General features: G+C 42.5%; 3 protein-coding genes and 1 long non-coding RNA gene across 9 annotated transcripts; 2 read left to right on the top strand and 2 right to left on the bottom strand.

The window, feature by feature from the left end:
* The first annotated feature begins 22,045 nt into the window (after positions 1 to 22,045).
* On the top strand, positions 22,046 to 36,337 carry LOC111259418 (uncharacterized). Of its 3 annotated transcripts, none has more exons than XM_022831419.2 (9): positions 22,046 to 22,481; positions 27,079 to 27,447; positions 27,614 to 27,855; positions 28,174 to 28,663; positions 28,907 to 29,303; positions 29,876 to 30,991; positions 31,167 to 33,177; positions 33,594 to 33,815; positions 34,066 to 36,337. In XM_022831419.2, exons 2-9 carry the CDS (start codon positions 27,226 to 27,228, stop codon positions 34,391 to 34,393), a joined length of 5,028 nt encoding a protein of 1,675 aa, XP_022687154.1. In that variant the 5' UTR covers positions 22,046 to 22,481; positions 27,079 to 27,225; the 3' UTR covers positions 34,394 to 36,337. The 3 variants fall into 3 exon arrangements, with proteins under 3 accessions (XP_022687154.1, XP_022687153.1, XP_086824011.1); XM_022831418.2 differs by having other exon boundaries at positions 22,047 to 22,481; positions 31,167 to 33,225; XM_086967885.1 differs by lacking the exon at positions 27,079 to 27,447 and having other exon boundaries at positions 22,047 to 22,481; positions 31,167 to 33,225.
* On the bottom strand, positions 33,526 to 37,675 carry LOC111259422 (uncharacterized). Its single transcript, XR_002679634.2, has 2 exons — positions 36,988 to 37,675; positions 33,526 to 33,796 (listed from the first exon to the last, which is right to left on the bottom strand). It is a non-coding gene; the product is annotated as an uncharacterized LOC111259422 (long non-coding RNA).
* A 253-nt stretch (positions 37,676 to 37,928) lies between these two features.
* LOC111259421 (secernin-2) lies at positions 37,929 to 44,721 on the top strand. 3 transcript variants are annotated; one of them, XM_022831422.2, is made up of 8 exons: positions 37,929 to 38,036; positions 39,323 to 39,481; positions 39,679 to 39,910; positions 40,010 to 40,155; positions 40,420 to 40,678; positions 41,727 to 41,818; positions 42,410 to 42,634; positions 43,142 to 44,721. In XM_022831422.2, the coding sequence occupies exons 2-8, from the start codon at positions 39,365 to 39,367 to the stop codon at positions 43,235 to 43,237; spliced, it is 1,167 nt and encodes a 388-aa protein (XP_022687157.1). In that variant the 5' UTR covers positions 37,929 to 38,036; positions 39,323 to 39,364; the 3' UTR covers positions 43,238 to 44,721. The 3 variants fall into 3 exon arrangements, with proteins under 3 accessions (XP_022687157.1, XP_022687159.1, XP_086824012.1); XM_022831424.2 differs by lacking the exon at positions 41,727 to 41,818 and adding an exon at positions 41,250 to 41,338; XM_086967886.1 differs by having other exon boundaries at positions 37,939 to 38,036; positions 39,375 to 39,481.
* A 453-nt stretch (positions 44,722 to 45,174) lies between these two features.
* On the bottom strand, positions 45,175 to 50,258 carry LOC111259420 (uncharacterized). 2 transcript variants are annotated; one of them, XM_022831420.2, is made up of 6 exons: positions 49,909 to 50,200; positions 49,290 to 49,618; positions 48,280 to 48,852; positions 47,479 to 47,904; positions 46,569 to 46,776; positions 45,175 to 45,599 (listed from the first exon to the last, which is right to left on the bottom strand). In XM_022831420.2, exons 1-6 carry the CDS (start codon positions 50,112 to 50,114, stop codon positions 45,320 to 45,322), a joined length of 2,022 nt encoding a protein of 673 aa, XP_022687155.1. In that variant the 5' UTR covers positions 50,115 to 50,200; the 3' UTR covers positions 45,175 to 45,319. The 2 variants fall into 2 exon arrangements, with proteins under 2 accessions (XP_022687155.1, XP_022687156.1); XM_022831421.2 differs by lacking the exon at positions 46,569 to 46,776 and having other exon boundaries at positions 45,364 to 45,599; positions 49,909 to 50,258.
* Between the last annotated feature and the right edge of the window lie 6,052 nt (positions 50,259 to 56,310).

The following is a 56,310-nucleotide window of genomic DNA, read 5'->3' as shown; positions in this document are numbered from 1 at the left end:
CCGTTACGCTTCGTTATAAAAGGCAGATTTTCACATCTGAAAATGCATACATAAATCAATAAAAACATTGATTATTTTTTTGCAAACATTTTGATTTATGCTTTACTGTGTTCATTCGAGGCGGAATTACTGTAGGCATTTGATAGTAAACTATTGTACGTTTTACGGCTACATCAGTAATTTACGTTTCGACAATAGAAAGCTGAAGTACGACTAAATATTGCGGACAAATGGACACGCCTCTGAATCGGGACTGTTTATTACGTACTATTCTCTTTTATTATTACGAATGCCTATTGAACAAAAACTACTACGGGGTGCATGCGTTTTAAACTTTCGCCCACATGAGACGATCTGGGTTCGAGACCACGTGTAAACATTTCCTTTTTTGCCGGGAACCAACCGTCAGACTAGCTAAGGAATTGAAACATTTGAATGTAAAAGACTTCGTCGAATTGTTAAATATTTTCTATGGTTTTTTTTTTAAAAATTGGACACCGTTCTCTTCATAGTGCTTGAATAAAAGGTCCTGCAGAATCATTTCAGAATAGAACTTTCTAAGTGACTTGCGTTTTTATACAAGTTTGACAAGCTCTTTGATTGCTTTCAGATTTCGACAGTGAGTCTTTTTCTCACGATTTTCACGGTTATCAGTGATGCAATGAACACAGTCTTTACTACGAAAAACAGGAATTAATTCAGCTTTTAGAGGATATTACACATTTTAGAGGGTATTGTATATTTTAAGCGTTACACGCAAAAAACTAGAAACCTCGAGTGCGGTTTGGACATCGAATGATGCTATAGTTCGAACGTGTCATCAATAATATGAAACCGCTAAAATCCAATTTTCCTATCACTACCGTCAGCTACTTTAAAGTACTAACGCTAAAAAAGTGCGGCCAAAGATGCCTGATCACTAGTCGTTATACTCTACGAACCTGGGTCGAAAAAAATCTGCCTTTGTTCTAGTGAACCCATTGGAAAGTCATGACACCGACTATACTGATATATTAACATTTGTGACTTTACATTGCACCGTTTATCGCGCCATTCGAATGGTACTATGATTGGCAACTCAATTGCTATTACCAAAAGTGCGACCCATTTTACTTCGATGGCGCTCCTATACATCAGTATCGGTTAAAACAGGGATTATATTCAAATCGTATCGTATCCTTTCCGCCTTTCGCGTTAGCGTCTGTCACATTCAAAGCCAGCCTTTGCCAATTATGTTAAGCTAGCCGTTGGAAAAGATGTTTGGATTTCCAATGACGCGATTGCTTTAGTCTACGGAACTTCTAACGCTCGTCGTCCTCCTCGAACCGTATTTTCGTTTTTCTTTACGGAGCCTACGACTGCTGCCCAACATCATTCAGCTATTCCGTGCAGACGAAAAAGGCATCAACGTGCAAAAAGAGAATAAAAAAGCGCTAACTTTCAAAGCCTTTGTCGTCCTTTAACATTCATATATGTGTACATGTATATATATATATATGGTAGGGTGTTCCGATGGACACCTCCCAGTGAGGAAATATCTTCATGACAAGTACTCGAATGTAGAGAGGTTCAGAGGAGTGTTGGGTCCGATCGAGCCGTCCGGGTTGGGGGAAGCGGAGATGGAGCGTGGGTGGCTATATGGGTGGATGTTTAGCGGGGCTGGCAAAACAATAACCGGAAATCGTTCAAGCGGAAAATGATCTCGAACTTTAAAGCAGACGAATCGTCTCGCTTCGTCCATTCTCTCTAAACCGCCGTCTGGTTCATCGGTTCAAGACGATACCTTGTGCTCCCAAGCCCGTACCGTTTGCCCCACACCGTCCTTAGGCAGGGGGCCACGCGTTGTCGGCTCATTCACTTTTTGGTTGAGTCGCTGGGCGCCAATCGAAGGGTTTTAGCTACCCGTGTCGGACCAAGCGTCTGATGTAGCGAAAGCTTTTAAATCGTTTGTGGCATACTTGCCCAAACTACTGCAAAACGCTTTTTGTATAGTATACCGTACTTGAGGTTAAAGCAAGATGGGTCAAACAGGTTGGTGGCTGTTAGAACGATACGAAGGCAGTAATTTATACAGGAGAGTAACAATAATGGCAAACATAGGATGGACCTTAATCTCCTATCATCTTCAGGGATTACCTCCTCGAATAGGAGATCGCTAGTAGTTTCATTGGCGATAGATACAGTCTTCTGTACAAACATATTCTCGAAGGTAGTTAACATTACACAAAGCGGCTGTAGCCTTCGCGTAAAGAAAACATTCCAATATAAAAAATCCGCCCATTTGACGAATCAAATGGCAAAACTACTTTAGTAAACAATGATAATTTATAATAGAACACTCGTTAATAATAATAATATAATTGTAATATTGCTCTTCATGCAGAATTTCCAAACGCTTATTACGACAGTTAAGAGCCAGAGTAATCGAGCAAACCTTGAATTAAAAAAATTGGACCAATATGAAATACAATAAAAACAAACTCTAGTAAAAAAAAAGTTCATTGCATCTATAAGATCTACATGAACTTTATTTCATGCCATATTTAAAGCCATTCTTGGCATTCGTTGGGTCCAGACAATCTTGTTTCAAAATACCTCCTGACTGTCTATAGAGCAATAGCATTAAGGACATTCTGGGGCATATGGAAGCAAATGATCGTATTTTCCTAAAGATGCCAGGAGACATGCATCTTGTTTCTTGTACGTAGCCGAACCATATAACCGTAGAAGAAAAACCTTCTCCAGAAAACTGCTTTCTCTAACGTCTGTTTTTGTTGTTTAAATAAATTTTGTAGCTTTCAAGATACTACTGGCGATTGCGCCCATCAATCACACCTCTGTTTTATATATCCGCATGAGATGGAACACCATGAAACGAGTAAATAGTAGTCCGAAAAGCTAATGATTTCCCGGAACCGATGATTCCAATGTACGTTCAGATATCATTCTTATCAAGTCTGATTAATATTTGTAGATGAGCCGGAAATTCACTTTTACCCTATACGCGTCGTCGCAGCAAATAAATAAGGCTTCCAAGCGTGTTTATTTTTTTATTTAGATGAGAGCACATCAAGCTGGAGTAACCCACCTTTCCACAGATATCGTCTTCGTTGATGGAAACAATTCATATGGCTCCAAATATTGACAACTTGTGCATTTTTGCAGTTTAAAGGTATACACTTTCAGCAGCTTGTCCTGTGTGTAATTTTTTCCATATTTACTCTAATGTTTTCAAGTACTTATTATAGGATGTTTGATTTTGGAAGTTAGGTTTTTACCTATTTGCTGCATTAACGTTTTCCGGTGAGTTTAATTTAACTATAGTGTTTAGAATGACACGAAAGTCTTAAACTGACAATACTATATATGTATATGTATATATATATATTTATATATAATGAAAGAGAGATTGCAGCCCAAGTGGAGTCCGTAATTGGAATGAACTGAAGGAATCATGTCATATCGGTCAGAACAAACAGATTTTTTTTAAAAAACGGCCGGTTCCGGCAGTAAAAGATACTCCTAGTCGATTGCAGCGACAGCTTTCTCATAACCTTAGCGTGTTAGCGAACTTCATCTACTTTTTATCACACTCGCCATCGAAGAGTCGAAATTAGAGTCCTGTTAGGCCAACTGATGGTACAATATAGGCTGAAATCTGTGTGAGTAAAGAACGGGTAACGAAATTCATTCAGACAGAATACAACAACTCAAAGACAACTGACATTCAGGAAATTGTAGCCGGCATAGAATTCTGACTGCCGAACTTCGTCAGGGTGGGTGCTGAGTCCGTCACTCTCAAATAGCATCTTTAACAGCCGCTGAGGTAAGGGACTACTTGAAATAATACGATGAAGCTTTTGTTTCTATCTGTGACAACACTCACTGCCTTTATGTGCTGATCGTGTAACGAACTGGAAAAGCTGAAACGGTTCGCGCTCCTTTATACAAACAGAGAAAATAACAGCTAGCGAAACAGCTAACAATGAAAGTGAACCACTAACAAGAATATGAGATACGGCCTAACCCTTTCTATCCAAAAAAATCCTACCTTAACAAACCTGTTTTAGAATCCTGGGAAAAATAAGCATATTAGCTGAAAGCATATGCATGTCCGGCATTTCTCGAGGTCTAAGTCGAAGGAGTTCGGTGGACAACACTAACGTCTCGGAAAACAAAGCAATCGGTCTTACAATTACAGCGACATGCGTCACGGCTCAAACACACATCGAAGACTCAGTCCCTCGCGTACGCCTACTTCAGTATGAAGCCATGATGCCCACCGATTTTGCAGGAACAACAAGACTGATAGTGTCTATCGCCCTCACTGGTTAACCGTACCCAGCCCTGTCCTGTTTGGGTCACCTTCTATAAGAAAACTTCATTTGGTCAAATGAAGTGGCTGACTGATAGTGAAGTTGTATTCCATCCACTTCAGACCACCTTCTTTGTCTTCTTCCCCACTAATATTAGCCCATTGATTGCATGTGTCCATACTCGTTCCGCGTCTGTTGAGGAGGCAAGGCGCCCTAACGTAGACCTCTTCAGATCCCGGCGATCATCCGTCTCAGTCCCTCAGACACAGTACGACCTCTTCTATCTCCTGTAGCCTTCACTGGCAATGAAAACACAGGGCAGAGTGCTACACCTCCCTTCCTAAGACAGGATTCTACAAGCATCAGCAGGACTCCATTGGCATCACGTATTCCTTGTCGGTTCTTCTCTTTCGTGCAACATATATAGACTTATCACGAAAATCTCTTTCGAAGGCACTAATAACAGTAGCACATGATCAAAGCGTGTAGCCGAAACCGGTGGCCGTGGCATAGATCAGCCGCCCTTGTATCCGTGATAAGATGGATTCGTTAAGATGCAAATGCTGGACGTCGTAACAACCCGTTCGAAATACGTCATACGTTACTCGCTTTAGCATCAATATTGGTGCTAACATCACAGCACTCCAGTGTAACGCTACCTGTTGGCTCGCGGCAAAACACCCAATACCGAAAATTGCCGTCCAACGCAGCGTCAATAACTGCGGACAACAATTAAAAAGCAAAAACCCGGACTGATACAAATTTTTGATTGCATCTATTACTTGTACGCGTGCGCCCATACGAGTCGAATCACGTAATACTTTCACTAAAGCATTAGATGAGCGAAACACAGAATGGTCACTATACTGTATATATCTGAATGTAAAAATATGGAAAATTAAATCGATGACTTAATACGCGCAATTATCTAACGTACGCTTAGCGACCCCTATAACAAAGCTAAAAAATTATCGAAATCGCCCATGATGATTTGTACTTACTGGGACCACTTTTATACACCTTGCTTAGAATAAGGGCTGGTGATTATTTTTTTCCACCTACCTTCTACTTTTTTTTCCTAATAGTATGTCTAGTTCACTTAGCGACAAACGTACGTACATTACGTATGGTTGTTTAGGTTAAAAAAAAAAACAATATGATCAACAGTAATTGGTACAACAGTATCATTTTGAGCCATTTCGGCTCAGTGTATGGCGACACCGCTACACTCTGTAGCTTCTTAACACTCATTTTGTACCTCCCCCTCGCTCGCGGCTCACACCAGGGCCCTTCAGCCCCTGAAAGGAAGCACGAGTGGCCATTGCCGATAACACTTCGCTCAACCGAATACAAATTAGAAGTCACAACGGCAACGACGATCGACAGCTGAGCAGATAAATAGATGGCACGCTCGCATCATACTGCCAAGTGGCCAGCGTCGATCTGCCATCCGTTGCTAAACGTAACTATCGCATTAGCTATAGCTCATTAGCGACATTAATCTCATTGTTCAAATAATGCGCCTGTCGAATGATGAGCTGATTTTTACCTGATTGTCAAATTTCATTAAGCTCAACTGCAATGCATGTTGGCATAATGCGCTTGAATCTACCAGTTCGGTGAAAAAAAAACATGACAGAGCTAAAATTCGCCTTTTTTTTTTCCACTGTCGTTTACCTCATATCTTTTCGCAATAGCACGGGCTGTTCGTCATCGAGAAGCCGTCGCAGCGGTAACCTGGTCGTTCCTGCACTTACTTCGTCCCGTCGTCCGGAAGGACATACTTCAGTGGGTGTCGCGATCTTTCTCTTCTTGGCCTCATACATCGACGTCGGATGGTAAATCATTGCAGTCAGCTTTATCGCTGCGGCCGTCGTGAAGCCAAAAAGTTGCAGTCAGCCAAATAGAAACGAAGAACGAAGACGAAGATTGAATTCACTTGACGCAACGTAAAAAATGCCAACGTCAATTACCAACCCCAACCGTCAGCACCGCCACCGCCGCCGACGGCATCAGCAGCAGCAGCATCTCACGAACGAACGAGCGGCGGCCGGCAGGCCGGACGGACGGATGGTCGAGCAGAAGAACGATGAACGGACGGTGGGCCATCCAACCCAACTGAACAGGACAACACAGCCCAACACAACAACACGGGTCGCAATGGCGACGACAGTGACAACGACAACAACAACAATATCAAGAGCAGCTTGTCGTTTTGGAGAGACGGCAAGGCACTAGCAGCCGCAATTTTCGATGTTGGATGTTGCAGAAATTCGTCTATCGGCAGCGGAAGAACAATTTAGAAGTCGCGAACGACTACAACACGAGCAACAACAAGTAGCCCACAATAGCGACAACAACAACATCAACACCATTATCAATACGATCAGCATGACCATGACCATAGGTAACAATAGCAAAATAAATCAAGAGTCCGCCATATATATTGTAATATATACTATATATTTATATATGTATATATATATATAGTAACATCTTATTACTATGACCGCCAAACTATCGTAATAAGTACATCAAAGTGGGCATATGACAGGAACGCTAGCTGCTCTACGGGATGCTATTCAATATATTCCATGCTGAGATATAACATCAATAGCGAAATGATCAGGCTTGTGAGGGTATTTATTGGATGAAATCCATTCCTGTTATATAAAATATCCTATTTTATAGTGTACTTACGCGTGTCGTTATACAGAGAGCTTTAAAACGGTATTTCTAACCCTTCGTATAAGCCTCCTGCGTGAAACTGTTCTCCATAGAATGATTTACCCAGATTTACATGCAAGCATTTGGAATTGTCGAAGGTATTAGTTGGTACATGTTGATTTCGCCTAGCGATCAACCGAAAATATATATATATCCATATCTTTGAATACTTTTTTCAAACTTCTGATTGCCAACTTAACACCAGACACACAGCTTAAGCCAGATAGGTATTCTTCGCATCGTTAACTTCGAAACGCTTTGTTCTGAGAAATCTAAACGATGCATGTATACATTCAAAGGGAAATACCTAGCGAAAGAAACGGGCATATAGCACCTTTTGGATGCCTGGTCGATAGGACTACGACCTGTCAACAATTGTGAAACCTTACTATTACGCTTCTATATGGAAGCCACCTTGAGCGTGTCTAACATTGACCTAATTACAATATCGGCTGGCATGACAATAGCATCGTAGCCACGACCACATCATCATACGTGAAACGGTTTATTGTATATTTATTTAAAAATGACCTTCGATGACTCACCAGGATCTAATTAAGCTCCAGTATTTTTGATAGGATATTTAGATTTTGAGATGACTGCTGAGAGTGAGCTGTAACTAACTGTAAAGGTGTCTTAATGGCTTTATTTTTCGTAGATACATCCGCATGTGTCAAGACGCACGCAAAACCGTTTGTCGCTTCGTTATGAGAACGCTGACCAGATACCACTTTATCGAACATGGCATGCCTCAGCAAAAGAAGAAAAATGGCCTTAACAGGCTAGTAGCTCAGGTGAGTTGTCTATCCCTTTCGACATTGGTAAATGCTAAAGCATATGACTTTTACGCGGAATAAAAGAAGGAACGCAGATTTGTTATTGGCAAATTTCTATTAAAACGGAATGATAAAAGATTTCTAAGAAATAATCTCTAAATTTCAATTGGCAAGCGAGAGGGGCAGGCAAAAAATGGAACAGTGTATAGACGCTATTTTCCGAGAATATAGAGAGGCGTCGAAAATGTAGAGTTGCCATTTTTGCTTAGAACGTTTCCAAGTAGAAGGAATATCCTAACCTTACTCGAATTCTCGAAAGGCTACGTTGAAACGATTATAGCAACGTATCCATGTCCTATTTTTTTCATTAGGCTAATTTATTTTGAGCCTTCAAAAATAGTTTCCTAGCAATGAATATGAATACAATTTTGACGCTTGTTGTTACAGGATCTATTCCTGAAAAATAATTATACAGTATACTCTTAGTTTATAATTAATGTTTTCTTAAATCGGACACGTTTTAGTTTATGTAAGATCTGCGATTCATAATAAGCTAAACTTTGGCTTGATCGCTGCCACACCCCACAGCAAATCAATAAAATTCTATATTTATATATAAACCGTAGAAACTTGAAGTATCAGTAGTGACACTTGACATATGTTCAATTTGATATCAATGTCTCCTTCGATTTGAATAGACTTCATTTTAGCTAAAAAAAAAAACGCCCGCTTTCAATCAATTAAAGCTATCGTTTTGATTTGATTCTAAGACTTGTTTAGACTAGCGCCTCAGTAGAATCAGAACGTCATCTTTAACATCGACCACTTAATACTGCATCATTATTAATATTTATCATAAAATTGTTCCGTCTTTCAATGTGGTTCATAAATGTGTACGTAGATAGCACAGAAGGATCTGTCAGTGGAACGAATACTTTTTATTCGCACTGCCTGTATGGAATTAAATGTATACATTTTTTTAGGCTTTCCCATATTCGTGTTAAGGGCAACGCTCTCGAAAAAGCTTTTTGAGGAAGCAAATGTGTGCTCTACTCTACTCTACTGGCCGGAAAGATCAACAGAATTTATTAAAATAATGATATAGATAATACACTCTTTCATTCCGATCGATCGATCGATCGATCGGGTATGATTAACATTTGCTAACATATCACTATTGCCATGTAGAAGAACACTGGTCTGAAGTATCGTCTGAGTTAGCCAAAGCTCCATACTATTTGATTGCTAAGTTGAAAAAAAGGGAAGGGCCTAGCATATTATGGCATCAGTTATCATAGTAAATATTCCGATTCATTGACCACGATCGTGTTAAGATGTTCAGCGACTATCAAATTAGGTGATCTTGCCGTTCAATTAATCCCATTTAGTTTAAGTTCAGCGTCAGCTAGTTATATGCAAATCTAGAGTGAGCACGTTTTAGTTAATTAAATTACGATTTTTAAAATCCGCGCTCCTTCCGCGTCGTCTGCTTACGGAGTTCTGTGACTAAATAGACAAAAGCAGACGAAGTAGAGCGCGTCTGTTTTTGTTCATAGTGCGCCTGTTTAGCTCCCCTTTCGAGTCGTCTGCTGTCTGCTTCTGTAGCCCTAACACTCGGCAACACTGTGAGTCTGGTGTGCGCGTATGTGCGTTCGGCTATTTTCGGAGCGGCTATAGTAGAAGAAGCGAAGCATAGAGGGCAGCACTGCTGTAACACAAGAGCAGCCTGGGAAGCGGTATGTTGTTAACGGCAACGGGCGAGAGAGTGGCCATGGCTGCGCTGCCTGTGCGCGCTGGCCTGTACGGGCGCTGTCGAAGCCGGCGTCGGGGTAGAAAAACGCGACTAGGCGTAAAATGTCTTTGCTGCAAATTTGATTGAAGCGGCGATACGGGCTGCTGGCCCCCTTGGCATAGACGAATCGTGTGGTAGCATTTCTGATTTAGAGGCTGCCATAGCAGTACTTTAATCTCTATCCTTCCAATAGCTGCGAGAACATTGCCTCTCGAAGCGGTAATATAGTGATTCGAATAGAGCAGTACGGCATAGAACGAGCAAACTTGTCTCAATAGAGAAAGATGACGACGTATCAGAGCAGCTCTACCCAGCAACGCAAGCCAGCTAAATGAAGTTGCATTGCGAGATATGTACAGTTCCATCGTATGCAACAATGCGTGAATCAGATAATGTCGAAATTTGTAGACTAGAGAGAGATTGCTGAAGGAATAGATTACATTTATAGCATCTGTTGCAAGATCATGTTGGCCTATTAGAACGGGCAGTTAAGAAATAAAAACACACAATAATAATTCTACACACAAGCAATATATATTTACAATCAGTAATAGATTAAAATATAATGCCTTTAGCATCAGTAGATAGGCGGTAGACGTCGCCAATGAGAAACACTGGCTATAGTCAACAATAAGCTTTGTCGCTGCAGAGTAGGAGTGAAGGCGATTTGCAAGATATTTTGCAACAGCCAAATTTACCTACGTATCTGCGACACGAAACGGTGGATGGCTGACCACAACTTGTGGCTATAATCGTTAGAATCGTAGTTGTTAACCATCTTCGGCGACTTATGACGTTTGTTTAGTATCTGATAGTATATACCTGGTAATAATATCTGATAGCTGATATTTTCACGTGTGCTGTGGTACGCTTACGAGTACCACTGTACTGTCGGTAATGTCAAGGTCTACAACCAGAGATGGTTTCACGAAAAGTCTGTGACTCTATAACAGTGAGAAACGAGTGCCTCATTACAGGTTGCGCCTGCTCGACGATTGGAAAAGGACACTCGGCGATGATGACCAGAACCTTTGGAAAAGGCCATTTTCACTAGGCTTGAATCTTCATGCACTAAACGAAAACCGTCCGTCGAGCCTAAAGGGTTCTTTTGACCTAGTGGTGAAAACACAACAATTATTGAGAATCGATCGTTATGTAGCAATAATCTCCCAGTAGGAAGTCTCCTTGTGTCTATAGATGAGATAACGTTAAGCTGTTCGCTCAATTTGCCTAATCGGATCATCTATCGATCTTTCGAAGCAAAGAGCGAATCAACGCCATCCATTGAGTGACACACAGACACGTACAGAAAGACCCATTTCCGACATCCGTCGCTACCTTCTGTCCACCATCATTTTTCCTTTATCCCGTTGCCCGTTTATATGTAGGATTAATCGACGCCCAAGCGCAGAAGGTTCCTTCTGAACAAACAAGGATAATCAGACGCACCTAGTAACGATGCGCGAGGCTCTATGACAAACCATAGTAACTGTACCTCCGACCAAACCAACGGAGCTTCGCAAAATGTGCCTAGCAGTAACAGTGGTAGTAATAGCAATAGCACTTAGTATCAGTCGGCGCCAGAAACGGGGGCATATTTATTTACTAATTGACGTAACGCAGGCGAAAAAGGGCGAACGATAGAAGCTGTCTCCAAGCCGTCAAATACGTCAACTGTAGACACAGCATCTATTTTGTAATCTCGTTTCTTATCGAAGCTGAAACGTCGTTGGCTCGTGCGTGTGGTGATTTTACAGGTGATCTCTAGAACAGACTATAGTCTGTTAGCTATCGGCTGTTGGTACTAGATTTAGGTTTAAGATGATAACTCCTATCGTCTGCAAATAGCCCACAGGCTGGCTTCGAGTCACATCTAAATTCAGTCGTTTCCAATCTTAGCAATAAAGGTAAATCTTGACAAAAATTATTTTACAAGTATTGTATTTTACAAGATATTGTAATGTCATGGTTACGGATACATTATTGGGCTCAGTAGAGCTTAATCTGTATCATAGAAAAACGATACATTCTCCTTGAGCTCTAGCGACTGCTTGAAAAAATGGCTACATTGGCTCTGTTTAAGGTGAAAAGCAATTGCTCGATGTATTAAAATTAATTGAGTAATTATTGCAGACGAATAGCTGATAAGAAAAACGTTTATTGGCAGTTGGCGGCAAATTCTAATTTAGACTTGGAGTGTTTTTCCCCTCTCCTTTCGCTCACCTCCCTCTTCAGTCCCGTTCTTTCCTTCTCTTTGACCAGCAAGCGTATGCCGTTTGTTTTCCTTGCGCGAGCAATGGCGTATGAGCTCCTTTGAGACTGTCCAAACACTTATTGTGACCCAGCAAGAAACAGTTTCATCTACATGAATGAATAACAACAGGCCAGCAGCGCTGCTTATTGTTGCTGTTCAGTTAATGATGCGATCTGGTGAATGATCATCGTGACGATCGTCGTATGCTATTACGCACTCATAGGCTTCTACCTAGCAAAGCTATCCACAATGGCCTGGGTACGACGCAACCCGAAGCCCTGTTGGCTGTACTTGTATTGCTGTAGCTATATCGCAGATCTTCTGTGCTTTTAGCAACGAAGGAGTCTGCTAACAGCACGAGCACGGTCGGCTCTACTCTCAACATCCGCTCCATTCCCTCGCTGTTCTTCGTTCTTCTTTCTAGCGCTGACCGATCTCTTCCCGATACGATGTCCATCAGCAAAATCATCACCATCATCGTCGTCATCGGCGGCAGCAGCAGCAGGTTTAGCTGACTGTGATGGCTGCACAATTGTAGGCTAATGCCATATACAACGAGGCAGGAAGGTTTGAACAGCGTGGTAGTTCCCCAGCCGCACGCATGCTATACACATTCACATAGATATATACACAAATCCTAGATCAGCTAGAAGGTTGAACGAACATCTGTCGTTGGCCGGTAAGGCGACCTACAACATCGCTCCTCCTTGGTGTAGATATATTTACAGCTTCGTCCAATGGAGCTAACTTATAGGTAGGTAGATAGCTAACGTAGATCGCCACCGCAGGCAGCAGAAGACGAGGCCAGATCTTTTTTTTAGTCTTTAGCTGTTGGTCGTTCGTTCGTTCGTTCGTTCGTTCTTGTCTTCGACTAAAGCCTATAGCAGTTCACAGCGATCCAGCTACTCTCCAAGTTGAAGGCAGAAGATTTCGGTCACTATGGTAAAATTTGCGTTAACATTCCCAAGTGAGTTTCTCTTAACCTACTCCTAGATGGCGCTCGTATCAATGACTTGAAGCTGTGTCGAGAGTGTGCGACTGCCTTGTGGCCAAGCGGGTGCCTCACAGAAAAAAAAGCCGCTGTGAGCAACGAACGAATGACGACAGACAGAAGGAACTCAGATCAACTAACGCGCAATACCCATTGTCCACACACGAAGACTATACACGCATCTAACAGCGATCAAGGGGCCCACGGATAAGCGACTTTTCTATGAACAACAAGGACAACAGCCAGAGGCGCGGCCTGATGTAATAAGAGTAACCGCCACACTCTTTCTCTTCTAGCAGCGTATAAATAGGCAAAATCTGTTTAGCGCTAGCGTTTTTTTCGTATAACCGTCCGCTGCCTAGTTCCGCCTAAAGCTTTGTCTGATAAAACAAATCGTAATAGTAACATGATTTATTCTGATTTCTCAACTATTTAGCTTAGTTTGACATCAACTTAGCTCAGCTTTCTTGGCCAGAGTTGATTGGAATGGCGTTCAGACAGGATTTATGATGTATATGTAACGCAGTTTGTATTCTATATGTGTTTGTACAGGCAGCAGCTCTGCATCGAACATAATTGAGGGAAAAAACTTCAAAGTTCGATATTATGTAATTATTTCTTTGTGGTTTTTGCAGCTGCAGATTCGCGTACGCCAGGTTAATGCCTATCTAGTAATATACCGATTTTAGTCTGCCATCAATACAGTAGACGATTTCCGTCCGCTAGACGTTCCTGCGAAGCCTTTCATAAATATACGCATCCTTCCTCAGTAGTATATGTATTTTGGCTAAAGCTAGAAATTCTATGAAATCAATAAATTATTCGCACCTAGAGAAAAACTCCTAGATGAGATATGTTTTAAGGTCTACATTCGTAGCTGCGTTAGCATTGCATCGGATAATTGACAACCTCCAGGCTAGAGCAAACACTTGAAGACTCGAGCTAGCTAACCTATGCTTTTGGAACAGAACAAAAAAACAACCTGACCAGCTATATGCCCGAGTAAATCGTAACTGCCCGTTCCCGTTGGGTTTCTTCGTCTCTAGCCGGGGACGCAGACGTGGTTGCGTCAACAAAAAAAAATCAACAATCTGATCTAATTATACGATGCCTCCTTTGTGTTTCTGGCAGGAAATGAACATAACAAAAACTGGCAGTAAGATAAGAGGCGTCTATGAGTATCTGGGAGTTAGCGAACGCGTTGTCTGGGTGCAGGTCGCTGCTTCAGGTGACGTTCCATTATCTGTGAAGACTCAAACAACAAAATAACGACATTTGTGGTAAAAGCACCTCTACATTCGACGGTGAAGATGGGCGGGGATATCAAGAACATAGCTAATGCACCATTTAATGCTCTAACGATTGGTACTTCCTCAAGCAGGAAAGGTCGGGTGTCCATGGATCCTCATTTGGTGTTCCGTCAGTTGGTGTGCTATGACTTAAATCAAAAGCCAAATCAATCTTATTGTATAACGGAATTAAGTTAAATCACTTTGCTAGAATATAGCTAAAAATGTCGAAGGTAGACATGACCCTTTAACGCACTGACCGTGTTAGTTTTCGACTCATGGATGTTGTTAAGTTGGGAACTTGCGCGATCGAGGCGGGGATATTTGCCATGGGCTGCACGAATCTGTCGCTGCGGCCGGCACTGCGAAAAGATGAACTGATGGAAAACAACGTCTAATCAAAAGCGGCCCAGACTTACCCAGACGTTAGGAGAACCCTTCTTGATGATGAAGATAAGAGCTTGCAGCATATAACCTAAATCAAACTTCATCGGGATATGTCATTTGCGCGCCGTATCCTTTCCTTTACTCTTTGCGGAAGCTAGGTTAGTGAGGAAGCACTCTACATGTTAGAAGGCATGAAAGGACGTATAAGCATTAACATCCAACGTCTGGACGCCCCTTGTCGCGAAAGAGCTTCATAGACTCATCAGTATACGCTCCGAAGAACGCGTGTCTCAAATGCGCATGCGTAAAGCATCTTAAACGTTGTCCAAAAACGTTGTCAATAATAAAGATAGAGACGCGATCATTAACACAATGTCAGTTCTACATGAACTAGTACCGCTTAATAGTAAAAGCGAACGTTAGATACATTGTTAAGTACTGAATTACGCTCGTCCCTTATAGGTTCACCCAAACGGACATCTATACTCAGCCGTCTATGCCCCGAACGCATGCATAGCTCCCACAAACTATCTTGTATTCAGCTCGTCCATTTAATGGGTAAGGCTGCAATAAAAATGAGATAATTGTTCGCTAATAATGAGCACTGCGCGATGTTAAATGCGTATATTTCTGAGATTTGTCAGTCTTTTCATGCCACATGGATATTGTTTGTCAAGGCTTGTAGAAACAAATCATGACATCATTGGCTTTGTTGTTTAGAAAATAATATAAGGGCATCTGTTTTAGTTGGATTGGAACAGCTAGGATGACCGATAAGCTACGCTAACAAAGCTACCGGTCGTTTACAAAACCCGTCTTAAGCACGCTAAATTAGATGCTCGTTTATTGAAGTTGACTAAGAGGCTTTAATGTGCAGTACCTGGAGAGATGTCTCAGGGGTGTAATGCAAAAAGCTAACTTGCTGAAGGTATTATAGTGTTACGAAATGGTATAAGAGTAAACGGATTTTCGGGAAGGGCACCATCGTGACAAAAACCAATCACACGATTCATTAAACTGAATCGTAGTACATCAAATCCTGCGGAACAGGCGACGAACGTAAGAGTTGAACCCAAAAATAAGCTCTTTGTTAACAAGCGTTCAGTAGACCTCTGCGCGTCTCTCACTTGGTTCATATACTATATGGAGATTTAAAATTTGCATAAAGTAAGGGGGATCGTGGCGAACCCCCGCTAAGTCTTCCTCTACCGGAGCGCTACCATAACAATATCAAAAGGCTTCAGAGATTTGTTTGAGTGGGGCATGCGAGTGAACGACTTTTGTGGTAAGCCCCGTGTAGGTGAGAGTATTCGCGTAGCTCAGAATCAAAATATTGAATTATTAAAGCCATTTTCTCAAATAGAAAGCTTAGAGAGCACTATGATTGACCGTGGAACTTCCACAACGCCATCATGCGACTCCTATAGTAGCCAGAGTTCTTATTGGCAATGACCAACACGTCAGAGACTAAGATGCGGCTAGTATACATAACTTGGCAAGGTATTGTGACTCTGACGATACGAATACTGCTAACACAGCCAACTCTCAAAGGTAAGCCCTACGTGAGTTATACGATAAAGTATCCGAAAATAAGTGAGTTCGTCGAATAACTTGACGAAATAGTATCTGAAGAAAAGGGTTTAGCGGCCTTTAACGCTCACTAGTACAGGCGGAGCGCGTGTATCTGGAGCGACAATCAAGGGAGGTTATTCGAGGCGCTGAGAGGCAAGCAAATACCTACGTCCGGATAACTTTGTGGGCACTTTGAAATTGGTAAGCAGGAAAACTTGCTCAAAAGCGAAACACAGACGAACAGAGCACAGCATATGGAAATTAACAGTCACCTATACAATGCGTTTCTATAAAGTGGCCAATCATTCTGCCTTCGTTTGACTATGAAGACACCTAGAACATAGACGTTAAATACAGGTTTTCCGGCTTGGCAATGGGGCTCGTGAAGAAATGCTCACTTTGCCATCATTAGACAGAGTTTAAGCTGATACGATGGCTGGCTCAATAGATATGTCTAGAGCGAACCCGTGACCATATTTGTATCACCATGCTTGGGTTTTTTAACGGGTCCGGTGTAGATAAAAATTTATACCGCCTACGACTGCCTCGACGAGATCACCTATAAGACATAAAGCTTGAATTGCATAACAACGGAAACAGTCAATAATTTCACCAGTCGCACCGTTTCTATTACGTTAAACCTTCAAACCTCTTAATTTTATTCGACAGCAAAGCTGCTGAATGATAGCAAATAATACATCAATGTTTTCGGCTCTGTTTGGTAAACAGTTTTCACATTTACGTAGACAATGTTGTTAGTCGTTTCTGTTGCCCCAGACTCCTATTCATAGAGTACTACGTGAGGCCTTTGCTGTGCGCTAAGGACCCGTGTGACCTGCGGTACAATCTATATACAGGCTCAACATGGAAAATGATCTTACCACTTAGACTTGTTCGTTCAATTTCTCGTATTGCTTCTGTGTGGGAGTGATACAACCGCTGCGTTGCCAACGCCTTGCTTTGAGAGGGCCGAAGGGCCCGCAAAGCAAACACGATCGGATTAAAGGGGATCGGGCCGCCACCGCCGTTGCTACCGTTCGTGGCGGCCATAGCGCATGCGCACGCATTCGCCGATCTTGTCGAAAAGAGCAGCGACGTCAACGTCAACTGCTTTCGGCCGGCGGGGAGCGGTTGGAGCGGCCATTGAAGAAGCTGCGATAACAGGGCCAGGGAGCCCGCCAGTCAGTCGAAGAAGCCCCCCTCCCCCCCTTTCGTTCAATCGCCCCCATGAACGAACCCTGTGCACACACCTGCTCCTTATCAAAGTGTGCGCTATCATTAAACAATAATTACAGTGCGCGAAAATGCGATTAGAGCGTACCCGGTACAGAACGGGCGGCCCTCCCCAAAAATAGGCTGAAGATTGTGTGCTGCTCGCATGTTCGTTCATTCAAGCTACAATACAATGCGTCCGTCTATTCTACTGAAATGTAATTCAGAGTTAAAGGTTTCCTTTCCCGTGGGCATATTAGGTAAAAGGTTGAACGAGAAGACTGACTAATAACGTAATTGTAATTGTCACTACCTCAAATGAGTTAATTAAAAAAAAACCCGCACAACGACTTGGTGTGCTTCTCCAAGGATGGCAAAAGTAATTTTTCACTTGAGACTATTAAGTAGTCAAATGACAGCGTTCTGTGTTTAGTACTGCAAAAAAGAAGTACTGCGCGAAAAGCACACGCCTTCTACGTGTCATCATCTTGGTAGCAATGAATACAACGCCGGCTTGATTTCTAGAAGGCACTGCGTCGATTTGTCCTACTATTGAATAGGCTGTTTGAGAAACCCAGCTAAGTCCAGCGTAAGAGATGACAAAAAAAGGCAATGAATATTTATTTATGTTTGATCTTACACTCGACTGGTTTACATCGAACGTCCTCTTCTAGTCTATTATAAGCTGTCACAGACATATAACTGCTGGGAGTCGGCTAGAAAACGATTTTTTAGGCAGAGCGTTTTCATTTTGAGAAGCATGTCGTTGGAAGAACTCCTGTTTATAAAATTGTCGTCCCCACGTCGAAGCAAAGTGATATTTGTTTGGTTATTATCCGTATACACAATATGGTCGTGATCGCACAAGTCAAGCTTCGTCATCGTGAAGTTTGACGGTCCGGTAAAAAAACGTACTTGATTTTGTCTGCCACAACTGGTTGCGTCCTGAAAATGTCCTGAAAATCCGTTTGTAAGGGAGATCGTCGATCATACTGTTAACGTCGTTCTAAAGCTTCACCTGTTTAATGGATGCAACCCGCTGTTTGTGAAAAAGGCCACTCCATTTTGCGGCTAGCTCATTCAGACACTCTACACGGTGCAATTTAAATCTAAATGGACAATCTGGATGGTACAAAAAAAGTAAAATTTAGGAGAGGACATCTCGAAGCATAGGCGTCAACCTAAGTAGTCAAGCAATATACTCACTTGCCCTTGAGATATCGTGTTCGAATTGTATCAATTATGTAAAACTGAAAATTAATATTTACGTTCCGTTGCTTTTTTTTTTTTTTTATTATTTCGTGCTTTAGCATAGCTCTAAACTGTTCATTATGCACGTCATTGACAATGGCCGCTTGTCGGGCGTTACACGTTGCCAATTGTCTCGGTAGTTTCTCAAGCGATAACGAGCGAGCATCATAGAGCCAACTTGTCGTAAGGCATCTTTTCAGCTTCTCTTCGATTTCGGATATATGTGGAAAAGAGTTTCTTTTGAAGATCTTCCTTACAAGGAAGTATCTGCCTTCTGAAACGTCAGACCGCCAAAGGCTTGAGGTCTGGAAGAGAGAAATGTCTCTTACGTGAGAACAACGCTACCCTATAAATACGCGAATAGTTAGAGAGTTATACACATGCAGGAAGTTTCGTGGTTACAAAACCGGACTCGTCGTGCATTCCACAACTTCCCAAAATAGTATTGAGGTCTAAAAACCTATTCAGAAGTTCTTGGACATTTGCTCGTGCCCTATATGTATGTATAAGCTTCGAGTATATAGCGGCTCCTAAATCTAGGCCATTAGTAGGTGTTGAATAGATTGGAAAGCCAATAGCTACGTTTAAACATGTAGTAGAAACGGTATCGGTAACAACAAGCGTTGTTTTTCAAGCTAGGCTACAGTACGACCAGAAATGGTCAGTTCCGACGTGACCAAGATACCCTATGTTCAGTAAAGTGATAGCTCATAATACTGGCAATAGTGCGTGCTAACACTTCTGCCCTCTTAAGCCGAGTTGTTAGTCGATCATAACCAACCTCCATACATCTGAAATAATCCGTAGACTAATTAGCAATACATTGCCAGTCGCCATGATCGAAGTAACCAACAGGTTTGCAATGCGAGAGAAATGTGTGTGTCCTTTCTGCGGCTAAGGGGCTCGACATATTGTGGAACCATTTGTGTCCCGCACCTAATCTAGGACTAAAATTCAGGTCAAATTGAGTTCCATCAGGTCCGACTCAATTTTCTATTTTCACACGTAAAGAGGCACTCGAACATGAATTGATGATGATGATCTCTCCCAAAATTCTCGCGCAGAAATATGTTTTGTAGTGTTTTCCTTGCTTGGCTTATTTGAGATCGCCGAGCGCAGGCTTTTTAGAGTCAGCTTGCCGTCCACGCGTCCACTAGATATCTGTGCTCCTTTGTGCTACGTGCCAAAAAACTCTTTGAAGAGACATCATATACACCTGACAAAGGTGTGGGACGTGTAAATCGGCTTTATGTAACAAACGTTGTTTGTTGGTGGGCAACGCTTCCCCTCCAGAAGCCCAGTCAACTTGTTTTGGACCCAAAAACTCCGAAGACTTAAGTCGCTTTGATCTGCTTTCTCGGCAAAATGTATAACAGTGATTTCCTAAAATAGCAAATGTTAGCATAGCGTTCCAGGAGCTAACGAGGTCGTTTTGTTATTGAAAACCAAGTAGTTCTCCTTTATTCAAGGATTCCGTGAATGAACATAGAGCGCGCGACGAGTCAATATTTATTTGCAGCTGACCTAGATGTACGCTAAAGGTAAAGTTGAACTAGTCATAACTGCTCTATTTGCAGGTTCCGCTTCAACTGAGGGAACAAACTGTAACAAATAATTAACGTTCTATGTGCGTGCTCGTGAAACGGTAATTCATAAACTACACCAAACCTGCAGCAGTCCCTGAACGTTAACGCGATCAGCCTTATGCGAGTAAGTTCGCAGTGCCGTGAATGTCTTCAAACTTTCTTGGTGGACGCCTATAACTAGCCTAGGCTTTTATAGTACAAAAGGCCAAGCATTAACAACATGATGAACAAGGGCGCAACATCTCTTCTGCGTGAGAATGTACAAAAGCACTTGATGCAATAGCACATTGACTTTATGTACAAATGATTCAAAGAAATATTGCTTGTATTATTTTTTATTTTGGCCAGTCGCGACTATGTTAACGCCCCCTAGTGCTCAAAATGATCATTTTTGCTAATCGTCCCTTTTCAGTTTCTCCGCGTAATGCATTAGTCGCTCTCCTTTGCGACCCCCGTCACCCCTATAGCTACTTATGCAACCGCAAGACTCATTGAACGGGGCCTGGCTAAGTTGTTTCGATTTCTCCCAGCGAGAGTAGTTCGATGTAGTGGTGCGGCCATCGGGCTCACGCCGCGTATCGCTAGCGTCCTGCCATTCCCTGCCTTGTCTTCTGTGTGACAGAACCGCGCTACTATTACTCGACAAAAAAGCGAGCCTACCAGTCGCCCTTCATTGCATCAAAATCGCTTTTATCACAGCCGGAGACGAGGCGAACAACGTGGGCATTAGAGACAGCTCAGCACGACCCAACAACAACCCACCACGACCGCTACCGCGACCGACTTAGCAGCGGCGCAGATACCAGCAGCAGCGGGGAAGACCACCAGAAGCTGCCAGTTAGTCAGTGTCAGTCAGCGCACTTTCGCCTCCTGTGCGTCCGCTTCGTCCGTTGTTGCGTGCGTCCTTCTTTGTTTCCTTTTTGCCTGGCGGTTTGCTGCCTGCCTGCTTGCCTGCCTGCCTACAACATGGCTACGATTGGGTCATCTCTACCCATCTATGCGCGTGCGAGTGTGTGCGAGCCGTAGGTGTTTGTGTGGGTCTGTGTCGTTGACTGGTTGGCTGTATTGGGATGGGTCGGCTTTGTCGGGTTCCGCTTCACTCGTTCGCCCTTCCATGCGTCGATCCATCGTCGTGGCGGTAGCAGTCGCCTTCGTTGTCGGCTGCAGGGAGGCCAGTTGGACGGCCAGCCAGCCAGCCAGGATCGCTGTCTGGTCATGTATCGTGTAGCCGGCATCTAGATAGTATAGCGGCTCGCCTAGACTCTGCCTTCTTCCACATTTGACCGCGTTTGGTTGGTGATCATTGAGCGCAGCGAAGCGGGCGAGTGGCGGAACGGCCAACTTGATTATGAGGCTCCACCCTCCCTTGGGCGGGATGCCGATCGCTAGCGCCATCTGGGGAGTTAAAATCACGAGCGCCGCCAGCGGATGGTTTGAGCGGCGGCGGCGGCGGCAGCAGCGGCGACGATGACGACGACGACGATGACGACGACGATGGCGACGACGACGATAACGATGGCGGTACTGCTGCTGTTACCGCTGCTCATCGGTGCTCCTATGGCCGCTTTGACGGGGTGAGCGCTGCTGTTCCATAGGCTTCCGCTTGGCTGCTCTCGCTAGCTAGCGCCTTGTCGGCCGACAGGGGAGCGCTAGCAACTGCTACCAGCTTCTACTGCTGTTGTGAGCCGCAGCAGTGGCAGCAGCAGCAGCAGCAACAGCAGTAGCAGCAGCAGCAGGCGAGCTGCTGGTGGCCGAGCTGAAAGCTAGGGCAAAGTCAAATCGTCGTCTGTCTGGCACAAGAGACCCAGCATACACACAGCAGTAGCAGCAGCAGCAACAGCAGCAGCAGCAGCAGCAGCAGCAGCACGGGAAGGGTGGCAGCACAGACTGGCGGTGGCTGCTGTCGGCGATAGTAGCAGTGGTATAGTAGCCGCACAGCCCGAGCGAGCGAGCGAACGAACGAACGATCGATCGAGCAGCAGAGGGCTGTCGTCGTCGTCGCCGTGTTGTGGTGTTTGTCCACCACTGCGTCGACGTTGGTGGCTGTCGAGAGCGCTTTTTGCGCCACCGCACAGCCCCCGAGGACGCTGGCGTACAGATTCGGACAAGCTATAGCCGATCATGGATTTACTTAGTGCGACGGAAACAGAGGATTCAGTGAGTGCGAGTACCTAAACGGGATAATACGTCGATTAGGGTAGAGTGCAGCGCTGTCAGTTTTTGTGTGTCTGTGTTCGTCCGTATTTCGCCGAAACGTCACCATAATGGCTGTCCGCTAGAAACTTCACCTGGATACTCATCGCCGGATCGCTTGCTGGCTTCGTAAAGGTTTGTACGCGTTGAATTTGCTCTAGAACACAGCAAATATTCGACGCAGAATTGTAGTGACTCGCAGATGTAAACGGGGTGCTCCAAAGAGGGTGCGGAGGCAGGAATCCAATATGTCGGCCGGACGACGACGGCCTCGGACAGTGAAGTGATTCGCGCTTTTCCGTCGCAAAATATCGGATTTACGTTGCGTATACACGCCACACCAGTCGTGTCGTCTGTTGTGCACCAATCTGCTGACAAGTATGTCGTCGATATGTGTCCGTTTTTCATCGAATACACATCGTAGCCAGTTTGGTGGTTTATTGTTCTCGCCACCCCCTTTAACGCCGTCGTGTGGTGCCTCCATGGGTCGTTCGGTCTCTGTCGATGTCGGCTGACTAGTTGAGCGACTAAGGCTTCAGCTGCTACTGCTCCTGATTCGCTTTCTTACCGGCTACTGTAGCAGCACCAGCAGCAGCTGGGTCAGTCCGCCGGTTAACCAGCGGTCTACGCAGTACTACTCGACGGTGTTGAGGCTGCTTAGATGATACCACCACGCTGTACGATAGGTGGGGACCGTTGCTGTTTCTTCAATGTTGGGGCTGGTAGAGCTATCGCTTAACTGCGAATTCTCCGACGCGATACAATAAACTCAAGTTGTCTTCAAACCCTATCTAGATCGTCACACAATAGTGTGATGACGATGATGCTGGACCGCTTCTACATTATTATTATTTCTAGTATTGTCAAAGAGAGCTTTACACAACACACGGCACTTCGGTTACTATTTGTGTGCTATCGGCCATTGCGATCCATTTCTCTCCGTGTGCGTGTGAGTGTTGTTTGGGGCAAACGGCTGGTTCGACTGCATGAAGAACAGCTTCGTTGCCTGCAGTATTACATGTCGTCTCGTATCAAGAACGACTTCATCTGTACCAATATTTTTTTGCGCAAGAAACGTCAAGCCATTATGTCACACAGCCACGACGTTATTTAGACAGGAATAGCGTTACAGATTTTAATGTTGTGCAAAGTCTCGGCGGTGCTGGCGGCACCGACAGCAATTGCAGCAGCAGCAGTGGCGGTGGCGGCGGCGGCAGAGCTTTCGAGGGGCAATCAGCTGATCTCCTTCTCACTGTATTTTTATTTCTGTCTGCCCCTCTTCCTTTCCCGTAGTTTCGCTGCCTGCCGCTTGCACCAGTAACAGAAACAAATGGTTCAATCGGACAAACCGGTAGACAGCCAGAGACAAACTTCATTTCGCTTATGCACTACATAAGGCTACTGCTGCCGCCGTTGATTTCAGCTGTAGCCGTAATGCTGCGAGTTCTATTGCAACAGCAACGCCTAGGGATAAGTTCAAATCGAAACTAACAGTTCTATGGAGACAACATCAGTGTGTATGCCGCAGCATCTTTAGTTGTACACTAGCTATTATAGGAACACGTCTACCTGCAGGTAGACGGGTATGTTGTCATCGACTAGTAGTCCGATTCTCGGCATACTCGCCTGTGATCATAATCTGCCCCTGCGTACGCTTGTCTGCCCCTGTCATTGAGCTATATCGAAGTCCGTGTATCAACGGCATGGCAATTACTGTTTCGACGTCGCGCAACGGCGTTCTATCATCTCAAACAGAAATACAGAACCACAGACGACAGGCATATGAGCAAACATTTCATACGCACACGGATGGACAGACATGTGCTTACAATAGCACAGCCAACACTAGTCCAGCTAAAATAACTTGCGACAGCATCACCGCCGTCGCTGCCACGAGGGCTAACGGTAGTTCTACTTGTACTACATGCAATTGTTTCTGTGTGCATGCTAGCATGAACTGTGCAGAGATTGATTACCGCTCTAATCAGCATAAACGCTGTACAACCGCTATAAAAACGGCCGAGAGATTCATACAGCCGCGTCCGGTTAGTTAGTTGGTTCTAGCGATCGTTGTCGAGCGGCCGGTGTCGACATTGTTGCTGCTGGCGCCGCAGTTTGATTGTCCGATCGCTTCCAACCGCAATCGCAAGCATCAACTATAGCTATTTTACATGCAGAGTTGAAACTGATCGAATCGTGTAGTCGACAGACGACAAGCGAAACGAGCAAAATAGAGAAGGACGGCAAGTATACACGGAGATCCTCTGACTAAGATGTCGCACTCAGGCTGTTTTTAACGAACTGACTTTTCTACCGTTCGATCGCTCGCTCGCTCTCTCTCCTTCGCTCTCTGGTCGCTTCTGTGAACCCTTCTGGAGCTGTGACGACAGCAGTAGCTGCAACCTCTTGCCCAGATCTGTTTTCAGGTCTACCAAATGTCAACGAGATTCGTCATTTGGGCAAGGCAACGTGAAAAACTTCAGTAACAACAACACTGATTATGCAAGCGATAGTCGTAGAATAACAATCAAAAGAGCAATAACCAACGCCAACGACGATGACGCTAAAATGAACGTAAACCTGTAGCAATATGCATAGCAGACAACCGCTCGCTATAGACTCACATCCGTTATCAACATAGTCGCAAGCAGAAGTCAAAAATAGGTCGAGACATTGGCAAGTAGAGGCCATGACAGCAAGCTTCCATGGGCAACAGTTTCTAGTTTGTATTTTCAAATAAGGGACTCACTATTGACGGTGCAACTTCACGAGAAGACTTTGCTCTGCTTTTAACTACAGAGAACTCTTTAGATTTGTATAGCATGCTACAATAGCATAATAGTAATGCTTTCGAGAAATACATAGTTATTCAATAATTGTTACGGTAAACTGTAGACCGTTTGGAAAATGCAGTTCTTTCTGGACACCGCTATAAAGAATATTTCAGCAGCACGCCGACTTCTTTCTTTCCATAGTGGCCCCCTCTAGCGTTGCTCTTTTCCCCTTCTAACCAGCAACAGCGGCTACTGTGGTCAGCGCCACACCACGGTCACAATTCTTGACGGCGATCATCCGACTGTCATCAGACGACTATCGGACCGTCTTCCTTCAACTTGCTGCTATTCGCTAGCTTGCAGCTGCTACTACCCCTGCCTGATTGTCTTCTTTTTCTGTCACTGTTACTTGCGCCCCTAGTGGAAGCATCAGTCGAGCTTCAGTAAGCAGCAGCCAGCGCAGCACGCAGAGCAAGTAGAAGGAAGGGAAAAAGGATGGGCAAATCTAGGAGGGACCCCAGAGGCAGATAGTGTGCGGCACTAGGGATCTCCCCAGCCGGAGACATCATTCAAGGGATGAGGGCGTCTACTGATGGCGATGGTGCCTTCTTCCGCAGCATATAACTTCTGCTACTGGACTTGAGGCACCGTCATCTTCCCTCCCACCGCTCCCTAACCCCAGCGTGAGCCCCAGTTGATGCCACCACATCGCGCATCTCGTTCCCCCTCTATCCTCTCTTACTCGCTTGCTGACATAGACACCCCTCACGCTGCGCCAATAACAGCAACAGCAGCAGCTGTACAGCCGCTACTACCGCTACTGCTAACACTACTGCTTCCCCATCAGCAGCAGGACTGCGACTACTACCATAGGCGCCGCTATCGTCCCGTCAGGGAGTGGGCTGCCACGACTGGCGTGGGGGCCAATACTGCGTCACGAGCAGCATCAACTCAGCAGGCGGAAGGGGGGTGGTCGGGGCGTCGTTGTTGTTGTCTACCAGCTTATATATGGATGGGCAAGAGCTGCCTCTATTCCTCCAGCGGCAGGGAGTTGCGTGTAAGTTTGGCATGGACCGTCCGCTTACTCACTTTTTTCCCTGGCTGGGTGGCTTGTGGGCTGGCTCGCTGGTAGGATCTTTCGGTGCTCGGTGCACTTTGGGAGCTGTGAGGTGAGATGGGGTCAGATGTTGTATGTGTATTGAAGAGCTAGCTGACTGAGCGTTAGCACAGGATGGGGTAAAATGGGCAGCAGCAGCACTTGGCCATTGAGGAAGGAAGAAATTGGGAAGGAAAGGAAAGGAATGAGCGCCCGCACGAACAGAAATGGTGGTGGAAAAGAACGTCGAACCTAAAGGACACATACCGCAGAGACGGATAGGCATCAGGCACGAGTGGGGCCGTCCGCTTGGCTACTCGACAAAAGTAAGGTACTCAAGCGCGCAAAACGCAAGGTCATCCCAGACCAATCTAGCGCCTCCTCAACACCGAAAAATGAATGGCTCGGAAGACGAGACAATAGCCTCCGTAGAAGACCACAAGCGTCGTTGCTTCCTTTGTTTTTACATATGACTGGTATTATGGGGCCCACGTGTTGGAGACGTACATAATCTCTGTTAAAGGATCTCTCAATCGAGGTTTGATTTCGATAGGGTAGAATCTTAGGCTTAACAAAGTAGAACTGAGCCGTCGTTTTCGCCGCCATCGGACGCTAATCATGCCCAGTAGCTGATTATGCAGATCCTAGCATATATATCACCACGGCAGAGTGATCAGTACACTGCGGTACAGCTGTAACAATGTACATAAAACGTGCGTACACGTCAGGCGATTTGACTAGTCTCAGCTAGCGTCTATGTATGTCATTGAAGCTATAGTCATACTGCCTGCTACCATTTAAATAGCTGCTTGAAATTATCCAGCAGGCATCAATTAACATGAACGTTGTTCCTGTTTTACAGCCAGTGGCCGGCCTGATGGACTCCGGATAGAGAAGCTGCCGTTCAGGTAGCAAGACAAGGGCAAGAATTTGGCTGATCGGTTTGTCAGTTGGTTGTGGGGCGCTCAACCAAGGCGCGCATCCCTGCCAAAACCAGGCCGAAATCAGGATGTCGAAGGCATGCACTGACGGGGGTTACCGGCCTAGTTTGGCCTCGATTAACCCAAGCCTAACGTGCGCACTCTGCAAAGGCTACCTCGTGAACGCCATGACTCTCATCCGATGTATGCACTCTTTCTGTAAAAGCTGCATCCACAGACATCTGGACACGAGCAGCGCTTGTCCCACCTGTCAACAGCGAGTCTTCCGCAGTCGGATGGATTTGCACATGGTGTGTACTAGTAACAAACAGATTCAACAATATTCGATTTGAAATTAAAAATAGCTCTATAATTAAAATTTGCAACAACTTCAGTAGTACAAATAAAAGTATTTGTTTTCATTATGCCTCCTTTTAACTACTAATAATCAAGCGTTGCATTGCCCCTTTTGCGTAGGTGGCCGACAATACCCTACAGTCGATCGTATACAAAACAGTTCCTGGCCTGTTTGCGAACGAGATGCGTCGTCGATGGGATTTCTACGAGCAAAACGAAGATTCGCCAGACGCCATAAAGGATAAAGAAGTTCGGAAGGTCACAAGTGTTGCTCTCCGGCAAATCTTCACGGAACAGGATTGTATATCACTTGTACTCGAGCATCGACAAGAACAGGCTGGAGGACCGAAGTTTCTTAACATGTAAGTGAAGCTAGGTACCAGCATAAAACATTTATTGATGTTCTCTATGGGTAAGATATGCACTGCACTCGGTCTATTATTGATTGTCCATCAATAATTTCAACCAAAATCAATACTGGGACTAGACGTGACTATTTTAGACATAATTAGCTGTCTAGCTTTAACCTAAATTACCGCCATTGGTGTGGAGCTGTAGGACGCAATCTCACATGGTCGGCGCATTATCAGCATCCTATTGAAATAACTTCGATATAAGGAAAAGCGCATAAAAATTGCTTTAGGTGGTAATAGATTCATGTTTTTATGTCTACATTTCAGGTATTTGAATTGCCGAGCTAATGTACCGGTTTGGGTAATAATCAAATTTGTGCGGAATAAGTTCTCTCCCCCTGCTTCGTTGGCTATACACCTCCATCTAGAGAAGGTAAACGTCAACAAGCCAAAGTTAGCGTACCTAAATAAAGGCGTCACAAAGGATTCTAAAGATAGCAATGAGGACAAAGACAAGGATCGACTGCTGCTTGATCCAGACCTCACCCTCATTGACGTCTGCTATATAGCTGACTACAAATTTGAAGGACCGCTTAAGCTGAGTTTTAGATTTGTCGAATTTGATCCGTCTCTGGGTAGTAAGGCTAAGGCACTATACGAGCCACTGGCGCCACTCGAACCAGCTAAAAGTAAAAGCAATTCGAATTTAAAACAGCAGCAGCCGCCACGGCAGCAGAACGTGAACGGGAAGCATGTCTTCATAGCCAATGGCGGAATATTGTCGTCAGGCAGTAATGTGCAATATGGAAAATATAAGGTAAAACTTACTAACTAGATGCCCATTAGTATCATTATTTGTGAGAAAAAGCGACACGACGCGTACATCCACAATGCGTGACTTTGAAGTTACTTCGATGAGCAATTCGGTCATATTAGTTTCTGCTTATAATTCAAGTTAACTATACGTAGTTACTTATTAGTAGTTTTGCAAACGCTTAGTGTTCTTATCTGTTACACGCGTACCTATACTAATATATCGATTTGCCGTTAACGTCTGCAGGTTGACACGAAGAGTATAGACATGGCTCGGGGTGCATTGCTCAATGGCAACGTTAGCACTACAAAGGGCGGCACCAGCTCTAATACCAGTAAGAGCAAAACGTACTCGCGGGCGGGGGGTGTCGCTACGATGATTGCCCCTGGTCAGGTTGGGCAACTTCCGCAGCTCAAGTCATTAGCGCTTGGCCCGGGCGTACTGGAAAATTGTAACCATGAAACGACAGGTGATTCAACGGAAGAAGAAGAGGCCGATAATTGGGATTCGAACGTTTCTACAACAATCGACCGAACGCTTACAACATCTCAACAACAAAATACCTCTGTCGGCAACCATAGTAGTCATGTAAACCAAACCAGTAACAAACAACAGCAACTGCAACATCAATCGCTCATCAATGGTACAATCATCTCATAGATACGTATTTTCTTGCGGTCTGATCGACGAAAGAAGATCCAGGCGTTGTAACGACATTACTGCTATATGCATTAGTTGCCTTAAGACACAGATATACAATGTGCTTTTGGAAAAAAAAAAACTGCATTTCTCGCTCTATAACACTAACATACCTCAAATTAGTTTCATAAGTAACAATGTTCACTAACAACAGAAAGCAAAACCACTTCTCATTTCAGACGCCACATTAGGCTTTACCTGAAAACCAGTACAAAAATTACCCGGTACAACTGCATCGTACTGTTCGGTCAAATCTGCTGCAATTTTTATAGTCGATAAAAATTAAATAACATTTAGAAATAGAGTTCCATCTCTATATAAATGGATAGGTAGGTTCTAAGGTGAGAACACACAAAATACATACACCTAGCCTTTCTCTCATCAACGCCTGGAAAACCGAAATTGTTATTGTCATGTAGGAACTGTCAATTTGCTATTCTCAGAATAATACTTTAAAATTAAGTTTTACCCTTTCGACCTAACTCACGCTCTTTTTATGCTTGAAATCGTTTACAGGTAACGCGACCGATAAGAACATATCTTCGTTGCCTAATCTAGGTCGTCACGTACAATGTGTGTCATCTCAAAATTCGACAAAACATTCCAAAGCCCTAATCGCAAACTCTCCATCCCTATCCTCAGGCCAAGTCCAGATAAAATCCGCTAACGGAGTTAGCGCGTCGACAGTTAGCCAACAGAAGAAGAATCAAGCGATTGTTTCGCGACCTCAAACTCTCAAGGTGACCTCTTCACAAGTGTCTGTGGACGCAACGGTTCCACAGAAATCTTACCAGATGCAACAGACTACTGTAGGAAGAAATCAGCATAGCAATGTAGGTAGCAAGGTTACATCGTCGTCGTCGTCGTCATCATCATCGCCACCCTCATCATCATCATCATCATCATCATCGACAGCATCATCGTCAGCATCCTCTTCCTCATCACCGCAATCATCGTTGTCAGTAGAAAAAGACAAAACAGCAGCGGGCAAGCAGATATTGAGCCCAGCTATACAGCAGTCGTCACCTGTCGGCCATCACAAAACTAACCAAGGACACAAAAACAACCATAAAAATTCACCGTGTACGTCTACGAGTTCGTCAACTGGTTCTTCAACGCACCATCATCACCATGGACACTCACACCATGGAGGCACTCATAAATCTGGCCATATTGTACCTTCTGTAGTATTATCGCCAACAACAGCTTCTGCCTCAACCGTGGCCGGAAAACCACCGACCGTATTAAAAATTAAGCTAAATACCAGCCCAACCACCAGCGAAACGCTCACGATTACTTCACCCCCATTACGAGACAACCGTCACACGACGTTCGAGAAAAGCAGCACCACGCCAAAGAGCTTAGAACCAGAGTATCCTGCCGTCACGTCAATTAAAATTAAGCCAATAGTAGCTCCCGCATCCTGTGGTCCGGTGACACGGAAAAGTCCATCGCCGCCGACATCGACTCGCGATACCCGGGGGTCAGCCGTAGATAGTGGCCGTAAGAAGCGAAAGAGTGATGAGGAAAGAAAACATTCTCTAGCAGCTGATGAGAAGAAGGCGAAAAAGGCCAAGACCAAAAAAGGAAACTCGTCGCAGGCCGTTATCAATAACGCTGCCTTCGTATCAGGTAGGTGCACTTGCTTATGCTGAATGCTGCAGCTTCTAATGTTTTGATTCCGTCATCATAACAACAATATGTAGTACTTCGGACTGTAGATGTTAGAAATGCGTCATTCGCTGAGCAACGACTTTTCTAATAATTCAAAAGATGCTAAGACCTATTTTTGTGTGGCAACTTTCAGAGCAAGCAACGGATCTCCTGGGTACGCAAAACTTCGGCTGGGGCAGCGCTGCGCTTTTATGGGAATCTCAACTCCGCATCCCGAGTCCATTGACAGTACCATTTACCGTGTCGTTCGCTAGACGCCAAGCCAATCAGTTAAAAGAGCGTCAGAAGGCTCAAAAGCACAGGTCACACGGTGGAGATGTCCGAGAGTCGTCTAGATCAAAGCAGGATAAATTTCTAGAAACGAACTTCCAGTTAAGCAAACAAACTGTCATTGTGAAGCAGCCTCAAAACCGAATATGGAGAATGCGACGCCAAGTGTCCCCTCCTGCACCGCTGATCAAGCTGCCCCCGCCAGATTTCGTGATGTCCTCTACTCTAGAGGCTGTTCTAAAGGCAATAGTTGATGACAAAGCCGGTGACGAAACAGATGATACTTCATCGCGCAACGCTGACTATTCAAATGGTGCTTGCCGATCGCAGTCGGACTCCGAGCTGCTTTTAGATTCAATGCGACTGGGGAATAGTCCTAGCGGGGATATCAATGCTGATGTGTTCCGTATGGAATTCCCCGTGGCGGCGGTCGAGTGTGCCTCACCTGCGAATCTGCTAGCCTTCACGTCTTCCTCATCTGCGGCATCCATATCCGCTACAGAACGCTCCCAAAGCTTTAGTGCATTAAGTACGAGTTGCTCGCTGCAAGCGACTACCCAAACGACGAGACGACATTCGGCTTCCGGTACCGAAATGAAATTCAGCATTAGCAATATTCTTTCCAATGTCGGCGCTCAAAACACGAAGCCAACCCTTGTTGAAGCAACGATAAATGTCAAAGAGTCTAATGTACAGGAGACAATCGAAGTGTGTATTACCAATCTTAGCCGCTTTTTCTGGGCTTTGGAAACGTGTAGCGAACGAACTCGCTATCGTCTAGCCGAAGTCTGTCTTTTCAAAAGGCCGGTGTTGGAGAAAATACTTGCTATCGTGCGCAAACTTACCATTGTTGTAGCTCCAAACCAGATCGAGCGGGTGCTTCAGTTAGAAAGTGCGGTAGAAAAATATTTTCTAGAACCGCCCGCCTCGGCAACACCGGCATCAGTGAGTCCTCTTGCTCTGCCAGAACAGGTCACAGATAAGGAGCCCTTTACATCTGGACAAAATGACGATGATGATGATTCGTGTGTGCAACAGCGAGAACAGATGAACTTGAAGGAATTAGTGAGGGGTGAGCTACCAAAGCGAGATGAGGATTCTCTAAGAATTGAACTAGATGCAAACGATGACAATAGTGAACAAGTGATCGATGCAAAATCTGGTGTACCGTTAGTGATAAGGAAAAACTTGGATAATTCACGGAATCAGAAGTTGCAAGTAGTAGAAATTGACAGCAAGAGAGTTACTGAAGTAAAACGCGAACTACCCGACGCACTGGAAGCTTCAAAAGCGCTGAAAGAAGAGGATTCTAATAACATCAAGACACCATGTAAGCCTGACATTAAGGCCATCGAATGCAACGAAGTTAGTGATAATCCTACCGCTAACGGTGAACATGCACCAAAGAAGGAGATAAAAATGGATTTGCTCGAATCATATCCAAATGCTAACGAGAATGATCACAAAATTAACGATGTCACAATGTTAGAGGTCTCGTCAAGTCTTATCGATGTCATCGAGAAAGTTAGCAGGTTAATAGAGAGTGAACGATCTGACAGTGGCAGTAATGTTCAGGAGACGTCTGTCCTGCTGTCGGAGGAGAATCTTGAGATATCGTTGAGCGGGGAAGACCAACCGCTAAGTGCATTTGAGCCTGAGCCCGAATCCGACGATGTGGTCAACTCAACGGAAACAGCGATGGAACTTGACGAATGCAGCGCCTCCAGTGACAACCTAAATGCTGAGCCGGTAAAATCTGCTGTCCTGGACGAAATTGAAATGGTTGTCGATCTACTGCCTACCATGGTCTTCCCCGAACCCATTGAAAATCCATATGGATTCCCTGGATCGTTTGGATACAATATGTGCAAATCGTTAGTTCCTTACGTACCCATCACCCAAGTTTTCAGTTCATCATACAGGTGCGACTATATATATATATATATATATATATATATATATATATACTTTTAAGCATTGAAATTGTGCAATATTTTTGTATTTGGATGCAAAGAATTTTAGGGTCTGGACGACGAAAAAGCATGAAAAAGATGTGCTCCTAGAAGAGATATTGGTGCTAAAACATCAATTCTATGACACGATTCTATCGTAACAAGCCTAGCGAATGACTGTGACGCTGTTCCGTTCAGGTTTTCTCTGTATTTTTGGCCATGCGATTATAATTCTGCCTCATTTATGCTACACTTAGAGTAAAACTATCATTTTCGTTGGTATGACATTGGTTGTTTATTTTGGAAAGAATAATTAATACGACTCTGTTTTCTTACAGAGAATCGAAGACGATCGTTTCTCCCTGTAACGCTGCCGCCGTCCCAGACTTCTTTTATCGACCTCTAACGATTCCATTTGTCCGTCGCGTATGTGAAGTAATCAGCACATGTTCACCACGACCTCCTCTATCTGAAGGCTCGATGGAGCTCGTTCTCTACACACATCGCTCCCCAGATGTCATGGAGCACCTGTTTCATCTTGCTGGTCTCATCCCAGATAGGTATGACATTACATTACAAAACGCACTTTTCTATTCGGACGACAAAATTAATACTACGTATGTATGGAGCCCACACGTTCTTATTCCAACATGTTTATGCATTTTATATCCTAGTATTCTTCCTACTAAAAAAGCAGCGCATGCAGAATTCTTGTTATTATCATGTGCGCAGAACTAGCCCTTAGTCTCTCCTGACTACTTAGATTGTCATGCATTAGACTATTAATTAAGGTCCTGGTGACTTTTGCAGGGTACCGGTCCCACTGCAGGTTCACGATTACATTCTCAAGGCTCGTCCACAATACACGATAGTACAGACGTCATCCACAACACGCAAGCGCCCGTTGCCTGCAGAAGAAATTGGATCAGAATGCGATGATGGGAGTCGCGAAAGTCATCCTTTGTTTGAGTTAATTAAACGACGTGCCCTTGAAGTTCCCAACCTGCCCAATACGTCTCCAACATTCGGCGATCTGGGTGATATGGATGTGCACCGATGGGAAGAGGTCGGCGTTCAAGGGGTGCAACCGCCAACAGCTCTTAATAACGCCTTAACCGGAAGCTTGAACGTACACTAACGGCTCCCTATACGCTGATATCAGAGTTCAGTCAGGTGTCATGGTCGAAAGTTGTCAGGCTATTCCGTTGGGAGAACCATTCTAATCGCGTAAAGATTTTGCTGTGCAGAATGATTTGGTCATATCAGCCAAAAGATTTTGAGGCCAGCGAAGTGAGTACCCGTGAATTGAAGGCTGACTGTAATATGCTGCTGTTTTGACATCCGATAGAAATTTTTAACCCATACCTGAGTGGTCTTGAAATTGAGGAAGTAAGCCTCTAATCTGATTCTGTTTGATTAGAAAATGTTGGGCCTTCGTTAGTTTTTTGAAGAAACAGTAGTCTGGCGACCGTTCGCTAATCCGATATTCTGTGATGGCCGAGGTTTACAGACAACGACCTCACTATTATTATTGCTACACGATTGTAGTTGTTGTATTATGATTACTGTGACTCGAAACTAAGCATATACATTACATATATGATAACGATGCTGATAATGATTCCGATAACAGAGGCTAAGAAAGCGACGGCAGAAAGCAACATATGTATCATATTATCACATTGAGGATGAGACTGCAAAATACATTTAGATTCGTTCTTCCTTCTTGAAGAAATGGCGACTATGACTCCGCAACCCATACTTTCCTAAAGATCTTCCACCGTGTATCTGTCTCCCACCAACTGATTATCTCCCATTCGCTCAGTCAAGCAAAAATGGCTGACGAGGAAAGACACTCCTCACCAACGTCGCTAATCGGTTTTATTTGAATCAATAGCCAAGTAAGAATATCCTCCACAAAGAGAGCTACCCGCATGAATTTTGTTTCTATGTTTTTTACCTCTAGTCGACAAGCAATGCTATTAACCAATGCGTACGTCCAAAAACATTAGCGTATACGAGCTCAGCGTATTATTTGACTTTTAGATTTTCGCACTCGTCTGTGCTAAGAATAAAGTTGTGCGTATAAAAAAAACCGTATACAAAAAAATGCTACTGACAAAATGTCGCAGTTGCCATTCAGTAGCTGAAGTTCTACACACTCGCAATTAATAGAACTAAACACACCTTAGTGATACCATAAAAACTAAGTTCTACGTGAGTACCTAATTTTTAGTTCGTAGATCGTTGTACCTATTTTTTTTTTAGGAAAAACCAAATGTGTTCGATACGTCAATTGTTTCCGTGCTACTCTAGGCTGTCCTTAAAGGCGTGACCGGGAACGAAAACTTGCGCCCGTTATAAATGTCTGGTGACATTATTCTTATTATTATCTCACAATGAATATATTATAATATAAATGTAATTACGTATTTATGATTTTGGTTCAGCTGTTGTTCGGTTTAGTAAAGGATTCACAGGTTGCTTAACCCCTAATATATACAAAAAAAAAAACAAACTATTGACGTAGCCGTGTGATGAACGACGGATGGGAATACGAATAATACTAGTTATTATTAGTTATCATAATAATATGATCTGACATAAATTAAGTTATACCAAGTATATATATATATATATATATATATATATATATACAATGCAAAAAGGGTGAAGTCGTGCCGAGGTTACAAACAGGCAAAAAAAGAAAAAGTGAATATTGTAACATATGTTTGTAATATAGAAAGCAAAACTAAGCCTGACGATGCGATAATTACTATGATAATAACAATGATGATTTTGTGGGCGCGCGGCATTGTCACCCTGTCGCGCATGTATATTATGATGTACATAAAAGGCCATGGTTAATGGCAATAAATAAGTAAGAAGAATTGAATAAAAGACGGAAAAGTATAGGTCTTTTTTAAAGGACACAATGACGTGTGCTAGTTTTACCACCTAACGTTGATACGATACCTAGGACTGGTTGAGTCCTGGGTGAATTGGATGCTGTCTTTCGCTATACTGTAGAAATAATTCATAATAAAAACTCTTCGAATCGTATAGCATTGGACGAAGCAAATGGCCAGGAAGTGCCCTGTTCTCTCAATTTGTGTTATCCGTGTATATATATGTATAGGCTAGTAGCTCTGACGAGATTAAGGTTCTAGCCGTTCGTCCACATGTTAGCAGCGAAAATGTAGATCACCTTTGTGTAATTTTTCTCACGATTATTTTATGATACTCTCTTAGTTCAGTGCCTAGCTAGAGAGTGGCCTTGTTTACTGCATTTTGCGTCTAGTCAATCGGTCTGTTATGAAAGGGACTCTAACCAGAATTAGTTATCACATATATAACTATTGTAAAGCTCCGATAAGATAAACGATAGCTTCGATTTTTCTACAAACGATAGCTATGTTTGTAGATTTGTTCTTTTTTTTTATTGTCATCGAATCTGGCAGTCGTTTTTCTAGTCAAACTAGCTGAATAACATCACTAGGTTCTATAGAGTGTTTTTATTTAAATCTGGCATAACGTAGAAGACCTTCCTCCTCCGAAATCTTCATTTACTAATCAAGATACACCTTATCTCACTGTAAGAATAGATTTGATTGTTTGTACTTTATGACCGTTAATAGAAAGTTCTAGTAATAAGCCGTATATTATATGGAATTAGAAATATTCAATTGAGACGTAACTCGAACGCAGTATTCTAAACATTTATACACTCACCACAATATTAGTGGCTAAGCGCGTTAAATCTGTTGGGCCGAAGTCAGATGTGCGATGTCCGCTATTTTTTCTACCGTATTAAATAACGATTTGCAGGTAGAGATTTGTATGTCTTTAGCACCGTCAATGATTCGAAAACTTTACAAGCATCGCTAACGGAGACAACGATATTAATGTGATTGCGCGAATTTGTTTATTATTCTAGAAATCTAATTATCACTGAGAATCTGTTACATAAACAGAGTGAATAAAAACTTAAATAAAATAAGTAGGTCTGCCACAAAATCTGGATGCAACAAAAATAAGTTGTGGCGGTCGCGCACCCAGATCATGAAGCCGTGGCTAATCGAAATGTTTTGAGGGCCAACCAGACGATTAGTATGTGAATATGGCTTTGTTGTCTGCTCTTCGTCTGCGCGTACCATCAATCGACCACAAAGAGTCTAGCGAGAGACCTGAGCATCACTGCGCTGCCTATCTAAAGTTCAGCTGTAACGTGAAGAATCGCAACGAGGGTTGAAGATCCGTGTGTCAAGAGCGGCACAGTGCACGCCGTCTAGCAATTGCGATTGTGCAGACGAAATAACCTCATAGCGGAGCCCTGTAGCAGCATCTGTCTCCTAGTTGTTGGCAGTGCCGCAGGGCGGCGGGCTGTCGTCACGCTGTAGCAGTGGCAGCTATAGCAGGCGTGCAATCGTTTGGCATTGGAAGATACTTCAGCGGCGGTGACGAGTCTTGATCGCGGCGCCAGTTTAGAGAAAAACCGGACCAGCAGCTGATCTATCGGCCGTCAAAGGGTCGGCACTCACTCGGTTCGCTCGCACGCACGGAGAGGAGACAAAGAGAAGGAAGACGTTTATCTACACTTCGACAGAGAGAAGGCAACACCCGATTGGCTGACGCTCCGTCGTCTGTTTGTCTATCAATGCGAGTACTTTGCTGGGGCAGAAGCTGAACCGCTCGACGCAACGAGTGAGCAGCAGAAAGCTTGCGGAGACAGACAGTCGAGTGTAGCCTCCTACGGACGCGTAGTTTACAATAACAACAATGTAAGTAACTATTGTCGTCTCGCAAGTTGCCACCAACTTTATACTAATTAGCGGTTATATATTTTACATCCGACTAACAGGTTCGAAGCATTCCGGTGTTACCGTTTTACATATTTCATTCGTTCAGCCTCGAGACCGTGTTTACAGTTTTAGTTGGTCTGATGGGAGACAGTTGGCTCACCGGGTGGGGCAGTTGAAAAATAATGGCGCCGGATGGCAGCGACGATATGGCCGTCTGAAACGATGTTGAAGGTGGGCACAGCCCATGGTTAGGTTGTTTGATGAGTTTCGGGACAAATACTTGATAGCGTGTTACCCCCTGCTGAGTGCCCATAGCCGACAGCTGTAAGCACTAGCCGATGGTGACGATGATGTTGGGGGACTGAAAATGAAGTGAAAAAGTTAATAGAAACTTTCACCATAACTACGACAGGAAGTGTGAAGTTGCAACTAGCGTACACAATATGATAATTATGAATGCTATTATTTAGAGCAGCGAGACAAACGTTTTCCAAGAATACGTATCCATATTATCATAACACGTAACTGCTGGACTGGGCCATCTGTGAACGGTTTCATGCTCCGACAACCCCTGACAAAAGCAAGTGATGCTTTTAGGTTGGCTATTGATAAGTACACTGAGCGCTATGGCTAACTTATGCAAAGCTTCGAGCCATTAAACAATTAAGTTTTCAATCATGTAAAGTATTGATGGCAACAGTGGCCGCAGCTCTAGTAGTGGTATTAGTATTAGTCATATCTGCCTTCAACGCACTCTGAAGATTGCAGAATAGACTACACCTGAAGGATGATGCAACGCGTCTTGCAATAGATAAAGTAACTGAAAAAAAGCATGCTTTGTATGACACTGTAATTTTCCTATATGATCTAGTTTGTGAATCTTTTTTTTTTAAAAAACATCTCAAAATAATAGAACGAGTTGGGCCGAATCATCATTAACAAGCAAGCTTTAATTTTGACTGGTACTTTCCAATGTATTATATGTACATAATCATCAGAAAAGATATCGCTGGCAAGCTGCATGCAGCGACTAAGGTGAGAAGATATAAACTATGGGTATCATAGGTATGACACTGGCGGATGAACGGGTCATCAGCGAACATTATGCTGTTTCATAATGCAACCATCGCGGTTAAAGGAAGCCACTATAGATAAATTGTCGGCAATTGTTTACAATTATACTCGGAGTTTAATGGAAGTTTCCTATAGTACAAGAAAAACGCGTAAATAAATACCACTCAACAGAATCAAACACTTTGTTACAGAATCATTTTATTAAATACACTATATTGTACGTCAACATCGAAATGGCATCAGGACAACTGACCTCATGTGATACCTTTGTTGTACTGGCACCTGCCGCCGCAAAAAATCGTGTCGTCTTCGGAAAAAACTCGGATCGACCTAGTGGTGAAGTTCAAGAGGTTTGTGTATTTGTGAATTCGTTAATTATTAATTATATTGAAATACGATTTCTGCTTATGGTTCTTAGATTAACCAAGATGCCGAGTGATCATTCACAATATATGTGTGTATTTTTTTGCTATCACTAATTTGCGTTTTTTAATTAAATCTAATAATTGTTAAATTAAATCATTCTCTTGGTTTTCCAACGATGCAGATTCAATATTTCCCTGCGGCGACTCATCCTATTGGCTCGACGCTGAAATGCACATTTATTGAAGTGGATCAAGCCGAGAACACGTATGGCGTAGTGGTTTCGCGTCCGATCTGGATGTGGGGGGCTGAAATGGGAGCCAATGAGCATGGCGTTGTTATTGGTAACGAGGCTGTCTGGACCAAGACAAACCCAGAAGGCATGAAAACAAAAAAGCTTCTTGGGATGGACCTCGGTATGTTTTGTTGTTTATCAAAATAAGGTTTTGCGATGAGTCGAGTGTTGCAGTTATTGCAGAGTTCTCTTATCATTTTCTTGATTGTTCTCGTTTTAGTCCGCCTGGGTCTCGAGCGCAGCAAAAGCGCGAAGGAAGCGGTGGACGTCATCACCTCTTTATTGGAGAAATACGGACAAGGCGGTCCGTGCAATCAGAGCAAGGATTTATTCTACCATAACAGTTTCCTAATAGCCGATAATAAGGTTCGTTAGCTTGGTACCGACAGCGGTTGTATACTGCTCCGGATACATGAATGAGCTGGAGAAGATGAATTATGTATTATAACACCAATGTTTACTCAGCAAATTAAATATAGATCAATATTCCCGCCAGGGAATACCAATGAGCATAGCAGAACTGTATTCGTTCGAATCGAACAGCATTCAAAACAGATGCTCAAAGCTTGAACCAATGATACTAATGTAGAATTTGGCTTAAACCGTATTATATAATGCTTGACTTATCAGGAGGCGTACGTTCTAGAAACGGCTGACGTCTTCTGGGCGGCTGAAAAAATATCCTCTGGCTTCCGCAACATTTCAAACTCCTTGACCATCGGAACCTCGTTTGACCTTAGTTCGGAGGGCCTCAAGGAGAAGGCTCAAACAGCAGGGTTCTGGGATGGAAATGGAGAATTTGACTTTAGCAAAGTCTTTTCGGATGGAGACGTCTGTTCACGATATGAAGCTGGCAAAAAATTGCTAGAAACCCACGCTAGCGAAGGAGGTAACTATTCCTACTTTGTAGGCCGTATTCGTGAATGATGGCGAGATGCACGTATTCACGTCATAATCGTTCTAGTCGCACTGGTCACGTGGGTCTTCGTATACGAGAACGAAGGGATCGGTCTGGGGACACTTTCGATTTTTGTTATCTACAATGAACACATCTGACTGAAATCGTTTTGGCATCTACTCCATTCATAAGCAATCTTCAAGCACGCCTCAAAGAGTTTGCTGCAAACGTGTAATGGAATGGGCTTACACAATGGAATACCTTCTTAGGTTCTATCGGCATGTTTGTGTAATTCAATGTTGCCTGGATGTAGGCATATAGGATTTTCATTAGTTGCCCTTCTATAGGCTGATTATAATGCTTAGAGAAATCGTTTATATTGTCCGCGTTTTTAAACCTTTATTGCGCACAGTTATGAGGTAGTATGATGTGTTTTTTGCATATGACAAAAAGCAGTGTATATATGTGTATATGTATATGGCGGCGTGGTAGCGTTTATGTTTTATTTTTTAGATCCATAGAGAAATATGAGCACATGTCAAATGACTGCATAATATTGCAGATTTTGACCACACGAAGATGATGTCGATTTTACGCTCACCTGCCGTGTGCATGCCCCGGGGCCGGTCACACGTTACGGAGTCCGCTCAGGTTCGCACACTTAACCATCTTCTGTTATTTTGCATGTTTTATATACTTACGCCATTTCTAAGCTTTACGTTTTGCTTCAGCTATATTAAGATATGTTATATTGAGTTATCTTCTCTGTTACCGTAAGGATTTAAATTGGAACGCGTGCCTCACCTCTAGAGCATCCTGCATGGCGCTGTTATTAATGAGGTGAAACAATCATAAGGTGCAGAGCTTTAAGTGGGTGTATTGTAGCATCGCGGTGACAAGTGGCATTGTCTTGGATCTTTCTGTTCTCTCAAACATCCTCTTTAGGTAGTTTGAATAACATTTGTCATTTTCGAGTTCGGCTGCCGAAAATTGGGGTAGAAACCCCATCGATTCTTGAATAATAACATCTTATATGTAGGTAATTTTGACGTGAGCCAAATGGTGGCCATCCTTCGGGAAATCAGTCAAGACCAGAAGACCGATCAGCAGACTACCGTTCAGTCGTCTCAGGTATGCTAAAGCACCAGCGAATGTCGAAAAGCCAATGGATTCATCTAATAAAAAAAAAACAAGAATTATCAGTTTATTTGTGTTTCAGCGTTTCAATGTATCGATGTTTTGTTGAACATATTTGATTCAAGGGAAACATTTCTTGGCAGCTGCCAAACTTCAATGTTTTAGTTACTCAGATATGAGCAGTATCGCACCTTATAAGACTTCTTGTTTTAGACTGGAACTGATGCGTCGGAGTGGCCAGCGTCTACGTTCCCGTGGAGATAACCAATTGTTATAATGGTTTCTACAGGGATTGGTTATTTTTGGTGTTGGATCCTCGTCTAAATAAAGAGGGCTGTTTAATTTGCGGCACCTTTTTTTTGGATACCTGAACATGGAATAGTGAAATTGAACGGTGTAGTCAAGGCATACATATTATGACAAGCACAGTTTCAGGTTGTTCTCTAGGTCTACCTTTAATGATCATGGTAGCGTTCGCAAATATCAATTTCTGCGGATCATACACCGAATGTTGCTCGACACGTTGAGGCTTTCTACGCGTCCGAAATCTCTATATATAGATCTAACCTCATGATTGTTTTACAGGTATCCGTCCTCAGCGGATCTGGTCACAGTTGCCATTGGTTTACGGGTACTGCTGACCCCTCGCAATCGGTATTCAAACCGTTTATCTTCACTGAAGGCGTACTTAACTCAAAACACATTATCGCTGATGGGGACTCTACGACTCTGTACAAATTCCATCAGAAGGCTAAGCACACGAACGAGCTTCAGACGCTCCTTCGAGATCTTGAACAGCGATGTATTGCGGTTAGTATACAGAGTAGGTCAATGATATTATTACAGAAGAGCGAGATGATTAATTAATGGCAGTCAACACTTCTGTGAACGAGAGTAAACTATGTGATGTTCAAATGAGTAAGCATGACATGGCCATTATAACCACGGTCATATCTGTCTATCGGCTAAAATACAGCGTTTCTCGCTTTTATTTTTATCGACAATATATTTTTTTCTCAAACGCTTTAGCTAGATTTTCTCAACATTATGTTCTTATTATTACCTTCACTGGAACAAATGTAAAGGTTGGTTTTTTGGTTGAATCATACATTATAAATAATAGATTTTTTAGATTTTAGACCAATATTTTTTAGAATAGTGGAGGACAATTCAGAGTAATTCAGACCATATTCAGTTTTTTTTTTTTCGCTGCTAATTAGTGCTGTTCGTCGAAAACTCGATCATCTTTAAATGCGTTCGCTAAAATAACCACAGGAACCGTCACTATATTCATGACAGTCGATATGGCATTTGCAGGAGATCGATCAGATCCTTGATTGTGGAGCCAAGCCCGAAGAGCTTCGAGAACTTTTTAAAGACGCTTGTGAGACCGAGTACAAGTTTTACAAATAGGGCTCTACTATGAAGACTTGACGCGCATATGAGTGGTCCCCACTCTGGGCTAATATAAACAATCAAGGACAATTTCTTTTCAACTGATAACTACAACTAATAGTGTCTGTCGAGAACAACCACTTTAGAAGCAGTCGACGAAAATAAAAGGACTATAACATAAATTTAAATATACTTAGGTTTAAATATATAGGTGGTGCAATGCTCAATAGAAATGCTAGCTATTTTTTGCCGATAACATACGACGCCACAGATATTGAATATGGTTAGGTAGCGTTTGGTAAAACTAAATTTAAGTAGCATTTATATTATCGACGGTAGACAGGCGGGTTGAAACAACTTAGCGGAAACAAAATGCGACAGAATGCCTTATTCACTTTGGGCAGTTTGGGTGATAGGGTACGGCCAGCCCGTTCTCAACAATTGCCTGTATTCTTTGGCGAAACCCAAATTCATAGACAATTGCCCGGACAATATTATAGACCCTATTGCCTTCCAAGTCTTCTCCCGTTAATCGTGCGAAATCCAGTAAGATCTAAACGAAGCAATTATGACACATGGTAATAGAGCCAGGTTTAACAAAAGGGCAATGTATTTGTCATATTTGCATGTTTAGACCTCCGGTGGTGTAAATCTACCTTAAGCAATCCGATGTCTCTCCGCCGTTTAGGTTTACACTTGAAGCCTACATTGAGTTACGACCTACGTAGTAAATCTGCAACAGTTTTCGGCATTGTGCACTATTTGGGCAATCTTAAAAAACTAAGACACAGATATAGCGAATGCTTTATTACAACGACGAAAGGGTGCAAATATGCCAGCCTTTAGCATTATTACTGTTATTACTGGCATTGGGAGTTGAGGAGCGCGGAAAGCACGGGCGTAAAGTGCCTCTTTATCATTGCCTCTTCTTCATAATTACATCTTCTATGTATGCGAGTAATTTGTTTCACTCTTCAATATCAACAGTATTAGAATAATTTTATGTTAATCATGTCGAAGCGGCAAGATTCGTAAACATTCAACATGGGCTAAGTGGTGCTTATGGTGGCATCAAATCAAATAATATAATTTTATTAATAATATGTTGAACTGCGATGAACGACTTGCACTAAATGAAGCTTTACAAGGTAGCGCGTGCCGGGCAACCTTTACTCAGAATATATATGTTCTGAGTATCTATATATATATATATATATATATATGACTAAGCATTTTCTCTGGGTACTGGGTTATCTATTGTGGTATTAGAAAAATGACATATTTACGTTTATTGGTAATTGCCGCGGCGATGACGAACGTGTTCGCCATGTCTTCTTCATTTGCTGATCTTCGGCTTCATCATTTCGTCTTTATCTGGATAGGTTTGCGTGCAGACTATATTAGTTAACTCTTTGGGAAATATATACTATTTTGTGTGATTTCACATTCCGTGATTGTTTAAAATTGAAATAAAAAATGGATCTGATCATGCTGGCCAGATAGCCTCCGCGCGTTCTCATTGAGCACAAAATCGACCAAATAGGTATTTTACTTTTTACCAAATTTGCCTTTAGTTTCTGACTTGAATACGTATTTAAAAACTCAGCCAAACAAGCAATTGTATGTTGTTCGCAGTCCATCTACAATCGACCATGCTCAATTATCTTATCACTGAGAGCGTCAGCTTATTACTCGGGCATATCCGTACAGTGTACATCAAGTCGAACATCAAATCTATTTTTCGGGTAGATTTTGAGTGTATCTTAATTAAACTAAAATAAATAAAACTATAAATTTGTTTCTGTAAAGAGGTGATATGCAAATTTTACTATAATATCACATTGGTTTCACATGGAAGGGAAAAGGAATTTTACATTTGGAAGTTATCAACGAGCGATACTTATACTAGTGAGTAATTATTTAATCCCGACATCGATAAATGAAGATTTTCATCATTTAACACAACAGTAGATTGATTTATTTCTTCACAGAAATATTTATTTTCAATACAGAGTAAATGTTATGTGTATTTACAAGAGAACATGTAAAACTTGTCACAACGAATACTTACTCGATCATACGCGTCAAATCAACAGCTAACTAAAAAGTGTCAGTGATTCCTACAGCAATCGTAGAATTCATTGGTTCCTTGGCTTCGGAAACACTGTCTCGTTCCTGCTTCTTAAGCGTCAAAGCTGACGTCTGTTCAGCAACTTGGTTTTCGGCGTTTTCCTGTTTGTTCTTCTGCAGCCGCTTCAGATTTGAAGGCACCGATTCAGTCGTTACCCGAGTGTGGGAACCCGAAGAGGCATGGAAATTAGATAACTCAGGCTGAAGCTGACTAGCCACATGAGGACTCTGCCGAAAATGGGCTGGTCTCCTGAAATGAACACGGTACCCCCAAAAACCTGCTAAACCTTTGTCGAAGGAACGGTGTTGATGTATAACCTAAATTGTACACAGAAGCACGTGGCAAGTTTTGTTGACTGATTTTTAATTAACTGATGTACGAACATAACATAAAGGTCGTGAGGTGGTCCCGAGCCCAAAGTCTAAGATCCTAGATTCGCTTCAGATGTGTCTGGTTTTGCCTGACACGACAATCCATTGTTTATCTTGGCTTTTCTGGCTGTTTTTTCTGCAAAATGTTTTTCATACATCTATCAAAAAAAAAAAAAAAGGGTATATAAAATGTGTGGGCTAGCTTTTGAAGAAGTGTTTTTGAAAGATTTTTCCAAAGAATAGTGTATGAGAGTTAACAAAGTGTGTTATGTATGAAAAGTTTTTATTGGAACCAACTGGTCGACCTCGACTGAAAAATGACGTTTTGGGCCGAAAACACCATCCGAAGAAAAAGCAAAATGTGGTAAACGCGCGGTAAAAACTGATAGTTTTTAGCGACGCGAATTGAAATGCAATGCATAATCTACGGTTGAGGTCACTATGACTATCCTATGGACAACTTTTTGGAAAGTTTTTAAAAAACCTTCACTGCCGGACAAATATAAGACTAAAACGTAAGACAAAGATATTAGGATCCGTGACTTTAAGCCCTAAGGACTACTAGTTAGTAATTCTACTATATATCTGTCGTTGCTGCCTAATTATGCTATCGCTCTATGCAGCGAAACGTATAGCACGAATGAAGATCAATGATAAAATGTAATGTTTTTAATTTGGTTATTCAATAAACAAATCGATTTACTAAATATATGCGAAACGAGGTAACTTAACTCGAAATAAGTAAGAAATTGCAAACATAATGTTAATCACAGCTAACTTATAGAGAACTGCCTATGAATGATATTGATTGTGCCGACTGTGGGTAGAGAGGACAAATATTTCGTACCTAGTGAACTCGTCCATTATCTTCTCCATTTGCCTACGTAACTGCTGGTGCTGGGAAGCCATGCTTTCAGAATGATGGGGTTTGTTGCGAATTTGTGTTGGGCTCTGTTGGATTGAGCCTAAGTAAGCTGGAAGGCCTTCCTTGGGGCGCGGTTGTGACGGTTGCTTGAGATACGCAACTGCACCATCGAGAAGCATACCTTCCATTGCTAATAATGAAAGCCAATAGCATAATCAGTTGAGTGCGCACAGAAACCTCTAAATACTTGTTCCTATAAATGCGCCCCCGCACCATAAAATGCATATAATGGTTTAGCGATAAGACGGCAATAAGCTTCAGCATAGGGTCGAACGATATCTCAAAAATGTTTCATTTGCTAGCACAAGTGGCTATTATTTTAGTTCGGCATCCCGATCAAAGACAGTTTTTAGGCTGACTGAGCTATCGCTTAAAAATTTACATGCTTTACCGTGCATCGTCGAAACTATGATACTTTCAATATTACATCGAGCTGTACGTAAACCGTACTAGGTTTTCCCAGTACTTCAACAGAAATACTGGGAAAACTGTTGCACAAGCTGTATGGCTCCTGTTGGAACGTTGAATGTCAACTTTTTTTTTACATGCATTTTACATGTATTCGTATAGCCCCTTTAAGAAAGACATTAGAGCTATTATTAATATTAAAGGCTAGGTTTTCTGGTGTTATTTCATAGTTGAACATCTATTGGAGCCATAACTCATTGAAAAGAACTGAAAGGATAGCGGACCGCTGATCCAGGTGAGTTAGAGAATATGAACAGGAAGTCGTCTTTCTTTAGTTTGAACGCCAGCTTAAGGTACATAAATGACACAATTCAAATAAAAATTACATGTTAAGTAATCTATACAAGTAGAATGTATTACTTACCGGGATGCATTCCAAGGTTGAATGGGGGCATGCTGTTGTACATATCCATCATAGCAGGTGGGCTGTTAGGTATCATCAGAGGTTTGAGCATAATTTTTTGAGCGGCAGAAGTTAACCTCTGACCCATAGTACCCTGATTAATATCATGGAATTTAGCTATGTTAGCAGTTAATTGGTTCCAGTTACCCCGTCGTGTACCGCCCAACCCAAAGTTGCCCATGGCATTTCGCATTCGTCCAACTAGACTCTGGCCAACTTCATTCGCCCCATTTTGTGAGGATGGCAACCTCATCGTAAACTGGACGGGTGACATTGGAGTATGGTATCTCGGCAGTATCATCTTCGGAGGGACACCCGATAAATACACACTGCCTCGATTGCCTTGGTTTTGGGTTAGCTCGGAGTACAAAATCGATTCCATCTTCCCTATAAAAAGTCAAATTATTCTACTGAAAACGCGCGAACTCTCACTTTAACATTCTTCCAATACACTTAAGTATATATATCATCACCACAAAAGGCTAGCTTGGGAACATTATTATTCAGGGCTTTATAAATAAGCCCACAATTTTGAGCTGTCTTGATTAGTACACATTGTCCATCAAACTGAGGGCCTTTTAGTTCACACATAAAGGCACAGATTTCTGATCTATATACAACTGCTAGGTGAAACGAATGTGTCAATCGCGTAAACCTAAATAAGAAGTTATAGAGACTACAACGTAAAGAAAGTGTCCTTATAGCATTTGATTTCAGCTAAAGGCTGCGCACCAAATACAGAATGATAATTACGACCCTTACCATGGTTCTGCGTCTTGTTCATAGTTTTTGCTGGCAATCTCGTGAGATTCCTGGATACCGCGATCATATCCAAAGGTTTCATAATATTAAGTTGGTCTATATTCTCGGGCTTCATTTCTGCCAAAGACTCGTTCTTATTCTTCTTTTTACTTTCGTCATTTTCAAAATCTTTTTCCATATTTTGTGTAATAGGACGTTTCATCTGCTCCTCGCTAATCTCACTTACGTCATCATTTTTATTGAGCTGCTTAATTTTTTCCACAGCGGTGTTTAAATTTTTTATTCCACCTCTAGAAATGTCCATGCTCCCTTCGATTGTACCGGGGACGTCCACAGATGGCCCAAAGTTTCCCATCTCGCCATTCATAGCGTTCATTGCAAATCCACTATTCGTCGGTTCTATTTCACCTAACGAGAAATTCTCATTGAAATCCAGATTGGTCTTCCTAAGTCCCCGCGAAGGAACGGGCCACGGCCTGGCCTTCAGTGCCCCTGTCTTCATGACTGCTGTTGCCTGACTGTATAGGTTGTTTCGCATATTATTCATCGACGATTGCTTGTACATTTCGTGATCTAAAAGTGTTAAGAAAATAAACAAAAATTAGAAGCTCAAATTCTACATTTGTTATCGAAGGCCAAAAACGTACTGAGATCTGTCGGTTGGGTAGACTTCATCTAGGAACATAGTAAATGGACCCCAAAACCGATATCTAATCAGCCATGCTCGCATCACTGCAAAACTATGAAGTGTTTAGGTATTTTTTGATGCCAACCATCTTTCGTCGTAGTCATATTACTACCAATAGTTCGTTAGAGCCTTATGACGAACCGACTGTAGTGCCATATTTGAGTTTACTTCGATACCCTTTGTTCTTATAGATATTCATAGATGATTTATACATGTTTGATTACCTTCCCTAATATGCTATTTAAGTTATCAAATTCGGATAACGCCAAAGGAATTATAATTGTAGATTCACCTTAATCAGTGGATGTTTGATTTAACTCACCAGAAAAGTGGGCAAGATGATCGTGATGGTATTGATGATCATGCTCATTATCATCATCATCATCATCATCATCATGATCATGATCAAAATGATGATCTTCAATATGGGGGTGATGCTGAACGGAATGATCGGGATGTCTAGTGATCCTTGGTTCCTCATGATCTGGATGATGATGGTTCTGGTGGGCGGGATGATCGAAATACGAATACGCTGCCTTGTAGTAAGGGGCGATGTGCTCAAGTTGATACATGTCCATTGGTGATTTCATCATTTTCATTCGCGTTATCAATGGTATTGGCATGGTCGTCTCCACAGTATCCGTATTCATTCTAATCAAACACAATGGAAATCAACTGTATTACTTAGACAATGCACAGTCTTTACTATCTAACTACTTTTGGTAAGTCGAAGTTAGCGGTGTTACGTTTAGAGCGCCGAAATCTGTGACTTATAGGGATTACCATTGGGGCTAAATAGACCTCTATTTGTTCTAGCACATTTGTTCGCATTCGAAGCACTATTTGTTCACCACAACCAACGACTCTATAGCATATGCATATCCAATGTATGAATCCGGTTCTTCTCGATAACAACTAAAGGCCGCCAAAACGTCACTCACGGAAGAAGCTTTAAGGGTGGCACTGAGTAGGACACGGAATATTTGTCGTAGAACGGCTGATTGTTCAGCTCCTTCATCATGGATGCTAAGAGTTTCGTTTCAAGAAGCTTTTTCACGAAAGCATTGCCAGGCGTTGAAAACTGACTCAGAATTGCCATAGTCACAATTACAACGAGCAGTGATGATGGTATGACTGTTACCGCCATCGCCACGGTTAAGAATCGTTGGCATACGAAACGCCTTAGCAATTTATAGTGCGTCTGCGCTTTCTAATGCGGTGTGATAGAAAAGGTGGATTCGCTTGTGCTCGCTTAAGTGTCATGATAGGTGAGTGAACGCACCAACGTGCTCATTGGCAATGCACGGAGGTAAAAACGATATGAATAAGTGAGCGGCGGAAAGAAGTCGCGCGACCGCCCGCAGATATTTTTTTGGATTTCAATTTGAATCAGCTAGAACCAGGTTACCAGGTGACGCGGCGCCTTCAAATAAAAGTCAAGCCCCATCGACATTGACTCAACTCCACGCTAGGCGAACAAAATGTTTCTCTTCATAAATCACTATAAGCTAATGCCTCAATAACAAATAAGTCTAAGAACATTAGTTATAACAAAGTGCAGCACAAAACCAATAATCAGTTTTAAAGAAACACAATTTTAACACGCATTGTCGGTTCAACTGTACGGTTCAGCACGCAATTACGTACGATCTAAGTATGTATATTTTACAAGACCTACTGAGTATTATTGCATGTTGCACGATCAAATGCGCGATGGAAGTTCGCTGTATCGAACCGCTACATGTAGTTTGCGTACTTAGTAGTTGTGGTAGTAGCAATCACTATACGGAAGTTGTCCTGTAATAACTACATAACTTACGGTACTACATAATTATTAACGTTATGCATCTTACAATTTATACAAATATGCAATTAAGGGTTACAAAAATGATTCGATTATAGAAGAAAATGCTGAGCACGAAAAAACTTCGCAGATTATGTAACCGAACTTTTTGAAGACATTTTTAATTATTGATATTGAATCAATATGTGCATATGAATGTATACGGGGGCGGCTTTGGGCCCATTTGGTCGGTATAGCTTTAAATAAGCGTGATTATTTACGGATAAACGCGACTTCCTCTGTTATAACGAGCAGCGGATTTTGCCTTAGTGTAAATAAGAACGCTTTACTGAAGAAAGTCATATGAGAATAAATCGTTTATTGGCAGTCAAAAAACTATTGCGTTCAGAGGTATCGGAACGAATCGTCTGTCTTTGTCATAGTACAGATTCAGACCGGAACTTCGAAGTAAATACTGATAAATTCCATGTATAGCCCGTTTACAACTGCGCTCAGGATTTAATTTAAGATCGATAGCTGGACCCGAAAACAAAGAACATCTATCTGCATATACGAATGTTTAATCTCGGTAGCGGTTTTTTTTTTTTTATCATCACACGAGTACAAGTTGCACAAATCGACAGGATAATGAAGACAGTTTCAATGAGGAGTGGCAAGCCAACATCCACGGTAGTATTTATACATGCACGTGTCCGTGTCTGTCGAATCGTCTCGATTCAGATATCCAAGCAGCGCCGCGTTTGCGTACGATAGAATAATATCGTCGCTTGCTAAACGGGTGCCATTTTTTCGTTTGTTCATATCGTACATTAATTGTGCTGGGAAAACGACCTTCGCGATCTTGCCTAAGAATCCATAACGTTTCGGGCGTTGGTTCAATTTGCAGATGAAAAGCTTCATACATTCGCGGCCATCTTTCATTATAAGCGGAGGCACTCTGGTGAGAACTATATCAATCCAGGTAATCACGTGTTCCATGGCGCTATCCTCGATGACTCGGGGGGATAAGAAGCTATTCTCCGTATTTGAATACGATATGTCACGACGGTTTCGAAGTACTTCGCCTGCGCCAGGCAAAAATGAAAGAGGCTGCGATAGCCAGTCAGGTTTAGAAGTAAAGAGCGGCATAGTTAAGGTAATGGTGCCAAGGATCACCATGCCGAGTAGGGCAAGATTACCGAAGTTTACTGTGCGAAATTGTTCGAGGTCGGGATGCTCTCGTCCATAGCCTGGTACAGTAACGGAGAAGAGTGGTATGGAGAAGCCAAACGACGCATTGCCAGTATTCTCGAAGAAGTACGCATCGAAGAACTCACTTTTTCCATTAGAGCCGCTCGTTTGCGGAGGTGCTAGCTGATAACGGGCCTCGCTTACTGCACAGAAGGCCACCACAATACTCATTACATGCATCCTGCTTGACAATGACCAATGAGCTATTCAGTCTCACTGTGTCCGATCTGTGAAGGTCGTTTGCAGGTTTATCGATGCACATTTTCATGCTTGAACCCTTAAACCTGATTATAACGGATCTTTCAATTTGTCGAAGAGAAAGAAGGATTCATTCTGTCTGTCTGTTTGTTTGTCTGTCTCTCTCGCTCTCTCTCCCTCCCTCCCCCTCTCTCCCTCTCTCATCTGGTCCCAGAAGGATACGAGCTATCGAAAGCTAGCAGAAACTTATACACATTGTAGGCAAAAGGTGTGCAACTAACATAAACAACAGGCCATATGCAAGGCGGCGTGAGGGGGGGATGTCGCGAAGAATACCAGGGCTGCTGATGAATTCCTGGCAAGCTTCAGGGAGGAGGAGGATACGTATGTCTAGGTAAAATTGAGGTGTTTTGTCTAAATAAAATAGCGACCGCTGTAGTTCGCGATCGCCCAAAATGCAGCAATGCACAAATTAGTATGTTGACCTTTATTAACAAACAAAAGCACTATAATTAAAAATTGACACAGGTATTCACCTTCAATGTACTCCTAATTACAACCTAAATGCATTCGAACATTTTTTAACAAACAAAAAATAAACTACATTCGAAGCTTTGCCTTGTGGAAGCACAGTTTTCTGGCTGAGTTGGCCAGAAATCCAAACTTGTGATATTGAAAAAACACAGATTTGACGGATAATTTTTTGTTCGTGCCATAGTATTTATGAAATACTCTGAAATTTATATTTTCTATTAAAAAATATATTCATGACTGGCTATATTAAATGAAACTGCCTGGTGATTAGCGAAAGATTGCAATCAACGGTTATTGGACATAATGATCATTGCGAAGTCGTATTCCTTGAAGTTTACATATGGACTTTTGGCTGATTTGCAAATGCGGAGGTTGCTGCACCCAGTTTGTTTAAGCTAACACTTCGGAGAACGGACCCTAAGTTACCTCTATCGGGGCTGAAACAAAGACAGCAAGTTCTATTAATGTCTATAAAACTCTATACTAAACGAGTACTATATATGTATACGTATAAACAACAATAACTGCTATAAAAAAAGCTCAGCGAAAAAATAAGAAGTATACAATTATGCAAGAATATTTTACAGTGATATTTTAGAATCGATGGGCGGAATTGGACTGCAGGAGGACAACCTAGGCTATGATTTCGCGCTAACATTGTTAGAGTTATGCGCTTTCAATTACTCCAATATAGCTCTTTGCTTTCGCTTTTGGGGTTCTGACTTCTTAGAACTCTGCAAAGGCTGGTTGTTTCTTTACGTGGACAGGCCATGTCCCATATTTGACTATGCATAATCTCAAATAGCGTTCCGTAATTCGTATCAGGGTGCGTCGTTGGGATGTCGTATTAGGTCGTCGACACGGATAGATAAGTTGCGTTTCGTTAGGCACAATATTCAATTTCTAAGATGTTCACAGTCCTATTTTGTTGTGCAGAACATATGGATTCTGTTATAACATGAGAGATTAGGTAAAAAAAAAAAAGTGGTATTATGACAAGTCACTATAAAAAGTAAATTATGTTTATTTTTGCAATTATTCATGTTACCATTATGTTATAAAACATTAGAAATGTGTGAATTTTTCGAAAGCATCTTATTATTACCAAAAACACATAAGTATTATATGACGAGAAACCGGTATTCGATTTTTATTAGGTAAAGAAAATCTCTTAACAACTATTTTCTTCTGAAACGTTGGAGATATCTGCGGCGATAGCTGCTTCTGTGTATGAAAATGTTTTGGAAAATCTCAAACCTGCAGATTGATATTTTTTCATACCGCCCGTATAAATTCTAATACTGAAGATTTAAGTGATAGGGTAATTCGTTTTCCCTGGTAAGCACTAAACGCTAAATGCGACTTGATGTAAGTTTTCTTTTGCAAGCTGGAGTTTTTCTGTCTCTCGCCAAACTTACACGAAGTCGCATTCGGGTGCTACGCACAATACCATCTTGGCTAACTTTCTGATGATCTATAATTTAGAGTTAGATATCTAAAGAAAAAAAGGTCGGCCAGTTGACACTGAAATTTCTCTATTTGTAGTTTACTATTAGTATCTCATATAAAAACAATTGGCATTTACGGCTTTCCGTTGCCGTCATCCGACTGTCCATCTAACTGTACCGTAAATTTTGTTGGCATATTCAATACCAGACTTACTATATTTCAGATAACTCTTAATATGTACTACTCATATTAGCTTCTGCCGTGAATAAACCATCCCTGAATTATCCTTTAGATGAACGAAATATTGCCCTCAGCCACAGCCGTAACGTGGAACTTATAATTCGAGTTAATTCCAAATCTGGGTCCTGGCTAACAGTTCTCCCTATATATTAAAGCCTGTTCCCGTAAAAGATTTTCAGCAATGAAATCTACATTTCTCATCGACTGTTCGTCATACCACTAACCGTAGTAGATTGGCATAACATTACTAAACACGGAATTCCGGTACGCCGCAGAAGGGGCTGGCTACAACTCTTCGGTAGCGGGAAATCGTACATATACATACTTGTCACATGGCTTCCATATCGTAAGGCCACATTCATCAAAATCAAAGAGGAAAAGTACGCCTATGCTCCTAAAATTCGCTCACAGAGTAGGCAACGAAGGAAGGAGAAAAGGGGGCAAAGGGTGGGCTAAAAATATTCTGCATGATTAAGAAGAATATGCAGCGACACCTATATACTAGCAGTCAACACCAGACATTAATTTGTTTCCAGGGCCGATTGCTTTCAGTGGTAAATGCTCCATTACGCCAACTGTACACAGCTATAGAAAAGTCGTTGTTGCAATAAGCAACCACATACACATATTGAAACGTCACAAAAGTGACCACGATCACTTTATAGCGTTATTACGGCAAACTTCCCTGCCGAAGATGCGCACGACTAATAGAAACTGCTCACCCTATTAAGTTCCTAGATCATGGCGGGGTTACGTTTCTAGTGTCGTATCTAAAGGGCTTGAAATTACGTCGGCATATGATATAAGTAGGCAGAAACCCATGTTCAAACGAAAAACCAAGGCTTTTTTAAAACAATTGTTATCTTGTCCGTGGTTCCTTGAAATAAATTCTAGTCGCACGCTCTGTTTCTCTGTGTTTTACTTTCACTGCTCACACACACACACACGCATATATATATATATATATATATATATATATATATATATATATATATATATATATAACGAATTACTGGTTTATTACTCAATTTTTGTATTTGTGTTTTTATTCGTTCAATAATCACATGGTCGTTGTCCGTGTCATCCATTTTGTAGGTTACCTGTTAAGGGAAATACGTGTTGAAGCCGCTGATGGTCGCAGAATGATTTTCCGAAAGCAAATTGACCAGCCCATTGCGCATCTTTTTTACGTAAAGTTCCTTTGGTGGCATAAAGCAGACGAAAATTAATCGCTTCGTCTGATGATAAAAATACCGCTTATAAGCTAAAATGATTATCTATTGCCAAGCGTCTCAATACGATATACTTGAAAAAACAAAACATCTTATGGAGAAGTAGTTATGATAAAGCAGAAGTGAGTCAAGCTAATATCAGAGGTGGGTGCATTATACTATGCTAGAGTAAACGTATCAGGCACTTTTTGTTTATCGCAAAAGTTAATTGTGATGTAAAACGCAACTATTTTATCTTACAATTAACAAATACTACATTGAGCCCTGCGTGACCGACTGTGTTGCATAGCGATTGACGGGGGTTCGATTATAGGTTCACCGCTGCTTGTTTGGGCTATACGATACATGTATATGTCTCTCGGCAGAAACAGCGCAACCTGCTGTTCTGTTTACGCCCGATGAATCAGTCGCCTGGATTACATTATTCATTGCTCTATCATCTTGCACGTTCCGCAAGGATATTTAGGTTTGTGCGCGGATCCACTAACCTTCAGTGCACGTCGTGCATCGTTTCGTGGAATTGCTTATGGGAAACGTTTGGCGATACATACGTCTATGGGACCTGGCTGTTTACGTTTTCTATTCTAGCCTGGTACGATGAGTGCATGTGCGTTAGGAAGTGTCGTCATTTACGCATTGTGGCAGGCAGGCAGGCA

This window comes from Varroa jacobsoni, unplaced genomic scaffold (genome assembly GCF_002532875.2).
Source record: "Varroa jacobsoni isolate VJ856 unplaced genomic scaffold, vjacob_1.0 scaffold_330, whole genome shotgun sequence".
NCBI classification, from domain to species: Eukaryota; Metazoa; Arthropoda; class Arachnida; order Mesostigmata; family Varroidae; genus Varroa; species Varroa jacobsoni.
Note: the sequence above shows the minus strand (reverse complement) of the source record. Positions and strands in the feature narration are given on the sequence as shown.

Bases quoted from the DNA above. Each gene is read 5' to 3' on its own strand.
- LOC111259418 (XM_022831418.2), top strand. From the start codon at position 27,226: ATGTCGAAGGCATGCACTGACGGGGGTTACCGGCCTAGTTTGGCCTCG. The intron at 27,448-27,613 runs GTGTGTACTAGT...CCTTTTGCGTAG, and splicing joins GTCGGATGGATTTGCACATG to GTGGCCGACAATACCCTACA. The intron at 33,816-34,065 runs GTATGACATTAC...TGACTTTTGCAG, and splicing joins GCTGGTCTCATCCCAGATAG to GGTACCGGTCCCACTGCAGG.
- LOC111259420 (XM_022831420.2), bottom strand. From the start codon at position 50,114: ATGGCGGTAACAGTCATACCATCATCACTGCTCGTTGTAATTGTGACT. The intron at 48,853-49,289 runs GTGAGTTAAATC...TAACACTTTTAG, and splicing joins TCATCTTGCCCACTTTTCTG to ATCACGAAATGTACAAGCAA. The intron at 45,600-46,568 runs GTACGAAATATT...TGTTCATTTCAG, and splicing joins ATAATGGACGAGTTCACTAG to GAGACCAGCCCATTTTCGGC.
- LOC111259421 (XM_022831422.2), top strand. From the start codon at position 39,365: ATGGCATCAGGACAACTGACCTCATGTGATACCTTTGTTGTACTGGCA. The intron at 39,482-39,678 runs GTTTGTGTATTT...CCAACGATGCAG, and splicing joins CTAGTGGTGAAGTTCAAGAG to ATTCAATATTTCCCTGCGGC. The intron at 40,156-40,419 runs GTTCGTTAGCTT...TTGACTTATCAG, and splicing joins TCCTAATAGCCGATAATAAG to GAGGCGTACGTTCTAGAAAC.